The 72089-nt window shown below is 34.8% G+C and overlaps 2 protein-coding genes and 1 pseudogene across 3 annotated transcripts; all 3 read left to right on the top strand.

Moving 5' to 3' along the window:
- Positions 1 to 14663: 14663 nt before the first annotated feature.
- On the top strand, positions 14664 to 27814 carry LOC142609405 (protein ZINC INDUCED FACILITATOR 1-like). The gene is made up of 17 exons (XM_075780986.1): positions 14664 to 15148; positions 16233 to 16273; positions 17750 to 17810; positions 17912 to 18014; positions 18118 to 18220; positions 19041 to 19094; positions 19169 to 19231; positions 19580 to 19629; positions 19745 to 19820; positions 21101 to 21313; positions 21450 to 21537; positions 22925 to 23010; positions 23103 to 23210; positions 23847 to 23891; positions 23987 to 24075; positions 25526 to 25569; positions 27155 to 27814. Exons 1-17 carry the CDS (start codon positions 14995 to 14997, stop codon positions 27250 to 27252), a joined length of 1476 nt encoding a protein of 491 aa, XP_075637101.1. The 5' UTR covers positions 14664 to 14994; the 3' UTR covers positions 27253 to 27814.
- Positions 27815 to 30639: 2825 nt separating this feature from the next.
- LOC142609646 (uncharacterized) lies at positions 30640 to 33354 on the top strand. Of its 2 annotated transcripts, XM_075781285.1 has the most exons (4): positions 30640 to 31166; positions 32077 to 32201; positions 32301 to 32407; positions 32942 to 33078. In XM_075781285.1, exons 1-3 carry the CDS (start codon positions 30776 to 30778, stop codon positions 32391 to 32393), a joined length of 609 nt encoding a protein of 202 aa, XP_075637400.1. In that variant the 5' UTR covers positions 30640 to 30775; the 3' UTR covers positions 32394 to 32407; positions 32942 to 33078. The 2 variants fall into 2 exon arrangements, with proteins under 2 accessions (XP_075637400.1, XP_075637398.1); XM_075781283.1 differs by lacking the exon at positions 32301 to 32407 and having other exon boundaries at positions 30642 to 31166; positions 32942 to 33354.
- An 8258-nt stretch (positions 33355 to 41612) lies between these two features.
- LOC142609339 (metacaspase-9-like) lies at positions 41613 to 43200 on the top strand (annotated as a pseudogene).
- The last annotated feature ends 28889 nt before the right edge of the window (positions 43201 to 72089 follow it).

Here is a 72089-nt window from a genome sequence, read left to right on the forward strand (position 1 = left end):
AAATTAGTAGAAGGAAAAGGTAAAGATGTATGGACTAGATGTCGTTTCTCATATGGATGGGAAGTTCCTAGAGTGGGTTATAGTGGGGATCTAGTGTTAGCTTATATGCATAGACCTAATCTTAGGATTAATTTTGTTTCTAACCATCTGATTCACATTGACCTTTTGGATAATAAGGGTGACCCTGTTTCTATTACTTTTGTTTATGGTCACCCTGAACATGCTAGAAGGGAGGAGGTTTGCAACAACTTTTCTCCCTCAAAGCTTCTGCCATCCTAGTTGGCTCTGTATAGGGGACTTCAACCAGGTCTTAAGCAATGAGGAAAAGTTTTCTTTTCCACAAGGCAGTATTGTGGGTGCAAAGCTCTTTCAACAAGTCATATCCAATCTCTAATTATGTGATCTGGCAGCTACAGGGTAGAAATACACTTGGATGAACAATAGAGAGGAGAATGAGTTTGTTATGGAGAGACTTGATAGGGCTTTTGCTACTGTGGAGTGGGTCAATAGGTACCCTCTTTACACCCTTAGAAACCTTCCAATAATTAGATCAGATCATGGACCAATTCTTTTGGGCTTTGAACTCTAAACCCCCTTCAGACCCAGACCCTTCAAATTTGAATTTATGTGGACCACTTACCCCAATTGTAAGAGTATGATTCAACAAGCATGGTCTGCCCATTCAACAAGATCTAGAGCTACTTAGTTAAGGTGTAAATTCTTAAATGTTAAGAAAACTGCAGTTCAATGGAACAAATTTGTGTTTGGGAAGGTAGAGAGGGATATTAAACTTAAACAGGCTCAATTGCAACAACTTCAAGATTCCTTAGGTTCTATTGAGGATGTTAGGAAGGAGAGACAACTCAGATGTGAATTGGAAGATCTGATGAATAAGGAAGAACTGATGTGGGCACAAAAGGCTAGAGCTAAGTGGATATTACAAGGAGACAAAAACACCAAATATTTTTAGACTGTTGTCAAGCAAAGAAGAGCTAGAAACATGATTTTACGTATAAAAGATCCTGTTGGAAATACCACAAATAATCTGATGGAAATTGAAAGTATTCTGGTTGGGCATTTCAAAAATTGTTTTGACAACAATACTCAGGCCAATCTTTTGGATATTGGTCAAGACCTACAGTCCTTGCCTATCCCCTCTCTTTTTGATTAGCATAGAAGCCTTCTTAATGCTCCCATTACATCTGTTGAAATTGAAAACACTGTTTTCCAACTTGGCTCTTATAAAGCACCTAGACCTGATGGTCTTCCTGCTTTTTTCTTTCAAGAATTCTGGAACATTGTAAAGTGGGATGTCATTAACACTGTTCAAGCTTTCTTCCACTCAGGTTCTCTTTTTAAACCTCTTAACCATACCTTCATCACTCTTGTCCCTAAGGTCCCTTTCCCTGATGAAGTCTCTCACTTTAGACCCATTAGTCTTTGTAATGTTATTTACAAAGTCATTTCCAAAATCTTAGTGAATAGACTTAAACCTCTCATGGACAGCCTAATAGCACTCTATCAAAATGCATTCATCAGAGGCAGAAACATTACTGATAACATCCTTTTAGCTCATGAGATTCTTGATGTTATTTGGAAGAAAAAAGGAAGGCGAACTGGATTTGGAGTTCTAAAAATAGATATGAGTAAAGCCTATGATAGGGTTAACTGGACTTTTCTAAAGGCTGTACTAACTGTTATGAAGTTTAAGGATAGATGGATTCACTGGATAATGGAATGTGTGACTTCTGTGAGCTATGCTTTGCTTACTAATGGGAATTTGACATCTTCTTTTAAACCTTCTCAAGGATTAAGGCAGGGGGATCCTCTTTCTCCCTATTTATTTCTGTTTTGTGCAAATATCCTTTCTATTGCCTTACAACAAGCTAAAAGTCAGAATCAATTACAAGGTGTGAAGGTTGGTAGGGATGGTCTCTCCTTTACACACCTTCTTTTTGCGGATGACTCTCTTCTTTTTTTCAAAAAGGATAACAAGTCAGTTACCAAATTGCTTGCTATTTTGGACTGGTATTGCTCTATTTCTGGTCAGAAAATCAATTTGGAAAAATTTGATTTATATTGCTCTCCAATTATGGCTGTTGTGGACCAAGAAACACTTACTACAACCCTTCATGTTAACCTGGTACAGAATCCCACTAAATACCTTGGCATGAACTTTAAGATGAGGGGTAATAGATGTGTTGACTTCCAATTTCTAGTTGATAAGCTTCAATCTAGACTTCAAGGTTGGAAGGCTAGGCTTTTATCCCAAGCTTGTAGAACAACACTCATTTCTTTTGTTCTCCAATCTCTTCCCCTCTATGCCTTTTCCTGTTTCAAAGTATCTGATACCATTTGTAATTAGATTGATGTTGTTACAAGAGCTTTTTGGTGGGGGCATGAGACTGGGGAAAGGAAACAGCACCTTATTAAGTGGGATAGAATCTGTCAACTTAAGAGGTTAGGGGGGGCTTGGTCTGAAAACCTTTAAATCCATGAATCAAGCTATGCTCACCAAGCAGTTTTGGAAAATACGCCAAAACCCCTTGTCCCTTCTAGCTAGGAGTTACAAAGCAAAATATTTTCCTAGAGGTCCAATGTAGGCATGTTACCCTAAACCTCACTATTCATGGTATTTGAATAACATCATTAAACAGGACTGCCCAGCTTTGAGGAAAGGAAGATGGTGGATTGGTGATGGATACAACATCCCTCTCGATCATAAAGACTGGGTTCAACGGCCTTCCTTTAACCTGCAGGACAATAGACTCCCTACTGGCATTGTAGGAGACTTAATTAACCACACCTTTGCCTCTTGGAATTTTGACTTGATTAGAGCCCTTTATCCCCCCCCCCCCCTCCTCTGGCTAGACAAATCTTTCAACTTTCCATTTCTAAAACAAATGTTGTCCAGGACAAATTGGTTTGGAAGCACTCTATTAATGGAGAATTAAAGTTAAAAAGGTCTATGAGATTCTTAATTCAGAACACTTGCAACCTGCTAATCACAATCATCCCAACCAGGTGGTTTGGTCCAAACTTTGAAAAGTGAAAACCCCTTTGAAAATAAACACCTTTGTGTGGAAATTACTACTTGACAGTTTGCCTAATTTTTACAATTTAAAGCAAAGAGGAATCTCAATTGAGTCCAATTGCCCTTCTGTAATGACATGAGAAGACCAGCACGCATTTATTTCTTCTTTGCCCCTTCTCTAAGGCTTGCTGGCATGGCACCACATTGGCCATCCACTCTTCTGATTTCAGCAACATGTCAGTTCAGCAATGGCTAACTGGGGTTATCAATACTCACAACAGCAAGGACCCTACTGCTATGAACTATTTGCAAGCATTATTCACAACCCTATAGGCTATTTGGAATCACAGGAACGAAGTTGTTCATGAGGGTATTTCTCCTTATCCTATGCAAGTAATTCTCATGGTGCAATCTCTATCTTGCAGGTACAAGGATGCATTCTCAGAATAATACAACTCACACTTGCCGCCAAGAAAATCAACAACTCCGATCCAATCCGCTGCAAGTGGCGGTTCCAAAAGTGGGAGCAGAATCGAGTACGAGTACTTGTTTGCCTCTGAGAACGAGCTCTTTGGCCACTGCTAGTCCCACTACACCTGCCCCTATCACCACACACTCCACCCTCTCTCTTGGGACTGTCTTTGCCCTTTGGGTGCTGCTGCTGCACAAATTCTTCTTCTGTGCGATGCATCTTATTGATGATGATGGGAGAATACCCTTTGAGTTTCTCTTTCTCAGCAAACATTCAAACGCGTACTTCATCATTTCCTAGACTTCCTCTTCTCTTCTCCACCAGGGACAAGATTAAAGAGTTATTCTACTACTATAATAAGACTGTCATTGACTATTTCCACCATTAATAAGGAACCATATGCGGTTTTTTGGATAGAGCTTTTTTTTTAAGCAATATAAACAAACAAGAAGTTGCAGGACAAGCTGGCCTGTTAAAGTTAACTTTTTTTTTTAATAGAAAAAAAAGTACAAACATTAAGGCTTTTTTTTTTTAAAGGGTGGAAATGTGAGAAAATAGAAAATAATGGAAGGATAGAAAATTTTTTCATTTTCCTAAGGGTTTTGTTTGATTGGGAGTGAAAAAGTAGAGGAATGAAAAAAGTGAGTTTGTATATACATAGAGACCACGGGTGGATATTTGAATAGGAAAAAAGTGGATCCATAGGGTACCAAATGAATTGGCTTATTAGAAAAAAAAAAAGAAAAAAAAAAAGCCTTGTCCCTTGGAAGATCTATCTCTTGTCTAGTAGTACAAGGTTCCGGTGGGAGGCTCGCACGACAGGCTATTAGCTCAGTGGTAAAGCGCGCCCCTGATAATTGCATCATTGTGCTTGGGCTGTGAGGGCTCTCGGCCACATGGATAGTTTGACTAATATACTCTTGTTGAAAACTGATACCCAATTAAAACAAAAAAAGTGATAAACAAAAAAAAATCACCTAAATTTATTAAAAGATAAAAATCATGTTAAAAAAAATCACATCTAAACAAAAAATGCAAAAACAAAACAAAAAACACAAAAAAAAGCAGAAAAAAAAAAAGAAAAAAAGAATATGGGCAATGCCTGCCCAGTAAAAAAAAAAAAAAAGCAACGTAAGGATGAAGCCCATGTACAAAAGCACATGGGCATTTTCGTCCATTAAGCAGTTTCATTTTCTCCCTTCAGTTTTCTCTCCATTTTGAAAAAAAAAAAAAAAGACTTTTTGGCGGGCCTATTACTAAAATTACTTTTTTACCCACCGTAACAATTAATAACAATTTGTCACTTAGACTTTGTGGTGAAAATGTTGTGGACATATCTCATTACTCATTTAGTTGGCTAGACCGATCCTTTCCTAACTAATAAAACCAATTATTTGAGGAGTTTGGAAGGAAAAGAGTTCTTCTACTAAGTTATTAGGCTTTAAATCTTGGGTAGACCAAATAAAATGGTTTTAGTAGTTGGGCATTAATATAAAATAAGTTGTCCCCTCGTTAAAAAAAAAGAACGCCTTCTTATTTCTCTGTTAGCAATCACATCAGTTGGTATATAATAGGAAAAAAAAGAGATTTAAATATACATATTTTTGTCCAAAAATTAGGGTGTATAGATATTTATATTTACAATTTTGCTATAGTAATCGTGTATTTAGCTACCTGAGAGAGAGAGAGAAGACTATAGAGCTTCGGCCATCCATCTCACCACCATCTGTGGCCATCGTCCTCACCCCTGATCATGGTAAGGTCTCTTTCTCCCTCTTTCTTTCTCTTTCCCTTAGATCAATCTACTCTCTCTCTCACCCTCTCTCCAAATCGATCCAACCTCTTTCTCTCTCGGGTAATATGAAAAAATGAGGAAGGGAGATGAAGATTAAGAAGAAGAAAAAAAAGATTAAGGTTGGGTTTGGCTCGATATAAAATATTTTTAGGTGAAAGATGAAAATATTTTTTGAAATGAAAATAATTTCAAGTGTTTGGCTTGCACGTAAAATTTTGGCTGGAATTATTTATATAATCCGGCAACCACCCCACAAAACCCAACAACCACCATAAAAAAACTAATAGTCTTATGCCAACCACCCATCCATGCCAATCTAAACCCAGCCAAACGCTAGGCACCACCACCCCACCCCAACCACAAAACCATTGCCTAACCAAAAAAAAAAAAAAAAAATCAAACAAATGGGTCACGTAATTGATCAACCATAAGATCAATATACCAACAATTCAAAGGAACCTCTTACTCCTTAATCTTGCTTGGTGGGTTGCTAGTCTATGGGTATGCATATTTATGTGGGTTGATGATAAGTATGGTCGATTTTGTTTGGTGATTTTAGTTGGTGATGGTAACTAGTTGCTTGATGATGGGTGGGCTGATGGTGGCTAGTTGCTTGATGATGGGTGTGGGTTGATCTATACACTTAAAGTCATCACAAGAAATATCAACTTTATTTTCTGTTGCACTCCAGTTTCTTTGGTGATTTCTTTGTGCCTCCATGGTCTGCATGTAATTTAACCTAATTAATCAATTTGAGTAATTGAATTAATTAACTGGGTCAATCTATAACCTAACAAATACACACACACACACACACACACACACACACACATACCGATTAGGATAAGTTTTAATTCTTAGAATGAGTAATGCTACATGCACAAACTATATTACAATATTTTTACAAATTGTTGATGTCACAAATTTTTAATAAATTTTTTTTATTTGATACAAGATAGAAATTCTACTTTAGCCTAATTTAAATGTATATGTGTGTAAATCTCCCTCTTGAGATTAGAACCTTAACTCTTACTCCTCACATCTTATAAGAACTTTGTATTTATAGAATGACCATCATACCAAGGGTGTGTGGTGGTTTAATAATTTTCATCTGGGTTTACCACTAATATCACATTTTTACTTATCAATAATCATCCATCACATTAGTAGTTTGTAAAATAATTTGTGACTTTAGCATTTCCCATTAACTTATATAAATCATTATACTATAATATGCCATACTCACTTCCCATAAACTTGCACCATTACCTTTCTTCTTTTCTCTTCCTCATTTATGACTCTTTCTTAGTCTCTTTCTAAACTCATCATTACCAACACAACTTCTTTACTAATTTACTTTCCTTTCCCATCTTTTCATTGAAAATTTAATATGGCGATGTCCTCTCAAACCCCACTTGGCTTTAAAAACCTTCCTATCATCAACCTTTCAGTCTGAAAACCAAAAGTGTCGAAGGGAATTGTTGGTGCATGCGATAGATTTGGGTTCTTTAAGGTTATTAACCATGGTATCCCAATGACATTATTGAAAAAGTTAAACAAGTAGGTTTTAGTTTTTTTGCTAAATCAATGTTTGTAAAACAACAAGCTAGCTTGGCTAATCCTCTTGGTTATGGTCACAAAAACATAGGTTCCTGTGAAGATATGGGAGAGCTTGAGCATTTTTTACTTAGTATTCACCCTTCATACATTGCTAAGAAATCCATTACTATTTTTGATGACCATTCACAATTCAGGTGTTTAATATGTTTTTGTTTAGTGTGATATGCATGGCAAGTTTGCAATGATTGCATGATGTAGAATAATTTTGTTGGCTATTATATTTGTTTTGTTGGCTCTTCAATTTTTATGTTGTAAAAATTCATCTTCTATTTTTTGTTATATGCTAAATTTATATTCAAAAAATAGGTGAATAGAGAAATTTGATTAAATAATTTTATTTGCTATGGAGCAACTATGGTCACGAACTAAAATAATAGACATGGGTGAATTTTTATAAATGACTGAAACAGTCCCATTAATAATAAGTGTACAAAAAGGAGAAAAAATGGTCCTAAATGTGATTTTCCTCTTCCGTGTTGTTGCTAATGCATGTCCCAACTAGCGAGGGGGACATCCTCTCATTTACATAAACTTTAAGGTTTGGGTTAATTTGGTAAATAAAGTGACATGTAAGGGTATTTGAATATTAACAACTGAGTAGTTTCCTTTCAATTAAAAATATTGCATTTACAAGTTAAAATTGTTGCAATAATAATTTTAAAATGTAAAATTATTGCATCGACAATAATAAGTTACAATAACTTATAATTTTCAGTTGCAATAGAAGCTTTAATACATTAGGAAAAATTATTGCAATAACTTAAAATGAAGAAGTCGTTGCAATAGGTTGATATCAATTATTTTTGCAATCTATTATAACAAAAATTTTGAACTAATAGCTTATTACAACAAAGTTTTTATTGCAATAATTTGATATAATTTTTTTTATTTTATAATTTATTGTAATGACAAATATGAAATTGTACTGAATATATTATTACAACAATCTGATATCAATTATTTATAATCTATTGGCCTATTACAATGACAAAATGAAGTAGTTATCTATTACAACAAAAATATCACTATAGTAATTTGATCCAGATTATTTTTGTCAATTATTTACAATCTAATGCAATAAGATATGTGAAGTAATAACCAGGGGTAGAGCTACGTTGGTGACTGGGGGGCCATGGCCCCCCCAAAAGTAAAAAAAAAAAAAAAAAAAAATTAGAGCAAGTAAAATTGCATACTTGAACCATTTTTCTAAGAACTGGCCCCCACATGAAAAATTATTTGGCCCTCTCAATTGTCCATGTTTAATATTTTCCCTCATTTATTATTAGTTTCTCTCATTTTACTTTTTCAATTCCCAAGCTTTAATGTATTTTTCTGATCTAGTGTGAGCTGATATTGCTCTTTATTGATATTATATTGCTCTATGTTGTAGGTTGAGATTGTTGTCCGCATCTATTGCTACTTGTTAGTAAATGTTGCTCTCTGTTACCGAATATACCTGTTGCTATTTTTCTTGCTTTGTTTTTTTCTGCTCTATTTTGCTGTGGCCATTTTTTTGGCTTTGTATTCTTTCTTTTCTTTGCGTAAAATTTATAATTTTGTCTCAAAAAAGAGTGCTGAGCTTATTTGAAACTAGAAAAAATGACTTTAAGATCTTGAGAAGTACTAGAGTATTCTTCTCTCTTTTTTTTTTCTTTTTTTTTTATTAAACCAATTGATAAGATTTATTCAAAATACCAAAGTCATTTTGTATTTTTATATATAATTTCATATTGGCTTATAAGGATTTTGTTATTTTTAATTCTGAAAATTTTATATTTTCTTGTAGATGTAATTGTTATATTTATATTTAATTTCTTGAATGGTTGAACTTATGGTTGTTAAAAGGACTAAGAGAAACTTAGAAGGGAAAATGAACTTAAGATACTTAATTGGTCATTTAGTTTTTTTAAGTGCTAATAAGAATTACAATGATTAAACCAATGCTCAAAAACATATATGTAGCATTTTGAGTTTTCCTTGAATTGTGACTCACTACGAGATAGGTTAACCTCAGCTCCCCCAAACCAAAATTTCTAGCTCCGCCCCTAGTAATAACCTATTCACTACAAGATATTTCGAAGCATAAATTGATTATTGCAACAATATATATATATATATATATATATATATATATATATATATATATATATATATATATATATATATATCATTGCAACAAATTGGGTTTGGAGAGCATTCTGACCCTTTGTTCTTCACCCTTCTTACATCAAATGATGCAGATGGCCTCCAAATTTCTATTCAAAAAGATGTGTGGATCTCTATCCCAACTCTCCCCAATGCCTTTTAAGTTAATGCATGTGACATGTTACAAGTTGGTATTCATATAAAATTTTTAATATTCTTCTTCTAACCAAGAAAATTGTGCACTGATATTTGTTCTAGTAATTTCATTTGTGAAGGCTTTGGCAAATGGAAGATTTTGAGCGTCTGACACAGGGCACTAACAAATTCATCTGAGCCTAGAATACTAGTGATTTATATTGGAGCTCCCTCATTGCTAGCCTCAATTTCTGCACCTTCAGAAATGCTCAGGCCCATTGGGCACTCTCTCTACAAGACCTTCACTTGGGCTGAATTGAAAGATAGCCTTTACTTTTGATGCCTCATAGAAAGATATCTAGATGATTTCAAGAATGAGTGACTATTTGGGAGCAGATGGCCTTGGGATCATCACATATCATTTCAATTATCTATAATTAAAGTTTTATTTGAATTTTAGAGAGACAATCCTAGTCCTTATATTTTTATTGTATAATTGAATATATATATATATATATAAACAATTTATTGCTTCAAATATCTTGTTGTAATAGGTTATTACTTCACGAATCTTATCACAATAGATTGCAAATAATTGATAAAAAATAATTCAGATTAAATTATTGTAATGATATATACGTTGTAATAGACAACTACTTCATTTTATCATTGCAATAAGCCAATAGATTATAAATAATTGATATCAAGTTATTGTAATGATATCTTCGTTGTAGTTTTGTGTTTGTCATTGCAACAGATTGTAAAAAAAATTATATCAAATTATTGTAACAATAACTCTGTTACAATAAGTTAGTAATTTGAAATTTTCATTGCAATAGATTGAAAAAATAACTGATATCAATTTAATGCAACGGTTTCTTCATTTAAGTTATTGCAACAATTTTTCCTAATGAATTAAAGTTTCTATTGCAACTAAAATTATAAATTGTTGGAACTTATTATTGTTGCAATAATTTAACACTTTTAAGTTACTATCACAACAATTCTAACTTGTAGAAGCAATATTTTGCCTAATACCACTACACATATTTTGTTGTATTAACACACGATGTAATAAACTTATTTGGTGTAGGGGGAACCACTTCAAAATGAAAAAAAAAACATAAAGTAACTTATTTTTAGCTACTTAGTTGTTAGTATTCAAATAGCCTTACATGTCACTTTATTTACCAAATTAACCCTAACCTTAACTTTTATGTAAATAATAGTGTCCCACCTCGCTAGTTGGGACATGCATTAGCAGCAATATAGAAGAGGAAAATCACATTTCGGATCATTCTTTCTTCTTTTTGTACAATTATTATTAATATGATTGTTTCATCATTTATAAAAATTCACCAATGCCTATTATTTTAGTTTGTGACCATGGTCGGTCCATAGCAACTAAAATTATTTAAACCAAATTTCTCTATTCACATATATTTTAATTAATCTTTTGACTATCAATTTAATGTGTAAAAAAAAAGAATTTTTACATAATTAAAAATGAAGAGCCAGCAAAACTATTCTACAACATGCAATCGTTGCAAATTTGCCATGCATATTACACTAAACAAAAACATATTAAACACTTGAATTGGGAAGGGTCATAAAAAATGGTAATGTATTTCTCAACAATGTATGAAAGGTGAGTACTAAGTAAAAGATACTCAAGCTCTCCCACATCTCCACTGGAACTTATGTTTTTGTGGCCATAGCCAAGAGGATTGGCTAGGCCAGCTTGTTGTTTTGCAAACATTGGTTTAGCAAAAAAACTAAAACCATCTTATTTAACTTTTTCAATAATATCATTTGGAATACCATGGTTAGTAATCTTAAAGAACCCAAATTTATCCCATGCATCAACAATGCCCTTTGACACTTTTGATCTACAGGCCAAAAGGTTGATGATAGGAAGGTTTTTAGAGCCAAGTTGCGTTTGAGAGGACGTCGCCATATAAAATTTTTGATGAAGTATAGAAAAGGAAAAGATGGGAAAGGAAAGTAAAATAGTAAGGAAGTTGTGTTGGTAATGATGAGTTTAGAAAGAGACTGGGAGAGTATATAAAAGAAGAAAGGTAATGGTGCAAGTTTATGAGAAGTGAGAGTGGCATAGTAGAGGGAGACTAAGGGTCCGTTTGATTGGTTGGATTTTAGAGAGGATGGAAAAAAGAAGAAGAAAAAATCATTATTAGTATGGCCTTGAAGTTTTGCCTAAATTGAATATAATACTTTTGATATGATAGGAAGACTAACAATTCATATAGCCTATGTCATTATTTATGCTCGATTGACATTGGGTATTGCACCACCCCACTCAATGTGGTTGGACCAAGTCCAAGTTGAGTCTAAATTCAACTTGAGCCCTGGATTCCTTTAACCTAAGAGCCCTTTATGGTCTGTTTGGTTGAGCAAAAAAGGCAGAGGATAGAAAATGAAAGTCTAACATTTTTGGTGTGGTGGAAATGTGTGAGAATGGAAAAGGGGCTAAGTGGTGTTTTCTACTAAACCCACCAAAAACCATTATCCCAATTCAAGAAGGAAAATGTGAAGAGAAAATGGTTTTTAAATGGAATTTACTATTTTGTCATTCTTAATTACAATCTTTTCTATCATCTCCTAAATCCTAATGTAATAAAAGTGTAATAGTAAATTTGTTCAAATAAATTGTTCTATTATTTCACTTTTACCTCTTCTTCACTAAATACACATAATGGTTAACTAAAACATTTGATATCATTCTTATATTTTCTATTCTCCCACTTTCATCCTCTCAGCTAAATGAATCTTTAATTTATTATTTAGAGACTTTCCAATTACTTTTAAGTTGGCAGCTGGGATAGACAAATCATTGTTTCACACTCTGATTATGAAATGTTTTACATAATATCCACATTTTTACATTAGAGATGTGTATGAGATTAGAGTTTAAAGTCATCTTATTTTAATATTTAGCTTATTTTTTGCTATTATTTAGCTTATATTTGGAATTATTAATGGGTCTCACTGCACTTTTTGGTACTATTCATGAGTTTCAATATACTATTTCAGCTAGTTTTTATCTTTATTTATAATACTTTTAGCAAAAAGTTTTTAGTTTTAATTAACTAAACTGTTTCCAAACAAACCCTAAGTGTTTACATTCCAATGGAAAAAGTGTGAAAATGACATGAAAATAGATTTGGTAAGTTTACGTGTTTGGTGAACGAAGAATTGCCTTCAACCCCAAAATCTCATTCCAAACAATACCCAAAACTCCTATGACTTTTTTGATTGGGCCAACCCAACCGATGATTTCCAACAAATCTCGCTAGAATCCTCACCTCAAGTCCATAGTTTAGACAACATGCCTACCACATTTGAGAGATGCTCTACGCTTCTCTTACTCATGCCATATCCCTCTTCTAACCAAGAATTCCATTATTGATCCACGGATCCAATTCATTGCTAGCTGTGAAACAATAAAATTAAGGGTCATCAAATAGCCCACAGCCCGACCCAGAAACCCGGCGGCCCACTGGGCTAATGGGTGGCCCAACCCATTGTTATTGAGGCCCATGGGTAGCCCACTAGCCTAGTGGGTTAGGCCATGAGCTAGTTTTTATGCCTATGGGTACCCGGTGGGCTAGCCTAGTAGCCTAACCTGTTGCCTAGCCCGTTGGCCCAATCCAATAACTCATAATTCATAACAAAAATATATAGAAAGTTTATGAAGGATTGATCTTAAGATATTATAGATGAATTTCTTAATAGTACTCCCTCAACCACTAAGATACTCAAAGTAATTGTGTTAAAATTAGTTTACTAAATATATATTTTTCTAGTAGTCTAGCAAATTTGAATTAACCATTTGCATTTTTTTTTATTAAAGATGAAAATAAAAAACTATTTAAAGGCTTAATAAAAAAAATTAAATAGGTTTCCATCAACAAAACAAAAAATTAAATAGATTTGACTGCAAAAAAAATTTGTAATTAAGCATTAAATTCTTTAATTCTTTCTTTTAAAAAAATAAATTGATTATTCCCTTATAAAAAATTGACTCTTTCCTTATAAAAATAATAAAATATAATATGCTAACACAAGCCCATTGGTAGCCCATTAGACTCAACCCGATAGCCTAGCTCGCTAAAGACAAAAGGGGCATTGCCCATGGGCAGGGTCATGGGCTGAGGTTTTTTCCTTTGGCCCAGTCCGACCCGGCCCGTTAATTAGTTAATAGCCCATTATGCCCAGCCTATTGTGCCCATGGGCTAAGTAAAAATGGGTCAGGCCGGCCCGACCCGGCCCATTGATGACCCTTAAATAAAATGAAAGCCCATTTAGATAATACTATTAAATTAAATACAACTACTTACAAAATGAAATTAACTATGTTTATAATATTTTCACAAAAAATTATAAGTGGTAGATTATTATTAGTTATTATGGGTGGGCAAAAAAATAATTTAAATTGTGAATTCAAATTATAACTAATAATAATTTACCACAATAATTTGTTATAAAATTTTTATGAAAATATTGTGATTTAAATAATAAATATTAAAGTTGCTAAAATCACCGACATATTTAAATGAGGCTTTTTAGGTTCGGCTTCAAAATATGTACTAAAATAGAGTTGATTGGAAAAAAAAGGGTACTGGTCCCATTAAAAAAAAATTAAAAATAAAAGTACTGAAATTGAGTTGGACTTGTATGTTGGGAGAACCGGTAGACATCACATCACTGACCCAGTTTTTTATTTTGACCTTCATAAATGATGACACGTTTAAAAACGCATGGAAACAAACAGTATTTAAAATCACAATTACAAACACCCAAGTTTGTCATTTCGACCTTTTTAGTGCTTAGCAAAAAATTAATGTGTCTGGTATTTCAATTAATTGATAATTCTTAATGTTTTTAATAAAAATATTTTAGATTCAATTTTATGCTCTCAAATGTAATTATCAAATTTATAAATAAAAAAAAACTCATTAAACTATATGTAGAATTTAGATAATTACTTTTTATTATTAAGTTAAAGCCACAATTAATTTTTGTATAAATGAAATTCAAGCGTCAAATTTCATCGGGTATAACAAATTCTACTGATGGGTTTTAGAGTTTGTTTAAAATTTGCTTATTATGTTGAAATTAAAGATTTTTTTTATTAAAAGTACTGTATATAAAGATAAAAATTAATTAAAATAATATAATAAACTCATAAATAATATTAAAAAATATCATAAAATTTATAAATAATAAGAAAAATAAACTTAATAATAAAATAACCCAACTTCTTAATCTCACAAACGCACACTAACTGAAACCCATTTCATAAAAAAAAGAAAAAAAGAAAAAAAAAAAGAAGTAAAACCACCAAGATTTCTTTCATCAAGGACGTGACGTGAGTAGTGCAGCTGTGAGAGAGCCGCCTACACTTGAACACAACGCCCTTGGGATACCATTCCCCCGTTAAAGTAGTTTTATGCTTTTGGGATTTACAAGCTAATATTTATGTCTTAAGTCTTGACTGAGTTGACTCTTTGTGGGAATAAATGATGGTGCACTGTTGCACGTGGCGCACGCAAAGCCCATTCTAAAGAATCTTGATTTCTAGTACTACTACTATCTTGTAATGGAGAGTCTTTTATAAATTATTTTCTATAAAAATGGATTAGTTAGAATCAATAAATGGGTGTTGGACTTGTAGAGTGGTAGTTGTGGAGGGTATGTGTATGCGTTCTTGTGAAGCAGAGAGAGAGAGACAGAGAGAGACAGAGAGAGTTCTGATTAGTTAATACTATTACTATGGCTGAGATTAACGAAGTGTTGCTAAAGAAGAAGGACAAGGTTGAATACTATGAGAATTGCCCAGGTTGTAAGATTGACAAGCTTAAAGAGAGCTCCCATGGCCTTCCTTACAAGCATTTGTTCTTCCTCTTCATTGTGGTCCTTGCTGCAGGTACCCAAAACTCTGTTTCTCTGTTTCATTCTTTGTGTTTTGCAAGTTTGTTTTGTCTATTTAAGATTGTTGGTTATGGGAGACAGCAATGCTAGTTATTTGGGTTTCTGGACAATAAAACATTGGATTTAAAAAATGTCTTCTGAAGTGGTTCTGTTTAAAAAGAAAAAAAAAAGGGGGAAAATAGGTTTCTCATTACCTGTACGTGAGCCCAGTTTAGCATAGGCATATGTGGAGCTGTTACTCATGCACTAAAGGCAAACTCTATGTGGTTGACCGTACCAGTACCACTTCTCAAAAAATGCATGCCTTATTAATTCATTAATTCTTAGTTTTGAAAAAAGATATTGAAAAGTGAAAACATATACAGAACAAGTAATCTTTTTCATATGCGGCATTCTGGTTAGTTGCAAATAAATCTAATAATGGCAAGCTTTGGTGCAGTTGTTGTTCATGTTGGACCATGCATAATGGGTCTATTGGATGGAAATCAGGAAATGCCAACCTGAGAAAAATGTATTGTATATAAAGAGTTTTGCTTTGCGTGGGCGTCAATTAGCTCTAGCTCAAATAGCACTACCTCCCCTTCTAATAACAAAGTGGAGGGTGAGGTCGTGGGTCAAGACCCACTAGGTGCATGTGTACATTACTAGTTTAAAAATTATCTACTTTGTGTGGACATGATTCAATAGAAGATGTATGAATGAGGTCAAATTTAAACAGATACAACTTATTTGGATAAGTCCAGTGTTTCAGACCTGTATGATTATGTTCTATTTGCTTTCTGAATGTTTGATGTCTTCATTTACCTCTAAGATAGAATAGGTGTTAATTATTTCTGCACTTGTGTGAAGAATCAATGATTTCTGTGGAATACTGCTCTGTATATATTTATTTGCAGGAACTTTAATGACATTAAACAGTAGAATCCCAAGTACAATGAATTAGTGATAGTTTCTATCCTATGTTTCGTTCTTATATGTTCCATTTCATTTATGAAAACAATGATAGTTTCTTTACTACCCTTTTTTTTACCCAAATAATTGCAACAATAACATACCTCTTTTGTGGTTTTAATTTGCAGCTTTGCCAATATCATCTCTGTTCCCTTTCCTATATTTCATGGTAAGTAGGTTACTTTGTGAAACTCCTATCCGGTTTCTAGAAGGTGGAGCACAAGACTACATAAACAAATCACCTCTGTTAGTGTTTATTTTGTCAATTATGAATCTGCACCCCATGAGATCAATAAACTTTTTGGATCTTATTAACCAAAGAGGTATGACTTTGCACTAGTTAGCTCAGCACCAATCAAGAATCTCCAAGGAATGTGTGCATGTATAGTGAAAGAACTTATTTTTTGCCATATATACATATGAGGTGGGCGTAGTCCCGAATAATTTAATTAGTAGGACTTACTATTATGTGAAAGGAGGGAGCATTGCTCCAAAGGTATTGCATTATGACTCCCACATTAGGATGATTCTCAAATGATAAAACTGAGCATAATATTTTAACCTTTTTGTATGGCAAGTACTTCACTTTATCTTTTAACTTCATGTGGACTGATAATTATATACAATTAATATCTATATCTATATGTATAAGGATACTCTAACTTCAAGCTGGTCTACAGTTCCTACCCTTTGCTGTTAGGCTCTAATGATAGATTTATACATGAACTTTCCAGCTAAAAGAAAATGCTTCAATTCCTCTATGCTTATAAAATTTCTTTAGAAGTTCATGAAACCAACATTTGCATTTGCATCTGCAGGTTTGTTAACATTCCCACAAAATTTACTCCTGTTTTCTTTAGAGGTTGATGTTTAAATTTGAAAAATTTAGACCTAAATGAATATGATTGCCAGAAGTGTAAACTGCATCATTTGTTGAAGTCTTAATAGTATGCAATATATTAATTAAGTCTCAGTTGTATACTGTAAAAAAACAAGATGGACTCGTTTTGAATGTCAAGTAGAAGTAAAACACTGGTGAATAATTTCATTTTGCATATGATATGCAAACAGCCCCATGTTAATTCATTTTGGTTCTCCATTTGGAGTAAAATAATTATGAAAATTAGTATATTGGAATTTGGCATATATATATATATATATATATTCTTTTCTTTAGCTATTTATGTGTCATTTATTGAATTATAATTAATATACTTATTTTAAATGTTGTGACTATTGAACTTTGAGGAAGCTTATTGCTATTGTTCTTCTACTATTGTTTTCCTTTTTTGCATCATTGACCTGCAATTGCCACTCTTCATTCTTGAATTGTTTGCGGATCTGTGGTTCCTAATGAAATAGGTAGCAAAGAAACTTCTTGACCCACTGCCAATAAATCAACACCCCCCAGGTCAAATTGGTGCACCGGGTGTTAGTATTGGTGCAAATTTTTTAAGTTGTCAAAAGTTTATCATCATATGTTTTTGCATGCTTAACAACTTGAGCTTTGTTGGTCATATTTCTGTTCCTACAAATCAAACAGCTTAGAGCCACATCCCAATTAAATATGTGTGTGTGGTTGCACCCCATTATGTTCCCCTCATTTTTTTTTTATTTGGTGCCCTTGCATTTTGACTTTTTGCAGATAAGAGACTTCCATATAGCAGAAAGGGAGGAAGATATTGGCTATTATGCTGGTTATGTGGGTGAGCATATTTTCTATGCATAACATCTATGTTATGGTCTATTTACTCTTAAGAATATTGTGTGAGTCCCTTAGTGCTTATTATACCTTCCATTCTTGAAGGATCTGCCTTTATGTTTGGAAGAGCTTTGACTTCTGTGCTCTGGGGAATGATAGCTGATCGATATGGTAGAAAGCCTGTAATATTGTTTGGCTCAGTTACACTGTTAGTACAGCTCATTATGAGTTTCCCATGATACTATTTTTTGATAAAGTTCTGCAATTTTTCCTCATTTTGTTCCCTCTGCTTTTGCTAATGACCATTTCAGGGTTATTTTCAATACTCTTTTTGGCCTCAGTACAAACTTTTGGATGGCAGTTTCTACAAGGTTTCTTCTTGGAAGTTTGAGCGGTATACTTGGCCCAATGAGGGTATGTCTCTTGTGTTAGGAATAGATATTTGGGCTCTGTAACAAAGAAAAAATAATAATAGTTTGAAATTGTCCATATGTTCGCCTTTAGGGTTTGTATTGTGCCATCCCCAGGTCTTCATTAGTTCATATTTAAGAAGTCATGGAGTATTTTTTTGTTGTTGTGCTTAGACATGGTTAGGGAGGCAGTGATGCACTGATGGCATTAAATGAGGAAATTTACAGACTTGTAAATCCCAGAAACTGTTTAGTATCCAAAATTGAATGTAGATAGACGTCCTTGTGTTTGTTTTTCTGTCCATAGGCAACCTTAAAATCGGGCCAACTTATGTTGTCATGAGACTCATTACATGACATGGCGGAAAGCGATAATCACACCTTATGATCACCCCTAGTTTGATATGGTAGACTCAGTTGTGCCTATGCGACCTCAAGCAGAATCCATTTGAAATTAAACCTCATTGATACATCACCATATATACGTAGGGCTTGGGTTGGTCTTGATTTGACTAAGTTGTAATCATGGACTTCCAAGGACCTTGCTTTTATCCTGAAGTACTTTTTGCCTTTGCTTATGATTTTTGTGACCTGATGGGTTTTCCTGCTGCTAGCTCCCATATGGTATCCTTTGGAGGGTTCCTGGCTGTTGTTTTATATTTAGGAACCAAAAATTTAGCCATTTGGCCTGCATTGGTCTTGCTACTATGTATTATCACAATCAATGTTCATGTTCTACAGAGGTTATGAGAAATAACTCTTTTTTATTAGTGTTCATTGTTACGGATTACATGTAAATTTATCAAGCTTTTGATTGTAATCAGGCATATGCTTCAGAAATTTGCCGTAAAGAATATCAAGCTTTAGGATTGTCAATTGTAAGGAAGTTTTTCCCTCTTGTTATGAATTTTTGAAGTATGATGCATAATAGTGAAGGGAGAAATTTTTTCAGATTAGCACATCATGGGGCATTGGATTAGTCATTGGTCCAGCTCTTGGAGGTTATCTTGCCCAGGTACTTTTATTATTTGTTTATCCAATGATTCATTTTTTGATAGTTTCCTTATGCGAAGCATATTTAAAAAATAATTAGTGGTGCATTATGAGCTGAAAATTATATGTTTGGCCAACCATGAATCCTCCAAATAATCAGTAAAGCATTGCTTCAACCTGATTTGTGGAAATCAAGCTTTTTAACTCAGATTGAGGCCTCCCTTCCACTCCTCACCACACCCTCAAACCCGCCCCCCACCCCCCCCCCCAGCGCGCACGCTCATTATGTACAAATTTTAGTTATCTTCTTTGATTTAGTTTTTTGTATTGCAATTTGAACTTATTGATTTGTTGTCTATTGATGTATTAGCCAGCAGAGAAATATCCAAACATATTTTCTGAAGAATCTCTTTTCGGGAGGTACGCAACAGACTTTCTACTTTATTTTGTTAAGCATTACTTTTATGCATATCTCAAACAATAATTTTCATTCAGTCTTTTTGCTTAATTGGTAAAACATAAATGATATTTGTAGGTTTCCATACCTGTTACCATGCCTTCTCATATCAATCTTTGCATTGGGAGTCGCTGTTCTAAGCTGTTGGCTCCCGGTATGTTGCTATATCACAATTTACAGCCCTTTATCATTTTCGTACATACCTTCTGTTTTATTTTTTATTTTTTTCAGTCACCTGGGTCTTAATCTTTCTTAATATATGGTTGTTGTATAGTTTGATACATTATTTCTTTGTGACAAAGTAAAATGAAAGTTAAGTACATATATTTCTTAAGAATATCAAATTATCAATTGAGAATGTGGACAGAATTTCCTATAGCTTCTCAAATCTGTGGGAAGTTGATAGCACCATTTAAGTTCACAACTCTGAAGCCTGAAGGCTGGAAACTCATCAGTTGAGGACAACATTCTTATCAATACTTGCATCTGTATACCCAGTTCTGCCAAAGTCTATCTTGCACTGAATGTGATACAGCCATGGAATAAGAGTCAAGTTGCTGTTGTGATTTCCAGTTTTGGCAGCTTAAGAGATTTTCATCTGTTGGGCCATTGTGCAATGTCGGGTTGAAGCTAGTTGGTCTAGGCCTTTATGCTTCTAAAGCTTACATAAATATATCTTAAGGTTAAAACAGTTTTTAAATTGAGTCATGAGTCAATGAATTATGGGCATTCTTAATTCTTATGAATAGGAACAGATCTGAAATTACATATTATTCCTGCACATAATTTTATTTTTGGGGATTTTGAGATTATCAACCGATTTTTGCATGTTATTTTCTTAATTATGTGTGCTTCATTGTATTCAAAGAGTTCATACTTTGAGTAAAGGAGTTACGACTTATGAGTGATCTGAGTTCTGACGCAAGGGTTGCTAGAGTGTTTCACTTTTCCTTCTTCTTCCTCTTCTTTGGTGCAATGTTACTGTTCGTGCAACTCCTGAACAGCAACAAAATTCCCTCTTTATTTCTTCTCTCTTTGCAGCCAAATCAAACTCTTTCCCATTCCCTACCAAGGTATAAAAGCCTACATTTTTCCTAATAATTAGCCATCAAATAAATCTTGAACATCCTTAAATTTTAATCTTGTTGCCGTCCAAATATTTCTAATAGCAGATTCTTCAATTCCCAGCCTCTTCCAGCCACCAAAATTCAAGCTTTTTATACCTTTATTCAATCTACAAACCCTAAATCCTTTTTTTAACCATAACAAACTTCAAGATCATAACTTTCTCCATGCTAAGGTCCATTATTATTTTAATTATTTATGTTCAAATGTGAAGTATGATTTAGAATGTCCTATATGCTACTCTTAATGTGATCGGTTAATCTTCAAAATTTTAGACTTTCAATGATTAAAAATCTCTGCATGGTGCAGGAAACACTACATATACATACTAAAAACAAAGTACTTGAGGACTCATATGATGCACTAGAGGCCACTGCCTATGGGCCCAGTGAGAAAGGAAATATGCAAAATTCTGAGGAGAGGCATCAAGCTTCTTTACAAAGCCTTCTGAAAAATTGGCCCTTGATGTCATCTATCATTGTATACTGTGTTTTCCAACTTCATGATATGGCTTATTCAGAGGTAATATATATATATATATATATATATATATTACTATAACTCAACTGTGATTCTCTTTTGTACTTACTAGATTCTTTTTAGTATTTACTTATAAAAAAAAAGATTCTTTTTAGTATTTATTCATCTTGGTCTTCAGATTTTTTCATTATGGGCTGTTAGTCCCAGGAAATTTGGGGGATTGAGCTATTCAACTGCAGATGTTGGTGAAGTTCTCGCCGTTTCAGGTATATGGCCAGATGGTATATTACCATCAATGTGACATTCCACCAACCCCCCCACCCTCCCCCTCGTCTCCCACCCACCCCCCCCCCCCCCCCGCGGGGGAATGCGACAACACTATATTTTAGAAAAAAGGGCTTGGTCTCTTTTTTCTTTTCTTTTTTTCTTTCTCCTTAGCAGTTCGATAGTTTGTCCCCTAGCACTCTAAAATCATTGTTTCTTCATATCAACTTGAACTGATTTGATCTCATTGCTACTGCTGCAATTTATTTTATTTAATTCTTGGGGCTTGGGGAATACACTTTACCACCCTAAACTATAGTTCAGGGTGGTAAAGTGTAATTTCTCCTTTATTGTTTAAATGATTTAAGTCGGCAAACAAAAGTTAGGAAGAGTGATGCATATACTTTATCAAAGAAAATATCAGAAAAAAAAGAGAAAAGAATAAAATGGAGATACTATTCAACTTTAAATTGTTGGTACAACAAACCTTTAAGGAGGGACTATATGAAAGTCACAGCAATCGTAATATGGGAAGATATATAAATTCAAATCCTAATAATAATACCACCAACATGATACTCAACTTGTACTTCAAGTTTTGGTGAATTCTTACGGTGTTGGTTTGGTTAAACCTCAGATGCATTATTGCTCAGTTCTGTTTTCCAATACTTCTAGTTAATTGATGCCTCACTAAATTGCTATTCAAGAACTCTTTTCATGTCTTCACTGTTGTTTAACCAGTTGTGTAAATATCTCACAATGTAAGGAGCTCCCATGTATTATATACTTGTCTTGGCTTCTCAATGTTTTCTTGGACAAACTAATTAGAAAATGCGGTCAGATAAAAGAAATGAACAGGTGGAAAATAACATGGATTATCCTCACTAGAAAAACCAGCTGTAATGGGCAGAAAATTCTTGAATGTTCACAGTTAAAAATCCTCTCCATCTTTCTCTCTAACACTTGAACCCCAAAAGACAAGGTTTGTGCACACAGTTACAGTATATTACGTGCTTTGGGTGCAAAGGCTACAGCTTTGTTCCTGGTTTTCAAGACAAAATTTTCATTAATTGTGCAGCAAAAGAAAAAGCTTCTTCCTTTATTTATATTTTTCCAGTCTATTATCATTTTATTTCAATAGAGAATATACTATTAAGCCAATCCTATGGCTCTTAAAAGTGAAAATGCTTTAGTTTTAGAATTTTTTACATCATCTCAACTGAAACAAATATTTACTGCAAGGACTGCAACAAATCTTCTCATTTTTCATCATGAACTTTATCTAGTAATGTACACACTAAAATGCAGTTCATATCAGTCCTCTTAGCTTACAATTTGTGTAAACCTTATTAAATATTTAATGATGCCTTTTCTTTTGTAAACTACTAGGTTTCGGTCTATTACTCTTTCAGCTATTTTTATACCCATTGGTGGAGAGGTTTTTTGGGCCCATCATGACATCTCGCATTGGGGCAGTATGTCTATAACAAATACTCTTATATATCATTGCCTTTTCCCTGTGCATATTATAAATTTTGTTCTTATTGTTTCTTGGTTTCCTATGAAGGCCTTAAGCATACCATTGCTGTCAAGTTACCCTTTTATAGCTACGCTTTCTGGTCTCAGCCTCGCTCTTTTGATTGGCTGTGCATCTTTATTGAAGAATGTGCTTGCTGTAAGTGCCTGCTCAAACTGGAAAATGTACTTTTGTTTTCTATACATGCTTAATAGGAGCTCCATGCCCAATGTTATAATTTTGGAACACTGTAGTAAAAAGGTTAATATTGTAGTAATTGATTACACAAATTATTAAGATTATTATAGTGCTCAGATTAGGTACCAAATCCATGTTTAAAGTACTTCAAATATATTGATGTTAGTGTTAAAACTAGTGAAGTTAAGCTAATATCATAGCCATCTATAAGCAAGTATGAGCTCTTATGTAAACATTCATGTCTAAAATTGTGTGTACACAAGCAAATGCTGAAAAATTTAAGATGAACACACACACACACACACATATATATCACAAAGGAGAAATACATAATATCTATCTTCCATTTCTGTAATGAACATATTATTTTAATTGAAATTGCAAACGTTTTAGTTGCTAATGGCCTTTTGGTCAACTGTCATATCCATCCCTGGTAGTGGGCAATTTAGGGGGTCAAATCCCCTCAAAAACCTTTACTTAGCCAAAATAAATTGCCACCATTGTAGTTTCATGTTATAAATTTTCTGTGACTCTTTAACTTATTGAGAATAAATAAAATTTTGATGCGACTCTTACATCTTGTTCAAACATAATCAGGTATCAATCACTACAGGATTGTTCCTTCTTCAGAACAGAGCTGTGGTAATATTGTTTATTTCTGATGTGCACATTTTCTTACTTTTCTGTGTCTTATTCACATGAATGTGGGTTAAATGCTTACCTGACATTAATGACAGTCCCAAGGGGAAAGAGGAGCGGCAAATGGCATATCATTGTCTGCAATGTCTTTATTTAAAGCACTTGGTCCAGCTGGTGGAGGTTCACTGTAAGTTTATCTTAGTGAACCAATTGTCCATTCACTAATTTCACTATTTAATTGAGGTTCTCATTGGTGCTTTTTTTGAATTTATTTTGTTTCTGCAAGCTGTAACAGATAAGGTTCTTTTTTTTTTTTTGTGGGGGGGGGGGGGGGGGATGGGGGTCTAGTGTAGTTGAAGCAAGTCACATTGTGCTACTAAAATCCAAAGTTTTACTTAAATGAACAACTAAGAGAAAATGAGTGTCAGAAAGTTGGGCCAAGTCTATGTTGTCTAATAGATATACCTATAGTTCAAAAAAGCAATTTAGAAACTAAAATTGAGCCATTAATTTGGCACAAATTAGAGTTGTGGATGTTGAGAACAAGTGGGAAAGATAAAATCAATTTTCTGAGTAGGATCTGGTGAACGATGGAAAGATATATAAGAAAATATGTGTGAAAAATAAATATCTTTGAACTGCTAAATAAGGTTCTTTCTATTTCCCATTTTCCTCTTAAGAAAATGAAAATTTCAATTTACTCATTCCCTGAAATTTGAGAAACAGATAAATATATTTTGACAAAGTTTTTTGTTATTTAGTCAGAACTTTAACTGCTATTGAAAGACTTTTTAAAAGAAACCAGAGCAATAGCAATATCTCTATTGGCTTTCAATAACTTGACCGCATCAAGTTAATTTTGCTGATAATTTTCTTATTTAGTGGGGCCAGGTCATCTAAAATGAGAATTGTTTTGGCGTTACACATTATGGTCTTCATACATAGTAGCAGAAGGGTGCAATGGCAAGCGCCGCCCTCACCCTCCACCTCCATGGTTCTAGATTTATTGAATCAATAAAATTTTAAGTCAAAAAAAAAAAATGTTGGGTAGGAGAGAAGTGTACTGGTCCTAGGAGGTTCTATGGTGCTGCTAGTCTTTGCAATCACCAATGCCTTGTCAGCTTTGACATTGCTGGAACAACTAACAAGGTGTGGCATGGCAGACTTTGTCTGCCAGGGAAAAACCAACCAATTGTTACCCACCGTCATCCACAACGATCATAGATTTTAAGCTACCTTTGAGAAAGTTCCCCATTAAGTCTTTGGCTTGTGGCTCATTTAGCTAACATGGATTACATAGCCATATATACCAAAACCATTGAACTCATGAAAGCCCTCTCAGCCAATGACCCACGTAATTTCACACAAGCAATTAATGTGATACAGTGATGATGGAATGGATGAGTAAGACATACCAGCTTACTTCTGGTATCCCCATAAACTGAATATCATTTTTTCTATCCCCTCGATTACTGCCCACATAAGTTTCCAGTCCTAGTGCCATTCCTTGGTATCTTAGAGTGCATCTCCCTCTTTTATTTATGCATGCATTCTAGTGTAACGTTAAACATATCTCCAATTAAAAATAATATAGAAGTTTTTCTTTTCAATTGTTAATTAGTTACAACATTTTGCAGATTTTCCTGGGCACAGAAGCGACAAAATGTGGCTTTTCTTCCAGGTACAGAGCTTTACTTAGTGTAATTCTTATTTTTGTAACTAAGAACTAAGTTAAGAAGATTGTCATTATATCATATATATATATATATATATGTATGTATGTATGTATGTACAAGTCATAGTTATTACAATAGATGGATTCTTATGAACGTATCCCGCTTTGCGTTCAGTTCACTAGGGAGTGTAGTTGTCAATCATTACTTAGTAATCTGTACTTTGGATTTTGTTTGAAGGCATTTGATTGGAGACAGAAATTTCCTCCACGCTGGTTAGGAAAAACGTTCCTCCACCCACTACTTGATCATTCAAATGAAAACTTTGTCCTGTGGTTGGATAACTAAAATTTTTGGTTGGTTGCTTTTGTCTTCAAAATTGTTCTTGTAGTTAAGTACTCATATAATCCTACCCTTGGTGAGGAAGAGAGAGTACTTTAAAACTTGTCCTTAAAAAATACAGACAATTTTAACTTCCTTGAATCATGTAGGACATTGGCATTCCTGATTTGTATTCCAACATCTTCCAGTCCATAAAGTTGGACCTAATGAATGAAATATGAATCTTTTTATAATTTTCCCCTTTGATTCTTTTCTTGTTTGAAATGAACAATTATTCTAAGCTGACTTGAGAAAAGTTCTGGATAAGAAACATTGATTTTCAATGTTTGCTTTCAGAGGTCAACAGAAGCAGTAAAAGTCCAGTAGAGGCTGCCAAACAGCATAAAGCAGCTAACGAAAACCTAGCATAGTAATATGAATGGACATCGATAAAAGCTCCATTGTTCACAAATACTCTTTTAGGAGTCTCTAATCCTGTCCAGCAGCTACTTTGACTTAACTTTAGCACCCCTGGTTTATAAAATTGATTCTAAGTGCTTAAAAACAATTTTGATGATGTCCTAAGTTTCTCTCTCGCCAAATATTGTGTGCAGCGTAAGTTGTCCTTGTAAACTGCTGATTTAGTTCACCATTTCTAGCCTCAATGTTTCTGTGGTAAGGATGGAGAACATACGATCCCTCCATTCCATGGCATTCCTGCATAAGATGCTAGCAGTATTGCCAGTAGAGCCTTAATTGACTCTTGCCTTTCATTCCTTACAATCTTTTGTAGCTAGCCATGCTATAGAGAAAGCTCTGATGTAGCTTTAGCATTTTAAATATGATGATGTTGTTTCACTAAAAGCAACCCCCTGCTCCTACTTCCAAAGTGTCAGAAACACTAAACTAGATATTGAGGGAATCCAATAATCAGAATCCTCTTGCCCCTGCACTGGTTGAATTGAGTTGCTGAACCATGAATTTCTATCAGCTCTTCTTATTTTCGGTGGCCATTAAATTGCTGTTGCTATCACTGCATCCAATGGAATTGCGTAATCACAAATATAAACTACAGCAATAAGTGTTTTAAGAGGCCCCTGCTGATTCCAATTACATATCTTCTCGGTTTTAGATTTATTTTTATTTTTTAAATTTCTTTCTTCTTCTTTTTTGTTATTTCACTCTAGGCAGGAATGTTTCAATAGTTATTCTTATATTATTATGTAACTTAGGTCTCAATCATCTGAGTCCAATTGTTTTGTTGAGCGGCAGGTGATCACATGGTTTTCTTTGTCCTAAACGCGATTGAGGCGATTGGACTGCTGATGACTTTCAAACCTTTTCTAGCTGAACCAGCTATGGACAATTGACAACATCTCCTAGCTCAATTCTAGAGGTTGACTAACCCAAGATATTGGAATTTCAGCCTTCAAAGAATGATTTAAGAAAAGCTGTAGATCTTTCCTACAGCAGGCCATTGATGTTAATGTTGACCAATCATGAATTTTGGTGATAAAAGGCCTGCTCTCTCTCTCTCTCTCTCTTTTCAAATAACCATTCAATCAACCATAAAATACCACCCCTATTCAAATCTGCCAAAAGAAAAGAAAAGAAAGTGATGTATATGTGTGCACTTTATTCAGTCCTAATTGACTGCTAGCATTTGTATCTGTCAGTATTCTCTTTTAGCAAGGTAATGATCAAGGCATCATCACAACCCACGTTGTTGGGCCATGTACTGCTACTCTTTTGGATATTGCTAGTAGAGATGTAAATAAAATAGGCTTACGGCCTAGCCTCCTATGTCTGTCTTCGTGATATTTTTTCAAGTGTAACTAAACCTACGTTTGTTTTGTGTTATTGGAACCATATATAGAGTTTAAAAAAGAACAAAATGAAAGCATGGAATACAATGGAAATGAATATGATTTATTTTTTGTTGTGCATTGGAGAGTTTATCCAAAAAAAAAAAAAAGTAATGGAAATAATATATATATATATATATATATATATATATATATATATATAATTTTTGAGAGAGAGAGAGTTACACATGGTGTAACTCTAAGTAAAGTTATACTACCTAATAACTTTTTATTGAATTAATATTTCAAAAATCATTTTGTTGGATTGCATGTTCTTTATGTTCTTAACACCCACATTGAGTTTCATGCCAATTGGATGTCATTTGTTATCCTATCTAGAAGCACATCTTTCATGCACAATCTTAAATGTAAAAATTTGAAATTTAAACACTTAATTGATGATGTCATTATTGATCTTAGATCATCTTGAAATTTTGCAAGTATGTAGAGTATGAGAAGAGAATTTAATCCAAATGTGGATTTGTTAAAAATCTCATTTGATAAAGAAATATTAAGTTGTGTAACATTGCTTAAAGTTATACCAGGTATAATTTGAACCAAATACACACGCGTGTGTGTAAATTTAAACACAAACTATAAATTTTGGGTTAATTGTTAATGCATGCATGCTTGTGTGTATGTTGTATGTAATAGAACAGTGTGTAATAAAGACTACCCTAAATTTTGCATACAGGCATAATCAAAATTTGTCATAAGTTTAATATTTAATATATTTAATGAAAGGCAAATACATTAAAATGAAACATATTATTTTTTCCCTACCATTTTTTTTGTTTTTTGAATTTTTAAGAGAGTTTTAATTTATGGCATTCACTTTTGATGATAGTTCTTTATCATAAAATGAAGACACCAATAAGTTTTTGTGCAAGCAGGGATTGAACCCTAGATCTTTTATTTAACCATTAAAGATTTTACCAGTTGAGCTAACTAGAACCCACATCTTTTTTCCTTCTAATCTTACAAAACAAGTGAAAGCTTCAATCCTCCCTCATGCAGGTTTTCCCACCAGAAGAAGGAACAAGGTGAAGTGTATTTGTTAATTACAATTACAATTTGATTGATGTTAGGAAAGTTTGGACCCTAGTTAATTAATTTTAATCCAAAATACCAACTTGATTAATTAAACCATACATGCAATTGATTTAATTCAGTGTATAGTGAGCACAGCCATATGACAAATATATATTAAATGTAATGGAAAATAAATTTTGACACTCTAATATAATTATGAAGGAAAACCTTACTAGAAAAACCCTCCGAGGGTTTATTGCTCACCACCTAGTGGAATAATTCAATAAATAGAATTTAAGTACATCAATACAACAATAGCACCCATTCTAGTATTGTTACCTATTATAAGACTTACTCACATGATTATATAATTTATATGCAGCTCCAGACTCTTTTACCCCTGAATTTCTTAAATCCAAGAATGTCCAATTCATGTCTAACTCTACAACAACAACTTGATTGAAGTAGGTCTTCATAGCAACTTCAATTGGAACACCTCTTGGTCTTCGATATGTTGTAGATGTTGCTTAATACAAGATCTTTGGCGCACATGTGGGTTTCAGTTTGCTCAATTGGTAAAACCTCTGATGGTTGTATAAGAGACCTGGGGTTTAATCCCCGCCTATACTAAAAACTGATTGGTGTCTTAGTTTGATGATAAAGAGTTATTATCAAGAGTGGATGCCATAGAATGTAACTCTAAAAAAAAGAAAAAAGATCTTTGGCGCACATATTTGCAGCAAGATCTCCTTCTCTCAATGTACACAAAGACCTAGGTAGGCCTTTTATATGATCTTAGTGGTCAGGGCACAAAATCCAAGGCTTAGGACTACTCGTGTAAAATAGGAATCCTGATGCTCAACCGATTGAGTAGAGAATGAAGCTCAATTGATTGATTTGCAATCAATATAGTTGATTCAACATTATCTTAAGCAGTTTCTTGCATCTTCAAGGTAGATCTTCAATTGCTCAACTAGATACTAAAAACTTGCACCTCAAGTTACAATTGGACATGATTTTGAAATGGTTTGCCAACATAAATCGACTTTTGACCCAAACAACTGGCATGCATTTTTTTTTTTTTTTAAATTTATAAATTGATAGTTATAATGAGGGAGGGGAATTTGAACCATTTATATTTATTTTGTAAACATTAAGAAATACCACTTGAACTATAGATTCTTAGAGGCATGTATTAGTTGAGGTGGTCGACTAACATTAGAACTGTGGCAAAATTGTGGCATAAGATTTTTATCCATTTCTTACATTCTCTGCTCTCATCTATTTTGGATCCTTTGACTTGTGATTTTTATAATAATAATAATAATAATAATTGAAGTTACCCTACACAATTTTTTAATGAAAAAAATGTATTATCCTTTTTTGTTTTATTTAATAAGGACATAATTGTAAATTTATACCAATTTTATCTTTCATTTTTCCATATGAGAGAAAAAATCTCTTCAATCATTTTACTTTTCTACCCCTCTAACCAATCGGACCCTTAAGTCTAAGGATTATCAAGTTAATCCCCTACATATTAAAAAGCTTGTAGCTCATTCAATTCACCCACTCTTAATTATCCAATTATAAAAAAAAAAACCCTCACTTCATAAAGATGACTCAATATGGTAACAAATCAAACCAAATCCAAATTGGATTTCTTGGCTTGATTTAATATTTGGGTCCAGTTAATGTAGCCATCTATTTTTGAAAAATTAAAGAAGTTATCAAAATATTTTTAATTCTTAATAATTTTTTTAAAATAATATATTATTGTGTGCTCTATCCCTTAGAGCACACGTGAGTAAAATACTTAGTATTAAAAAAAAAAAAAACAAAAAGCACAAAGAGTTGTCTCAAAATAAAAAGTAGGTGCAAAGGGGGAGTAAAAAAAACCCAAATCGACAGAGACAGAGAGTGACGACAATACTGTAGCAAATGAGAATGTGAAGAGGGGAGGAGAGGACAGAGTGGAGAGGTGAATGAGGTGACGATGGCAAACCCTAGAAGAAACTCATTAGCAAACACAAACAGCAATCAGAGCTCGATATTTGCGAACCAAACATCAACACCAACACATGCAAACTCAACCTCATCTCGCATCATTCACTTCCTGAAGAAGCCTCATGCTTTCCCTTTTCTTCTCTCAGTTTTCCTCTTCCTCACATGGCTTTCTCTCAAACTTCAGCACAGCAATTCCCACTTTTCACCTCCAACTCCAACTTTAGCTCGTGCCCAGCAGACTCTGAATCACCATGACTATGAGGACGATGCTAAGGCTGGTTTGGTCAGATTCCCATCTGGGTTTCCTTCCCCTCTTGCTAAAGACACCCGTGGTTGGATGCTCGACCCCATCTCCCTTGCTCTAACTCATCACCTTTCGGGTATGCCTGCCTGCCTGCCTACTGTATTTCCAAATGCAGCCTTGGATTTATCGCATTTATTTTATTTTATTAGTATTTAAATGCTCTGTCACTTCAAGATATTAATTGATTTTAAGTGCAGGCGAGATTCGAACTTCTATGACAAAAGACATTACCAGCATTTTTTGTTAAATTTTTCTTTGATTGATGTTTGAACCTATAGCGTCCATTTCATGATGATTGCTTTCTATCATTAGGCTATTACTCCAAATTATTTTGGGTGTAGGCAGGATTCGAACCCAGATCCTTTCCTTACTTCACAACAGGAGATTTTACGAGTTGATTTTTTTATGTTTGCTATTTGATATGGATGCCCTTTTGTTGGTTTTAAGATAAATCTATGGATATTTCATAAGGGCCTATGTCACATTTGTGCGGTACCTACATCCATAGATCCCACACGAATGTCTCTGTTACGTGACTGTACATTTTTGCTGTGAGTTCTTGTTAGCTTAATTGGTAAAATGTCTTGTTGTCAAATAAGAGACGTTGGTTTGATTCCCACTTACACCAAAACCAATTGTTGTGTTGGCATGATGATAAAGAACATTCATCATGGTGTGGATACCTTAGGTTCAAATCTGATTGTATTTATAGAATTGCCACTGAATTTTAAAACAGAAAAAAAGAATTTGATTCAAATTCATGGTAACAAGATACTAATTAATTGAAAATGGGGTTCCATATATAAAATCCAATTTTGTTGAGCTATCTGCTTTGGTTGGCATCTTACCGTGAGTAACAATTGTGACTAACTATTGGGGCAGGGAAAAAAAGAACATAGGATCGTCATCATGGTTCTTCTCTTGTTTCTTTGTTGATATTTAGTTTGATGTTGTAGAGTTTGATGGAGGAGTATGTTTGTTTACAGGTGGAGCTGTGACTTGTGCTTCACTTCATCTTGGGGAAATTCGACCTGGTGCTTTAAGGGGAAATCACAGACATCATACTTGTAATGAGACACTTGTCATTTGGGGTGCTAAAACAAAATATAGGGTAAGCTGTTGCTTTAAAAGAATTGAAAATATCATAGCAGCTTGATTCTGTGGAAGTAGGCCGTACTAATTGTTTGGATGTGTTATTTATCATGTCAAGAAATTTAATTCAGTACATAGTGCATTAATGGGGGGAAAAAAAAGAAAATCAAATTGGCAGAAAAGGTTTGCAGGAGCCATGAATGGCACATAATGGAAGAGTGAGAAGTTAAGTATTTCTCATTCTATTTTTTAATCAAATGTTACTGTTTGGCATATTAAGATGCTAACCTAACTTCTGTTTCTTGTGGATGGAAACTTGTCTAATGAGTTCTGAGTTATGTAATTACCAAAAATAAAAAATTTCTAGTGGTGAGACAAAACATACTAGTTGACTCCAGTGGAAGTTGTATCTACCCTTTTTTAGAATTGTTCTCTTTTACCTGTTGTGTACGTGTATCATTATGCTATTACCAATTGGAATCACTATTGTATTATGCCTACTTCTCTAGGAAACATTTTATGTTAAAAGTAACAGAGTGACAGATAAGTTATTTAAATCACTGTACTGGAATATGGGATCCATTCTGTGATATTTCACTAGTGATTGGCAAAAGACTGCTTTGGTTTTTATGTATCACAATAAATATTTCAGGTTCAGTAACATAATTTGATGTGTCTGATATGATGTTTTCATATTCCTTTGACTTTTTTTGTTAAAAAAATTTAATTATTTAATTTTCATTTGTGAACTATTTGCAGTTGGAGAACAGCCAAGTAGTTGGTAAAGGTTACGCTGAAGTGATAATTGATGCAGACGAGGTTGCTGTTGCAGTTAGCCCAAGTGGAACTGCCCATGCTTTAGTAAACGTGGATCCAATACAAAGTTCATACTTTATAGGGTGCCAAGACAGTATTGTAAATTATAGTAACTCATCTACTGATTTTAATGTTTGGAAAGATCTTTAAGCTTATTTTTTGCAAGTTTTGCTTGGTTTCCCTTTTCAGTCTGACATGCTTCATTTTTTTTTAATTGCCCTATAGGTGACTACTGTACTAGGGCATTCCAAGGTTAATATAAGTTTCAAGATAAGAAGTTGTTGTCTCTGTATATATGTTACTAAGTTGCCATTGAGTTTATTATTAGCAATCAGGGTTTGATTTCTTTGAGTTCCATCACCGATCAAGATAGACTTCATCTGCATGTCGTTTTTTTAGATAAACAGAATTACAGTATTGCAACCATGTAAATTTTAGACTACATATTAATTATTGGCTATTTTTTTTAGTGTTTATTTTTGCTGTCTTGTTCAAAGCAAAAAATCAATCAGGTGTTTGTAGGTAGAATTAAATTGAAATAAGAACTTTAATTTGGATTTCTGAAGTCTGAGAGACCACCTGATTTGGATTTCTGAATTCTCCTGTTTGATGATGAAAATAAAACTGGTGTCTGGTGATGAAAATAAAAACGGGTAGTGGGTTAACTGACTTTTATTTATCAGTCTGTTTATTTATATGTATTCCTATTTATTTTTTTCTATAAGAATAGTTGAATGGGAACTATAATTTGGTTGCCATCTCATGGAATCTTTTACTAAGTGGCAATACTTAATAAGTTGTAAACTTTGACATCCTTTCGCCAGAGAAGGCACAGAAAGGCATCGTTGACTACTCCTTAAACTCATTATGGGATATTTCAATGACCTATTAAGTTATCTAAACAAGTCTTATGACTCTTAAATAAGTCATGTAATTAAAAGTACAAATGGAAAATCATTTGAATTGTCAAATGGTGGATTGGAGGTTTTCCCCCCAAAATTTTGGAGGAAAATTCTGTCCAGATAGCTTTGTAAAACTTTCTGGTTTGTGGTGGGACTGGGAGTGAAGTTTGTGGACTATAGAGTTGGGATTAGCGAATTCTAGGTAAGTGATTGAATCTGTTTTAAGTTTCTTAGTGATGGATAAGCCCTATTGCTTTATACAAAGAGACTTTGCCATCCTTTGTTATTGACTGGTGGATTGTCGACATGTATAAATTGGCAGGGAATATACTTGTGCTTGCATTTTTATTTGGCATGTGTGCATTTGTTATGTATATGTTAAATGCATGATCGATTCCTGTATGGTTGAGAATGCTGTACTCTTTTTTATTATATTCGTTACTTTCTCTGATGTGTGATTCATTGTAAATTTCTGTACATGATTGATTGAGATTGTCTTGTTTATTTTTAGAGTTTTCTTCAAATTCGTAGCTTTTAGGGGGAAGGTTGATGATAATAGATCTTTCAAGTGTCAGGAACATTATTGATAACTATGATAAGAACATAGCTGGAAATAGAGCAGAGCCTTGTTCTTCTGGAATAACTTGCATTGTTTATTTGGATGTTTTGGTGCTTATTTGCTGCTGGAGAGTGGAGATGCTCAGTTAAAAACTTGGGTGTCAGATTTTGCAACAACAAACAGATACGTTGAGTATTTTATGAAGTAGATATAGTGTATCGTTTCACCTTGTCACAATGTTTACAATTGGGTCTTATGTTAGAAAGCATGATTTTATGTGTGTTACTTGTTAGTGTTTTAGTGGACAACACTTGGTTGGTAATGAGCTGTGTTTTCCGTCATTCTGTGAATTGAGGTATATGATATTTGGAACAGAATCTTAAATTTGTAGCAAGTACCTGTGTTAGGAATTAGGATTATTCTTCAATAGGTTGATTGTTAATAAATATGGAGAGATAGAGAGCTCTTGCATGCCACACAGAATGGTGGCTCAGAGCCATATGTCAACATATAATGGGTCACAATGGGAAATCCAGCATATCTGCAACTTATGTAGGTGAATGGGATTGCAGCGGAAATGGCATTGGCATTGCAAAGAGTCCAGATTTTGGACACTATATCCACAAAGCTAAAAGCTTTTTTCATTCCTAACAAGTTTGAACTCGTCCAAGTCGAGAATTGGGACAAGAGTTCAGAGAAGCCTCCACCTGCTTGACAAAAATGCTTGTGACGATGGCATCTTGGGATGGGAGAAAGGAGAGAAAGTGGCAGGGGAGAGAGTTTGGTAGATTGCTAATAATGTCAGAATGCATTTTCATTTTGTTGATCAAATGAGAGGAGAGGGAACTCTTGCAAGGGTAAGGACAAGACCTCACTTCATTCTGCACTCTCTCTTCTCTGTTCTCTCCATTCAATCTGCTCTCTCTTATTGAGTGTTTATTGCTTATGCTAATCTCTGTGACTCAACGGTGATTTGGCAGTTTAGGTTCAGTTGCAGAGATACAATGAATGCAACGATGAGAATGACTAAAAACGATGTCGTCCAGAAAAGCTCCTAACTGCTGGCCCTGCCAAATGGCATGGACAATATGGTATTGTCATTTTTTTTTACGAGAGTATGAAATTGTATTGACATTGCGTATTAGCTGTTGGTTTTTTTTAATTCTTCAAATGAATGTTTTAAGAAACTGATGTAAATCTAATTCTTAATTTTTTTTTTCTTTTACGTGAATTCAATTGATAAATTTAAGCCTAAAAAAAAGAAAAAGGAAGCTTCTTCATTAATTATTGATGCAAATCATGTTACGAAGAACAAAGAGTTTTTTTTGTTGTTTTCCTTTTCCTATTTGAATTAGGATTTATTTAATGTTGAATTAGAATCATTTTCCTAGTTGAATTGAGATTTTAATTGTTTTTCTTTTCCTAGTTAAATTGTTGTTAATTCTTTTTCTAAAAGGAGTAGGATAACTTTTATTCCTATATATACCCTTTATAGGGTGGTGGTTTAATATTATGCGTTTATTAATAAAAGTTTGCTAGAGAGGCTTTCTCTAATATTTTGCCTACTAGCCTAGTGTTATTGTAGAACTTAGGTTTTGTGGAAGAGTTGTAGTGATTGTGTGTTATAGATTCTGCTTTTACATGCCTATGCAGTTGCTGCATAAGTCTGGAGCATTGAATTGAGTGGCAGGTGCTTTTAGTCGACGGGCCTCTTTGCTCATCACAATGCAAACCAAAGTGCTAAGGCTTGATTTATTTTGTGAGTTGCTGTCTAGTGACCCATACTTTGGCCCTATATTGAATGATGTGGCAACAAGAAAGCGGTTCGGCTTCCTTATACGCGATGGTTTCTTTTTTTTAAAGGAATCAACTATGCATTCCTCATAGTAGCCTACGCTTAAAGGTTATTCAAGAGCTGCATAATAAAGGCCATATGGGACATGATAAAACCATGAAACTTGTGACAGACTCTTATTTTTGGCCAACCATGCGAAAGGAGATTACCAAGTATGAGAGGTGTCGTATATGTCAAATTTCCCAGGGCACTACAACCAATGCTGGCCTATATATATCTCTTCCCATACCAGACCAACCATGGATTCATGTTAGTATGAATTTTATCTTGGGATTTTCATGTACACAATGAGGTAATGATTCAATTTTTGTTGTTTGTGTACTAGTTTTCCAAATGGTCTACTTTATTGCTTGTAAGAAGACCTCAGATGTAATTAATGTCGATCAACTTTACCTTAGAGAGGTCTATCACCGCCATGGCTTGCCACAATAAATTGTTTTAGACCTTGATGTGCGTTTTCTTAGTCACTTTTGGCGTTGCTTATGTCGATTGGCCAACACTACACTTAATTTAGTAGGGCCTATCATCCTCAAACTAATGGTCAAACAAAAGTGGTAAACCTTCCTTGGGCAATTTACTTTGGAGCTTGGTGAGTGATCATCTTAAATCATGGGATTAGCGCTTGTACCAGGTAGAATTTGCTTACAACCGTTCTGTTAATCGCAACACTGGATTCAATCCCCCTGTTATTAATTATGGCTACCACCCATGCGCACCACTTGCTTTGGCTCCTATCCCTGACTTGAAGCGTGTCAATGTGAAAGCTGAGGATTTAATCACACAAATTCAAGAAATTCATACGGCTACTGCTAAGCACGTACGAGAGACTTCTGCTAAGTACAAACAAGCCGCTGACAAGAAACGTCGAGTAGTAGAATTTGAGATTGGTGACTTTGTTTTGGCCGTTTTGACCAAAGATTGCTTTCTTGTGGGAGAGTACAACAAACTAGCGGCTAGAAAGATTGGTCCTTTGGAAATTCTTGAGAAAATTAATTCTAATGCCTATTGGTTGAAACTCCAAGTCATATGCTTACATTTGACGTCTTCAATGTTAAGCATCTTGTTCAATATTGGGGAGAGAATTCCAATCCAGACTCCAAACTCGAGGACGTGTTTCTTCCAACCCAGGGAGGATGATGCAAATCATGTTATGAAGAACAAAGAGTTTTTTATTGTTTTTTTTTTCCCTCTTTGAATTAGGATTTATTTACTCTATTACTTTGAATTAAAATCCTTTTCCTAGTTGAATTGAGATTTTAATTGTTTTTCTTTTCTTAGTTAAATTGTTTTTCGCTTATCAAGTAGAAGTAGGTTTATTAATTCTGTTCCTAAAAGGAGTAGGATAAATTCTATTCTTATATATATCTTTATAAGGCAGTGGTTTAATATTATGCGTTTATTAATAAAAGTTTGCTAGAGAGGTTTTTTCTATTATTTTGCCTACTAGTTTAGGTTTCTTGTAGAACTTAGGTTTCGTGGAAGAGTTGAAGTAATTGTGTGTTATAGATTCTGTTTCTAAAGGCCTACGCTTTGCATAAATTATTTTCAGTTGACATTAATTTAATGTATTTATCAATCAAAAGAAAAATCTTCATTTAAAAAAAAAAAATACACACTTCAAATGCTACTTGATCTATGGATTTAACAACCAAAAAGTGACAAAGATAAGTTTAAATAGAACGTGACCACACCTGACAGGAGGGAATGGATTTTGGTTGCCTCATGTATGTACCCAAATGATGTTATTTTTCTATAATTACAAATTACCATTATAATCCTTCTTAGTTTTGTATATTTATTTTATTTTAGTGCATCATTAGATACTTTGAGATTTTGTTTTATTGTATTGTTAAATAATTTGTGGTTTGTATTAGTATTTTATATTTGGATTGTATTGTTGAGTATTATTGCTTGGTAAAGGTATTTTGGGTTTGTGTTATTATATTGGTACATTGAAATTTATGTTATTGTAGTGTTAAAATTTATAGTGTAAAATCCTCATGTGGATTTCGTAAATATTCCTTCCAAACTGAGAAGGTTCAAAACAATTGGTACATTGAAATTTATGTTATTGTAGTGTTAAAATTTATACTGTAAAATCCTCATGTGGATTTCATAAATATTCCTTCCAAACTAAGAAGGTTCAAAAAAATTGTGATTATATATATATATATATATATAACCGAAACCTCTGAAACTTCCATAATTTTTCCCGTCAACACAATATTTAAATAAAATTATTTTTGTTTAGTTCAAACTTAATAAGGAGTGAAACTCCATCTTTCTAATAAATCCAACTTAAATTCAAACTCATCATTATCATTAATATTTAAATAAAATGAAAGGAGTCTAAGTAAAAATCAAATACCTTAAAATTCTTGAAGTCTACGTTAATACCGTGTCTATATCAAACGCTTTTTTTTTTTTTTTTTAAATTTTTCCTGAGGAGGGATATATACAAATAGATAATGTATATAATCAAGTTTTTTTTTTTTTTTTTACTAAAGATGTAACTAAAAATGGGATGCTACTTCAAAAACCACTTTTTTTGAAACCCTAAGATTGAACGGGTAAAAACAAACCAACATCAAAATTTGAATCATATTATTAAACAGATTGAAAGAGTTAAAAAAAAAAAATTATGTATATATAATAATTGAACTCTTTGAATACTAAAAGACCATGATATATTAGAACTTTGGGAGACTAACTACTTGGTGGAGAAATTATTGGCACTAGCATAGATGGCTCTTAGTGGTGACTGCTTGATTGGTGAGGAAGAAAAAGAAGTCACATTATATATATATATATATATATATATATATATATATATATATATATATATATATATATATATATATATATATATAATTTTGATCTCAAGTCTCAACAACAAGCTATTATCCTAGGATAAACTTGGCGCTAGGTTCAACCCACCAGTAGATTGTTTCATCTAAATAATTCCATTGTGTTTTAACTGCTGACTTTTTGGTTAATTTTTTGTAACATTTGAAATTTTCTTGCAGATTTTAACAATTATAGCAATGAATTATTCTTTTGAGGGTAGAATGTTTTTAATTTATATTTCTCTATGTGTAGTTACATCTTTTTTTGTTTATATTTTTTTTCAGTAATTTGTAGGCACCAAATTTTCTAATTCTTTAGTTTCATCTGAATTTTTGGGTTTATTTTTTGAATTATATGAAGCCATCTGGCATATTTCTAATTCTTGTATTTCTCTTTTGTGTGTAATGACTGTAGTCATATATTTTTCTATTGTTTCAATAATTCTAGGTTTAGAATCTTCAAATTTTTTAAAATTATTTTTTTGGCATTTTAGAAGTTTCAACTTTTGATATTTGACTAATTACATTAGTTTTAGCAATATCTGAGCATGTTTGGTAGATTTCAACAACTATACCATGGGTAATTCTTTTGAAGATAACTAATATTTCTCTTATATTTTTATATTGTGTAGCCATATATATTTTGTTTTTTTTTTTTTCCCAACAATTCCTAAGCAATGAATCTTCCTATTCCCGAATATTTCAAGTTTTGACTTTTTCATCAAATTATAACACAAATCCAAGTCAGATAGGAGTAATTTACGCAATTGTATATTTTTATAATTAATTTAAGTTCCCGTGCATTGCACGGGTTAGCAGCTAATTATTATTATCATTGTTATTAATACCGTTTCGGACCCCGTTTCGGTTTGTCCAGTGGAATGGAATATTTCGGTACCGGCCGATTTCGGCGTACCGTTTTAAGGTGTTTCGGGTTCCTAAAAATTAAATTATATATATTCTTGTAAAACATAAAATTGTCAATTCTAATAAATAAATAACTAAATTTCAAATAATACAAATCATTTAGTCTTAACTCTTAAGTCTTAAACATCAATATAACATCTATTTAACATCACACAATAAGAAGATTTACAAGACAATAACTAAACATCAAATAATACAAAACATTTAGTCTTAACTTTTATGTCTTAAACCTCAATACAACATCAAACAATAAGAAGATTTATAACAAGTCATTACTCATTACATAAGCACATAATAATTAATAACTAATAAGCCAACAAAATTTATAACATAATATTAGCCATCAAAATTTTTTTTTTTTTTTTTTTTTTTTTTTTTTTTTTCCATAGGCCAAATCATGTACCGGCCGGAATTCACATCTCGGCCGGAATTGGCCGGAATGGACCGGAATGGCCCGAAATCTGGCCCGAGGTGGAACGTTGGGTATTCCGGTACCGGTTTGCATACCGGAACGAAAAATTCCGGCCGTTCCGGCCGGAACGGAACGGAATCAATAACAATGATTATTATTATTATTATTGTAGATTCATTTGTGAAAGCAAGCCTAGCCATCAAATACAAGAGACTTGTAACTGGTAATAGAAGGGGAAAAAAAAAGAAGAAGAAAAAAGAAGAGTTGTAGGGTAGTACCTCATGTGAGAATTAGTTTGGGCGGTTGGACTTGGGAGCAATGGAGTAAATATTAATGTTTGCTTGTACGCAAGGCAGCTCCAAGCACATAAAGCGTATATGTAAGGCTTATTGCAAAAAAAGATGAAACACCAAATACAGTAAAATGGCAAACAATCCTCTTTTTTTTTTTTTTCCCTGTCATGGGATGACATTTTGAGCCGCAAAGTTTAGGGTTTGTTTGGTGAATAATCCCAAACTCACATTTTTACATTTTAAACAACATTACACACACTTTTACACCAACACGTATTTCAAAAAATTACAAAAATTTCATCTCAAACTACTCTACCAAATACCTTAGTATTACAACCTAATTAAAGACCAAATAATTTATGTAAATTATATATTGAAGTGGTCTGTTTATAATCATGTGTTAGGACAGAGCTGTAAAGGCAAAAATTATCACACTTCGAAGAGGTGTTGAATTCAATCCCATGGAAGAATGGATATTTGATTAGAGGATTACAATAATCTTTGGATAAATTATTTTAATCACAAACCAATAGAAGGACAAAATGAAAAAAAAGGATATTCCATACTGTCACACCATAGTGCTCTTGCGTGTGAAGTATGACAGCAATGTTTTAATGTATTATGACTGTAAAATATAAATAAATCAATAAACAAAATGGTAGATGCGTACAACCCTTAAACTATTCCAATTTTATGGAAGTTGAAGCCTTGAAGCATATTTCTTTCTGCTCAAATGTATACTTCCCATCCTTGGAAGCCAATTAATAGGACATCATAGGTTGCTTGAATCAAAAATCGCATGTGAGTCATGACACGAGGAATTATAAAGCTGAAACTTTGTGAGAGATCAAATGAAAGAACCAAAAACCATTTAGAAATTCAAAGAAAAACACCTTATTGGTTTTCACTCAAATTGCCTGCAAAAATGGAGAATGGAAACAAGAGGCTAGCTGTTTTGGTTGGTTGCAATTACCCCAACACCCCACGTGTTAAATGGATGCATAAACGATGTTTTGGCCATGAGAGACGTGCTTGTTAAACGGTTTGGGTTCGATCACAACCATATTGAGCTCTTGATTGATGCACCTGGTTCATTAGTCATGCCCACTGGTGCTAACATTAAGAAGGCACTTGATCAGATGCTCAAGAAGGCTGAACCTGGAGATGTCCTATTCTTTCAGTATAGCGGACATGGAACAAGGATTCCATCAGCCAAACCTGGGCATCCCTTTAGGCAGGATGAAGCAATTATGCATTGTGATTTCAATCTAATCACTGGTATGAACCATCATGATCCCTCATCTTTCTTTTCGTATAGTATCCCCAGTACTAAATTTCCAGGCTTGTTTGCTGATTCTTTTGGCACATTCAGTTAGTACACTTGGACATGATGCAATTAAAGATTCTCATAAAACATTACTCAACATTTGTTAACAATGCTTTTGCAATTCTTTCGAACTTCTTATTATCACAAGAAAGTTTTCTCATTGTCAATTTGTCATACTAAACTTAATTAAAATTAATGCCACTAAATATGTAGATGTGGACTTCCAGCAATTAGTGAATCGCCTGCCAAAGGGAGTGAGCTTCACAATTCTCTCAGACTCATGCCACAGTGGAGGCCTAATTGACAAAGAGAGAGCAAATTGGACCCTTTTCTGTCACCAATGATTGCACATTGCAGAAATCATGTAGCCCCAAGATCATTCCCTTGGAATCAATTCTACAACATCTAACATCACAGACAAGCATAAACACATCTGATATTGGCACTCATTTGTTAGAATTATTTGGAGCCGATGCAAGCCATAAGTTTAATTTACATCCACATGAACTGGACTCGTCTGAATCATTGAAGACAGACGAAGGAATTCTTCTTAGTGGGTGCCAAGCCAATGAGACTTCTGCAGACATGAACCCAATGATGACCAGAGGAAAGGCGTATGGAGCATTCAGTGATGCTGTCCAGATGGTATTGAAGGATCATTTAGGTTCACTCAACAACAAAGAAGTTGTGCTGCTAGCTAGAAAGTCTTTAGAGGAAGGAGGCTTTGCTCAACACCCTTGCCTCTACTGCAGTGATGAAAATGCTGATGCTCCTTTCTTATGGCAGCCTCAGGGCTCAGGTTTATGAGGCATTGAGTGGTTTGTGCATGCTTGGTTTGATATATGGTTGCTAACATATTATTACTATTAAAATTTAATAAAAAGGCAATAATTAAAGTGGTACCTAATAAGGGGCTTGGGAAAAAGAAATTATTTGTACAATCACTTTCTTTACATTAGAATTATTGGTACTCTTACCAAGAGTCTTGAAGCTCGATTGACACCTCTTGGCGCTTTCAATAGAGACGTCCCCAAGTTTCGAATTTCCCACTCCAACTATGTAATATATGTACCAAAAAACAAAAACAAAAATTAATGTTACTCTTCAACTTCAAGAACAATTGGAGCAAACAGGAATTTTCTAGTAGTAGTCAATCACTTATTCCATAATCCAAGCAAATAATCATAACACTAAGACTAACTAAATATATCAATTAAATTCCCATCTTTTTCTCTAGTATGCAAACAACAAAAACTAATATCTAATACAAGCAACTATAGAACAATTAGATTTTGTGTATATACATACATGAAATTGAAGCTTTAAAATGATCAAAGTTCAAATTCTATATGCTCACAATATATATTCATGTCTATAATTAATAAAATTTAAATAAATCACTCAAAATGATGATAAAATAAAACAAAATTTAATTTTGGTGGGATCAATAAGATCCTATACGATCCTCTCTCTCTCTCTCTCTCTCTCTCTCTCTCTCTCTCTCTCTCTCTCTCTATATATATATATATATATATATATATATATATGCAATCAAATTAGAGAAAATTTTAAATAAATGTCAAATTAAATTTTAATTGTGGGTTAATTTTGTGCCAAATGAGTTGTTCCATAGAAAAAACAAGAAATCCAGTTTAAATGAATCATAAAAAACCTAATCAAATATCTAATATAAGTTTATACTACTCTTAATCAAATTCCCTACTTCGGCCTCATTTTTAGACCTATCAAAATATTTCTCAATCAAATTCTCATTCTCGGAGCTGAGGTATATGGAGAATGGCTTTTTGGTCCCTTTCGTCCTGTGGTTAGGACATCGTCTTTTTTTACGTTTGCCTTTATTGTTTGGTTACTAATTTTTCCAAATATTCAACTCCATAATGCACAAAAGATTTCTTCCCACTGTCAGTTCTATCTTCATTGTGCCAAATCTTCAAAATCATTCAAGTTTCTTTCCAAATCCAATGTGTTACACAGCCTTTCAATGTTGTTTTGTTCTAATGTAAGTTAACTAATTCATTTAGTGGTGGTGGTCCTAATGTTATTAATGCAATTGGTGATAGCACCATTGAGGCTGGGACTGTAAAGGCTTAGCTGGTGAGTTCTCCAAAAAGTGATGCAGCAGACAAGCAAGATGAGCATGGTGGGTGGCAAAGAGAAGAAGGATAAAATGAGAAGTAAGTCCGTCAAGCTTGTTGTCGTGAAAATGATCTTAAAAATTGAAAAAAACAACATCAATATATATATATATATATATATATATATATATATATATATATATATATATATAAATATATATATATATATATAAAAGCAGAGACCTCATGCGGGAGAGCATGAGGCCCTGCCATGTGGCGCTCTATTTGAGCTCTATTAAACCAATTATTGCATTTGACCTTCCAAATCACCTTCACTTAAAAATTAGATTCCAAAGTCCTTTTAGAAATTGAAAAGATGCACATTACTTATTACTTTAGCAAAATCCAATTCATTTCTTAACTCTTCAGTTCCCCTTTAAATTTGATGTACACTAATATATTTCTTTTTAAATCTATGTACACTAATATATATATATATATATATATATATATATATATATATATATATTATCTATAGCCCTTAGAGCTCGCTGGACACTGAGAAAAATAAATCAATGTAATAGTTCTTTGGATAATAACCCAAATCTCATTAGATACCTCTACTCTTTCTAGCTCCATTGAGAGTTGTGATTTAGATCCCAAATTGAATCGTAAGGTAATTCTTCCACTAAAAGGTGGGTATATAATCTCTAAAAAACAACCCTTTCTTTGTTAGTTTCTTAAAGTTTTGCTTTATTACTTTGATCTCTTTAATTTTACTTTATAGTTTTGGTTTGGATGCAATTGCCTTTTTGTTATATGCACGGAAATTGTTTGATAAAATAACTGAGTGTTTTGCTATAGGCAACAGTTGATGCAGAAGCAGCAAACTATTTTTCATGTGTTCATATTATAAATTGTAGCAAGACATAATAAATATGGTCTGTGTTAGAAGTAATGTTGTAAATTGCTTCAAATAAACACTATTTTGGTTTTGCTTTCTTTCCTACAATGTTTATGGTTTGCTTAACTTGATAATTTTGTCACTAAACCAGGAAAAAAAAAAAAAAAAAGACAGAAGAATTCTGTAGCTATGAAATTTATCTTAAATGATGCCCATTTTGCAACATTTTGATTGTGTATGTGTGAGTGATATTAGACCATTTCTAAACATTTAAGAATATATATATATATATATATATATATATATATATATATATATTACAAGTCAATTATTTCCATTTTTTATTTCTATTTTTATTAGTGGACTATTATTTATTCCAACAGTACTATAAGCATGAATTTTATAGAAAGGTATATAACCAAGTTTGCCAATTATTTGAAATACAAACTCTTTTGCTCTTTGATCTGCACTTTGCCGCTTCTTTTTATCATAAATCAAACATTAACTTTCTAAATACTGTATTTGTACTTTTGCTTTCCTATAAATTGTTTTCAAATTTAAGTTATTGGTTGAGTGACTATATTCAGTAATTAGTTTATTGTCATACATGTATTGAAGATGGATTGTGGGTTAAGAACAAGTTTTTGGACTAGGTTTTAGGATAATTATATCTAATTATATTTATTTAAAATAGGTGGAATTATATCTATGCAGATCAGAATTGTTGATACCTAAAGCATCCTTAACATTATAAGGCCAATATAAGGAGGCTCAACTCCATGTTTCAATGAATTCTATGAGAGAGTGTTGGTGCCCTAATGAAGGACGAAGTCCTTACATCTTTCAATTGAATGTCCAAAACCACCACAAAATTGGGTCGTTACTTTTAATAGTTGGAGAAAAACCCCATTTTCCACAACCAAAGAGATTTTTTTTTTTTTTTTGAGAAGGCACCGAAGAGATTAATAATGGGCTAAGTGCTTTGCCTAGACATGACTCACTATGTGACCTTGACACTGCTATATATAGTTAAAACATTATTGAAGATACTTGATGAGATCAATGCATTGGTTAAAAATTTCATATGAAAAGTGATAGGTTCAACGAAGTCTGATATATACAACATATGCTTGCAGTTAATTGGATTAATGATCAACTGATGGTAGGGAACAAAATATGCCTACTTGGTCTGAAGTTTCAGCTATAATTGTAGGTGATTTTAGTAATGAAAATATCCACCATTTGTGTTATTATATATGTACTACATTTTTCAAAATCATCTTATGTAAAAGCTTATATAGCATTTTCCGCACATCGCGCGGGCAACTTCCTAGTTATATATAACTAGTGTACAACCCCGTGCATATGCATGGATACAATTAAAAACAATCACAATTTCACGATTCAAATTATACATTTTTTTGAAAAGATATTTAAATTATACCTAGTATTAGTTTACACATTTTTTAAATTGTACATTTCTAAAATATGTAATGGTTTTTCATTATATATATACTAGCCTCAATGGCAGTTCCAGACATTTCTTTGAGAGTGGTCATTAAGAAGTTTAAATTATACAAAATCTAATAAAAGGAGAACTTCATACATTGACAAAACACACACACACACGCACGCGCGCGCAAACACATAAAATCTTACAATTTCCTTCTACAATTTTTATTTTATTTTTTTATTTTGAAATCGTTACATGATTGTCTCATTTGCAATGTTGCAAATTACATCTCTTCAAAAGTTTAGTTAAATAAACTTTTTCTTGAACTTTTTCTTTTTATTTGTAAGGACCTAATATATTGTTAAGAGGACCAAAGTTTAAGAACAAAATTTGGCTACAAACTTAGTTGTAGCCACTCTCACTAAACGAATTAACATTGTTACATATTTTGAAAATCTAATCGATGAATTGCATATTCTCTATGTTCTTAAAACATGTTAAAATTACATGTCAATCGGATGTTATTTACCATTCAATCCATAACTTATTATTTATGTATAATTTTAGATTACAAAAACTCGAAATTTAAATATTTGATTGATGACATAGCTATTGATCTTTTATTTTCTTGAAATTTTGCAAGTATTGAGGATTTAAGAAGAAAATGTAATTAAATGATGAATTTGTTAAAATTTACATTCAATAAAAAAAAAAAAAAAATTGAATAGAGTTGTAGCCTTATCTACAACCCCCAAATTTTGTCCAAAGTTTAATTATGTTGGGTCTAAAAAACATTTAGGTTGATCACAAAGTTTTTTTAAGAATAAAAAAATCATAAATTTTTAAAATTTATACATAATAAATTTTGAACAAGGTTTAGTTACAAAATTGATTGTAGCCTTAGGCTACAAAATTGGTTGTAGTTTACTCAATATCCTTTTATTGGAGGTGAATTTTTACAAATCCACCATTGGATTACATCTTCTTTGTATATCATTCTTGCTTGCAAAATTTTAAGCAAATTAAACATCAATAGCTATATCATCAATAAATTTTTTTAAATTGCAAGTATTTGTAATTTAAAATTTTGCATAAAATATAAGCTTATGGATCATATAGTAAATAATATTCAATTGACACAAAATTTGACATGTATATTAAGAGCATCAAGAATATGCAATTCAACGATTAAATTTTCAAAATATGTAGTAATATTTATTTTATTAAGTGATTTTGAAACCTTAAGTTACAACCAATTTTGTAACTGCAATATTTTGTCCATAAACTTTTTTTTTTTCTAGGTTAGGGTGGTCTTGTGACCACCTTGGACTCTATGTAGAGCCACCCCTAACTAGCCCCTAAGAGGCTTTTTTTTTTTTTTTTTTTTTGTAAAGGTTAATAATTTGCATCTATTATAATTTGGAAATATATATATATTTTTTCAAACAAATAAAAATTATAAACTTTAGAGATAAGCAGTACTTGTAATTTCTTTTTTGAACGTGTGTTTGAAAGTAGTGTAGTAATATAGAGAAAAGTTTGGGTAGGAAAAATAAGATGAATGTGATGGGAAAAAAAATGCTAAATTTTAGGATTTCTCTTAGTTTTTTTATTTTTATTTTTTAAATCGGGGGTGTTTTACTTTTATTCGAATGAAAAATGAATACAAAAGACTAAATTTTAGGGAATAAAAAGATGAACAAAAAAAACCCTAAATATTAGGAGCTCTCTTTCTGATTCAAAATCAAATTTGTTATTTAACATATTTTATGACCATATTTCTAAGAAAAGTTACTGTAGGGATGAAGGGCCTAGATCAGGGTATTGGGTCGTGGGCCGCATCTAAGGATGTCAAAGAGCCTGAGGACAATCATGTATTAATGAAGACATGTAGATTGCCGGGCTGAGGAAGAGGTCTGGTCGTAATGAATAGGTGACATTGTCCGAGGAGCAATTCCTCCTTGGCTCTGACCACCCATCAATTACTGGGCAGTGGGCAGCTGTGCCTGGGAGGATAAGCTTTAGAGAAATGTGAGTCAATGGGGAAGTGAGAAATATCTAAGTAGAAAGCTGATACCACCGCATTGAATGCTTTGCATCTAACCCCCTAGCCACATTAATGTGGAAGTGATACTTGAAGAGTAACTTCTAGCCTTACAGCTACCCACAGAGACTTCAAGAAGGTTCTGATGGGACAAGTATCATAGAGATTAGCAATTTGATTTACATGTGGAGGGCTGAGATGGAAGAGATGAAAGGAACATATAAGGGAAGAATCCCATTAGAGAAAAAAGACAGAAGTAACACCAAAGAGAAATCTCTTTGTAACCAAGAACTCAATTTGTATAAGTCTGAAAATATATACAAGAGCAAATCATCCTTAGCCTTGACCAAGGAGAACTTTTCTTTCACAACTAGCTGTTTACAATCATTCTTAACTCAAACTAACCAGTAGTGGTTCTTAGTGGGCTCACTGAATAGTCAACTTTAAACCCACTCTCTAACAAATTCATTGTTGTGGGCCTATTGTGTCACTGGCCAATTTCTTTGGACCTCTGAACAAAATCTCGCCCTTACAATTGGGGCCATTTGTGGGAAGTTGAACACTCTTGAGTTTGTGCAACCATGGTGGGTTCAGGGCCAAATTGAGAGGAATTGTGGGATCCCAACATCATGACCATTTCATGAACTTGGAATGAAGGAGAGATCGTGAAGTGAGCGTGCATACTACTTACACTAGTAGAAGCCAATCTAGAACTGGTAGCCATATTTCACATGGGAGGATACTAGAAATTTGCAACTGGAGATAGATCATTTGCGGAGGAAGTTACGTCGTAAGCAGAGGAGGGAGTCTCCATCAAGCTTAGGGTCTTCATCTGATGGTGATAGCAGTTATAGGCCTAGGTTACAGACTCCCCTTAGTGAGTCTTTTTCTTACAAAGAAGAACATCGCCATAAGTGAAGGAGTAGGAGCTCAACCTACAGGGGCTTAGGAAATGATGCTATGAGTAAGGCTTTGCGCCAAATCTGAAAGTCCCCGTTTACACGGAAGATTGAGAGGGCAAACCTTCCTTGGCAGTTCACACAGCTAACTTTTACTTGTACAATGGAAGGACAGACTTGGTGGAGCGTGTGAGCCATTTTAATCAGAGGATGGCAGTTCATTCGAGGAATGAGGCACTGATGTGTAAGGTGTTTCCATCTAGTTTGGGGCCCGTGGCAATGAGATGGTTTGATGGGCTGGAGGAGGGTTCTATTAACTCCTTTCAAGAGCTTACCAGAGCCTTTGGAGCTCGATTTGTCACGTGTAGTAGGGTTCCCTATTCCCTAGATTCCTTGCTATCAATGGCAATGAGGGAATGATCAACTTTAAAAACTTATTCAGATAAGTATTGTGAGATGTTTAATAAAATAGATAGGGATTTTGAAGATGTGGCTATAAGGACATTCAAGGTCGGGCTCCCCACTGAAAATGAGCTAAGGAAATCCTTGACTAGAAAACTTGCGCGCAGCATGCGTCAGTTGATGGATCGAATTGATGAGTATAAACGGGTTGAAGAAGACCAACATCAGGGGAAGGGGAAGGCCAAAGTGATTCCCCCTGACCAAAGAGATTTCAGTTTGGATAGGTATAACAGCAATAGGGGAAGAAGGGACTTTCCAGGGCCTGGAGGGTAGTCCACTGCACAAGTAGTTGACACAGTTTTTCAGGGAACATGTGCACCAAATCCTTGACAAAATAAAAAATGAGCCATATTTTAAGAGGCCAAACAACATGGGAGGAGATCCTTCTTGTCTCGCAATCAGAGTTTGCACTACTAGTATCACCAAGACCGTGGACACACTACGGAAGATTGCCAAACCTTGCGAGACTTTCTAAAGCAACTGGTCAAGGTAGGGAAGTTGAAGCAATTCTTGTTTCAACCATTTGTGCAAGGAAGCTAGGCCAGACTAGTCCCTTAGTGAGAGAACTATCTGAGACCATCCTTGGGAACAATCAATGTAATTCTGGCAGCCTTAAGCCAAGCAGGTATGTGTCAATCTGAGGTGATGTCGGTGTCAAATTCACACGGCGAAGATCTCATCCCCGTGGTTAAGTGAGGGAGGATGCAAGCCCGACTAGTTTTGAGTTTCTCTGATGAAGATAAGGCCAGAACTCATCAGCCCCATGATGATGCATTGATGGTTACCGTTCAAATTATAGGGTATGATGTGAGAAGGGTCCTAGTAGATCAGGGCAGCGGTGTAGAGATCATGTACCTTGATTTGTATAGGGGGCTTAAGCTTAAGTCATAAGATCTTGCCAGTTATAACTCACCCCTGTTAGGATTTGATGGGAAGACTGTTGTCCCAAAGGGTATAATTAAACTACTCGTTCAGGTGGGCTCTAGAGTGGTGGAGGTCAATTTCATTGTAGTGGATGCTTATTCACCTTATACTATAATTTTGGCGAGACCATGTCTTCAACTCTACACTTAAAGGTGAAGTATCCCTCTGGGGACCACGTAGAGGACCTAGTTGGAAGCCAGGCCATGGCAAGGCAATGGTTGGTTGTTGCTGTCAGGCACCAGTCTGAAGGGGAGCCCTTGGTGTCCTTGGACAAGGCTTTATAGCAACTAATGGAGGTGGAAGCTTCCTCGTGTGCCATGGACGAAGAAGCTAAATGTGAGGGGTTGGAAAGGGTTACAATAAACGTTGATGAAGAAAAGTTTTTTCAAATTGGGTTCCAGTTGCCTCTTCAAGAAAAGGAGGAATTGTTAACTTTCTTACGAGAAAACGTGGATGTCTTTGCTTGGAGCGCTTATGAGGCTCCTGGAGTGGATCTGGATTTTATATGACACCACTTGAATGTTAATCCAAATGTTGTACCGAAGAAGCAACCAACTCGGCGCCCATCTAGGGAACACACCAAGGCTGTTAAAGAAGAGGTAATAAAGCTTAAGCGAGCAGGGGCAATAAAGGAAATCTTTTACCCGGAATGGTTGGCCAATATGGTGGTAGTGAAGAAGAAGAATGGGAAGTGGAGGGTATGTGTAGATTTCACGAATTTTAAAAAAGCCTGCCCTAAGGACCCCTTCCTGATACCCCGAATAGACCAATTAGTGGATGCTATTGTTGGACATCCTCGGATGAGCTTTCTGGATACCTTTCAAGGATACTATTAGATACCATTAGCACTGGACGACCAGAAGAAGACTACTTTTGTCACACCTACTAGGAATTATCATTTTAAGGTGATGCCTTTTTGGGTTGAAGAAGGCGGGGTCTGCCTATCAAAAAATGATGACTAGAATGTTTGAGTCCCAACTGAGTAAGAATATCGAGGTCTACATTGATGATATGGTTGTGAAGAGCAAGGTGGTTGCCAAGCATTTGAGGGACCTTGGAGATATCTTTGAAGTGTTGAGGAAGCATAAACTGCGCCTTAATGCTTCTAAATGTTCTTTTGGTGTAAGCTTGGGTAAGTTTTTGGGTTATATGGTCACACATCATGGGATTGAAGTTAATCCTGATCAAATTAAAGCGATTAATGATCTACAACCACCTCAAAATGCAAAGGAGGTGCAAAAATTAACCGGGATGATTGCAGCCTTGAACTGACTTATATCTCGGTCAGCAAACAGATGCAGTCCATTCTTCCAGTTATTGCATAATTGGAAAGGGTTCGAGTAGAATAAGGAGTGTGTTCTTACCTTCCAACAACTGAAGGATTATCTTTCTCGGCCACCCATTATGTCTAGACTCGAAAAGGAAGAAGTTCTCTTAGCCTATATTGCTGTGGCCTCTTATGTTGTTAGCTTAATATTGTTGAGAGTGGAGAATGGAGTGCAGAGGCCAGTCTATTATGTGAGAAAGTCTCTACAAGAAGCTGAAATTTGTTACTTGCCTATGGAAAAGGCCATCCTGGCAGTGGTGCACGCTACGAGGAAGCTTCCCCATTACTTCCAAGCACACATCGTTGTAGTTCTTACTCAACTCCCTTTGCAGTCTTTGCTATGGAAAGCTGATTATACGAGGAGAGTTGCCAAATGGGGAACGATCTTTGGGGTATTTGACATAAAGTACATGCTATGTACTTTAGTTAAAGGACAAGTCCTTGTAGACTTAGTGGTAGAGTTTACTAAGTCTTCGATGGGAGTAGAGGTCGATAAACATAGATTAGAAGGAAAGCAAGTTCAGGAAATTTCTCTACAGGGGCCTTCATCCTGGAAGTTATATGTTGATGGAGCGGCAAATCAAAAGGGACTGGGGTGGGGCTGGTAATAGTGTCCTCGGACAGGATCACCATTGAGAAATCTTTAAGGTTGGGCTTCTTAGTCACGAACAACGAAGTTGAGTATGAGGCTCTACTAATAGGGATAGCTATGGTTCTAAAAATGGGAGGAAAGACTGTTGAAGTATTCTCAGACTCAAGGTTAATCGTAGGGCAAGTAAAAGAAGAATTAGATGCTAGGGATTTGAGAATGTAAGGGTTTTAGGGTCGAGCTTGGCGTTTGCAGTCAGATTTTGAGTTCTTCACCATACAAAAAATTCTAAGAAGCAGGAATACACATGCTGACTCTTTAGCAGCTCTGGTAACCTCTTCTAGACAAGATCTACCTCGGGTCATACTTATTGAGGATTTGCATAGGCCTGCCGAGGAGGATGAGAAGGAGAAAGTTCAAGTTCACCGGATCATGGTTAGACTTAGTTGGATGGATTCATTGGTTCTATATCTCAAGGAAGGTGTTTTTCCTCATGACAAAGGGGAGGCAAAGAAGATACGGAGGAAAGCTCCTCATTTTTGCCTGTCCGATGAGCAGAAGTTGTACAAATGTTCCTTCTCTGGACCGTAATTGCTTTGTGTTCACCCTGAGGCAGTGGAGCCACTTCTAGAAGAATTACACAAAGTGATATGTGGAAGTCATACAGGAAGCATGCCGTTATCACACAGAGCTCTTACTCAAGGGCACTGGTGGCCGAATATGCAAAAAGATGCGCATAAAAAAGTGTGATCAGTGTTAGAGATTTGCTTTGAACATTCATTAGCCTGGGGGGTGTACACAATCCTTTGTCTAGTCTATGACCTTTAATTTAATGGGGCCTGGATATTGTAGGACCATTACCTAAGGTTGTAGGAGACCGAAGATGGCTTCTAGTCGGAACTGATTACTTCACGAAGTGGGTGGAGACTGAGCCATTATCCAATGATAGGGACATTGATGCAAAAAAGTTTGTTTGGAAGAACATCGTTACTCGATTTGGGATTCCCTACACTCTTTTCTTGGATAATGGGCTTCAGTTTGAAAGTAAAGTTTTCAGGAGATACTGCTGTGAATTGGGCATCAGGAACAGATATTCAACTCCAGCTTATCCGTAAGGAAATGGATAGGTTGAGGCGGTTAACAAGTCATAGTAAATGGGCTTAAGAAGAGGTCAGATGAAGCAAAAGGTAGATGGGTGGAAGAGCTACCACATGTTCTTTGGACGAATCAGACCGCTCCTTGTCGGTCACCTGGGAGACACCCTTTTCAATGGCGTATGGGTCTGAAGCTGTAATCCCTTTAGAAACTGGGTTTCCAACACTGAAGACAAGCTTATTCACTCTGAACAATAATGATCGGCTATTGGAGAAAAGCTTAGATTTGGTTGATGAGCAAAGGGAAGCTGCCATGGTACAATTGGCGTATTATTAGCAAAAGCTTAAACAGGGGTATGATACAGGCGTAAAGGCAAGGCCATTGGCAACAGGTGACTTGGTGTTAAGGAAGGTAGTAGGAACTACAAAGAACCCATCTTGGGGAAAATTGGGGGGACCCTACCGTATCACCTCAATGGCTGGTATAGGGGCTTATTTTTTATAAGATTAAGATGAAAATGTTGTACCACGCCTGTAGAATGTAAATAACCTATGAAAGTACTATTATTAATGAAAGGCAATCTTGCCCTCTTTTGTTTCTATTATTATGTGTATTGCTTTCAAATTCCTTTGTTCATATAAGTATTAAACAGAATCTCGGTTATGCCTGGTTCCTCGAACCACATATTTTGGGTAAATTAATACTTCTTGTTCATTAAAGTGTTAAACAGAACCTTGGTCATGCTTGGCTCCTTGGGCCACGTACCTTGGGTAAATTAATGCTACTTATTTATCTAAGTATTAAATAGAACCTCGGTCATGCCTAATTTCTCGAACCACATACCTTGGGTAAATTAATACTCCCTGTTCATTAAAGTGTTAAACAAAACCTTGGTTATGCCTGGCTCCTCGAACCACATACCTTGGATAAATTAATGCTTCTTATTTCTTTAAGTGTTAAACAGAACCTCGGTCATGCATGGTTCCTCGGACCAAATACCTTGGGTAAATTAATACTCCCTGTTCATCTAAGTATTAAACAGAACCTTGGTCATACTTGGCTCCTCGGACCACATACCTTGGGTAAATTAATACTTCCTCTTCATAAAAGTGTTAAACAGAACCTTGGTCATGCTTGGCTCCTCGGACCACATACCTTGGGTAAATTACTGCTACTTATCTCTCTAAGTATTAAACAGAATCTTGGTCATGCTTGATTCCTCAGACCATATACCTTGGGTAAATTAATACTGTTCGTCTCTCTAAGTATCAAACATAATCTCAATCATGTTTGGCTCCTCAGACCATAGACTTGGAGTAAGTTGATGCTCTTTATATGGCTAAGTGGAGAACAAAGCCTTAGCTACATCTAGTTTCTATAACCAATGCCTCACACCTGATTACAATTATGAATGGAACCTTAATCACACATAGCTTTTTGGGCCGAGTATCTTAGGTATACAAATCCTATCTCCAAGTTAAGTTGCTACATTATCAGTTGCATGAAAGTTAACTTGTTAGGTTATCAATTGCATGGAAATTGAATTGTTGAACTACCAATTGCACAAGTGTTCGTCAAGGTCAAAGGCAATGTTATGCTTTAATTAGGAAAGGTGATAGTTTAAGCATTATAGTTGGATGATCAAACTATGTTAATAAAATAGTATTATGAATAGCATGAAAGCATTGATAATTTAAAAGAACTTAACACTTTCATTAAAAAAAAGCCTAGAAAAGGTAGAAGGGATACATACAAAAAAGAAGAAGAAGAAGAAATACTAAGTTATCCTGGGTAGAGGAGGTTTGGCCTTCGTTGCGGTCTGGGCAGAAGGTTTAGGCTTTGTAGCTTGAGCTGTACCCTTGTCCTTAGGATCCTTGGGATCCTCCTTGTTGGCGAAGGGGAGTGTAGCAAGCAGGAGTACTTGACTTTGGGCTGTCCCTTTCTCCTTGGAGGTATCCTTGGACAAGGGAATTGGCTTAGTTGGCTTAGGTGGCTTCTCCTTGGTCACTTCTTTCCCCTTGTGCTTGCTTGAACAGGTTCATTGGGGCCTTCAGAGGTGGCTGGAAGAGTACTAGTAGGGATGGCCTAGCTGGGCCTAGATGCTTGGGAAGGGATGTCCGTCAGAGAGTTGGGAGGATGGGTTATCCGCAAAGCAAGGGGGTAGAAAGCATTCTTTGGCCTCCTTAGCTCGTCAAGGAAGCATTTACCCTAGTTTGGTTTAATGCCTCAGTCCATACTTGGAGGCGGTATCCTCAGTATACATCAGTGATTTGGGCCCTGAGAGATTCTTCTATTTCCTTCACCCTCACGTCATAGCCATCCTACTCAGCCCTCTCAATAACCTCCTCCGCATTCGCCAACTTTTTCTTTAAAACCTCTATTTGCTCCTTGAAAATAGTAAGTTGGTCTTTAGTTCTGCACAGGTGTTGGCGTTGGTCCTCGACTTGCCTTTCAGCCCCAGCCAACGCAGCCTCAACAATCTTCTTATCCCTGCTTACCTTGGTTAACTTAGTGTTGAGGTCTTTGATCTTCTGCTCTGCCATAGTGAGGGTCCCCACCATAGCTATCTGTCGTCCCTCCTTGTCTTTCCACTGTTTGTGGGAGTCCTCTGCTCACTGCTTGGCCGTGTGTGTCGCTTGGACCGAGTTTAAAAAAAAAGAAAAAAAGAGGAAAGACAACGTTAAAGAGAATTCTCTAAAAATAAAACTGCGTAAAGGATGAGAAGCTAGAAGCTTACCATGGCTAAATCCCTCTTCAGGGTTAGAAACACCTTGTGCCTCTTCAAAGTCCTTAGTTCGGCCATGTCCTAAGGAAGAAGTAAGGGCTATTCTAGAGCATTGGCCATATAGCCAGCCTTGCCCCTCTAGAAGTCCTTGATGGAGGAGTCTAGGGGAAGTGGGGCTTTGTCTAACTCCAGTGTGGGGTTCCAGATCTGAACCCTAGGGTGGTATTCTGGACCTCTTTCCACGACCACTCCCTTAGAAGAGAGTCTCTTGTGCGCATTTTTTTCCATCTTCGCCCCTTTCTGGGACTTTGGAAGGGACGACTTCACCTTCATCGGCTACATCCTTCCCCTTCTTTTCCCTCTTCCTTTTCTTGTTAGCTTGTTGGGGGGCAGAAGTGGGGACGGGGAGAGGAGTGGAAGGCCAGGTTTGGATGGCCACGTCAAGAGTAGACCCTTTGGCGTGTGACTCCAACAGCTCAAGGAGGCTTGTCTTCTTCTTCCTCTAGAGCACCATACCTTCTGAAACATTGGATGGATCTTGGCTACTACTTACTTGAGTTGGGGGTAAGGGGGAAAAGGCGGCACGTGGGGAGTCCGGGGCAAGTGGTTGGTTGAAGATCTCAAAGTCCTCTTTGGAATCTACAACCTCTATTGCTCCGGGTGTCACTTCCTCGGGAGTGGGGTTTGAAAGGGTTGCTTCTTCCTCGGGGGCTCGTTGATTGGGAAGTTGTACTGGTTAAGTGCCTGTGGGAGGAGGACCACTAAGGAATCTGGGAACGGAAATATTAATCTGGTGAAGCCAGGGGTCCTTCGCCTTGATGACGTAGGTAGGAGCCTGGAAGCTTGTGGATATAGGTTGGTACCCGAGGATGACGTGAGCTACTCACAACTGCTCGTCTATATGGACAAAGATCTTGGACTTAAGAATCCTCGTCAGGTCGGGCCCGTTGACTAAACTGAAATTGGGGGCCGTGAACCTTTTGTCTGCAAAAACCCCAAAAATGGAGATATCATTAAAAAAAACAACAAAAATGCAGTAAATAAAAGTTAGTATGGAATGTTAGTGTTAAATCAGGGAACCACCTGGTTTCCCATCTCATGTTGGGCAATGAAGTCTATCATGCCATTCACTCGAGACAATTAGAAAATCTTGGTCCATGCCCTTGTTAGATTCAGGAAGACACGAGATGAGTTTGACTACAAGGACCCTAGTTTTAAGGTAATATCTCAAGTTCTAAAGGAGCTGGCAGTTATATACCCAGTTCACGTCGTGATGGGTGAGGTTTACGCCTATCTTTTCGTTAAGGGCATCTACGCTACCTAGTATCCTAAACATGTTCGGGGTACACTGGGTTGGGCATAGTCTATGGGCAATCAGAAAATCTCTGGTCACTCTACCTATAGGGATCCTCATCCTTCCCTCTATGAAGGCAATCATAGGGATTGCCACCTCCCCTTTAGATCTTTGAGCATGCTATTCTCCTTGAAGGCAGTGTTGGATGGAAACTCCAGTTGGTATGTTATATTGGGCCTGAAAGTTCTCTATTCCCTCTGGGGTATCTACTAGACTAGCGGAAAAATGAATTAAAATTGGCTAATTTTAGGGAAAAAATGAATATGTAAGAATTTTTTTTTTTTAAAAGATGAATGTGAAAAGAAAAAGAAAACCTAAATTATAGGACTTCTCTTTTTGAAAGAAAGAAAAATCTAAAATTTAGGGAAAATAAAAAGATAAACTTGAAGGGGGAGAAATGAATAAAAAAGTGGCTAAATTTTAGGGAGAATAAAAGGATCAATGTGAAGGGGAAAATGAATAAAAAAAGGGCTAACTTTTGGGAAAAAAAAATGACCGTGAAAGAAATTTTAGAAAAAAAAAAAAGATGAATGTGAAAAGAAAAGAAAGCCTAAATTTTAGGACTTCTCTTTTTGAAAGAAAAGCAAATCTACCCATTTTTGAACGCGAGTGGGGGATGTTAGAAAATTAAGACAAACTTGAAAGGTCAAGGAGGAAGGAGATCCTAATAATTAACAGGTGGGCTAAAGGTTACTTACAATTTTAGGAAGGGATCACCTTAGACTGATTCTTCAGCGTTGAAGATTCAAAAAGTGGGGCATCCGAATTCTTCAAACAGTTTATATATGGGGAGGGAAAATAAGCGGGAGAGTTCCCACTCAAATCCCCATGGAAAATCTCCACCGTAAGATCTTCATCACATCGTAGAATGTGGGGGACAAGGCGCCATATGCAGTAAATGCTGAAGCATCCCAGTTGCCGAAGCGTTAGGAGCGTACTCCGTTGCAGATGAAAAGACACCTACACGTGAGGAAACAATGTAAACGTGGGAAGAACGGTTACCTAAAATTGAAATCCCACTTTTCCCGAGGAAAGAAAGAGTAGAATTTCAAGAGGCTATTGTAAGGATGAAAGGCCCAAATCAGGGTATTGGGCCGTGGGCCGTATCTGAGGATGTCAAAGAGCCCTACGACAAGCATGTATTAATGAAGACAAGTAGATTGCTGGGCCGAGGAAGAGGTTTGGTCGTAATAAACAGGTGACATTGTCCAAGAAGCAATTCCTCCTCGGCCAACAAGGATGAAGCCTAAATTCCAACCACCCATCGATTACTAGGCAGTGGGCAGCTGTGCCTGAGGGGATAAGCTTTAGAGAAATGTGAGTCAACGAGAAAGTGAGAAATATTTAAGTAGAAAGCTGTTATCATCGCATTGAATGCTTTGCATCTAACCCTATGGCCATATTAATGTGGAATTGATACTTGAACAGTAACTTCCAGTCTTATAGCTACTCACAAAGACTTCAAGAAGGTGCTAATGGGACAAGTATCATGGAGATTAGCAATTTGATCTACACGTGGAGGGCTGAGATGAAAGAGATGAAAGGAATATATAAGGGAAGAATCCCATTAGAGAAAAAAGACAGAAGAAACACCAGAGAAAAATCTCTTTGTAACCAAGAACTCAATTTGTATAAGTCTAAAAATATATACAAGAGCAAACCATCCTCAGACTTGACCGAGGAGAACTTTTCTTTCACAACTAGCCATTTACAATCATTCTTAACTCAAACTAACTCGTAGTGGTTCTTAACGGGCTCACTTAATAGTCAACTTCAAACCCACTATTTAACAAATTCATTGTTGTGGGCCTATTGTGTCACTGTCCAATTCCTTTGGGCCTCTGAACAAAATCTCGCCTTTACAGTTACCATTTATTAATGAATGTATTTTTGAAGCACATAAAAGTCTAGTTCAAAGAGGGGAATCCTCTTATTTTTGAAGCACTCTTTTTTATATATTTGTTTTTTTTTGGTTTAGTGTTATAATGTTTAAAGGTGATATATGAATAACTATGTTTTTTTTTTAAGAAAGAGATAAGATAACGTGGAATAATGTTTAAAAATGAGATAAAGATAAAAGTAGGCTGAATGGAGAAGATAAAAGAAAAATGCTAAAACTTAGGAATAGTAAATTACTCTTTTAACCCATTTGTTTATTTTAATTAAAAATTATTTAACTAAAAGATAATGATATTTTAGAGAGTTTAAGAATTTGTGTGAGGGTATTTTAGTATGCAAAATTATGAAAACCAAATAGGGAATCCTGTTATTAATAAAAAAATATCTATAACATGATTCCAGTTTTTGGACTGGACTTTTATATAATTCAGAAATAGCCCTAGATCCTATGTTTAATAGGGACAAAATTTGAGGACAACCCAGTAAAAATACATGTCCATCATAACTCCATGTAAAATGCCTACACAATAGAACACTCTCTTACTAATCCATGTCTTCAAAATAAACTTAAACAAAAATTAAATTTTTTTAAAAAAACCTTCTCCATCCACTTTGATATTTCCCTCAAGACCACATTCTATTTTTTTTTTATAACTTTATCAAGACACACTGGCTTCTTTTATTTGATTTTTCTGGTTTATTTTTATTTTTATTTTTGAATTTTTGGTTTCGTTAATTCCTAATCTCACGTACACTAGACCAAAAAAAAAAAAAAAAGGAGCCTTATCGCAGGCGCAAAATGTGTGTGATGAGGGTAGTAGATAGTGTGTGTGTGTGTACATATATAAAATTTAGAATTCAATTGGATTTAGACTCTTCGTTTTTTGCACCTAATAATTCCTTTATCACAAAAATTAAAAAATTAGATGAACATGTGGCGCAAATTTGGACTCTAATTGAACTACAATTTAGAATCCAATTAGATTTGAACTCTTTGATTTTTGCATTCAACAATTCACTTGGTACAAAAATTAGAAATTAAATGGGACATGTGACACAAAATTGAGAATTCAATTGATATCTAATTGAATTTTCTCTGAGTTTTGGCTTTTAATATATATATATATATATATATATATATATATATATATATTATCCTCCTTGATTTGTGGGTAAGTCAAAATAGCATTTTATTTTTTGAAAACCCAGCCAGACATTTTTAAATATTGATGACATTTATTATTAATTGAAACTAGCTGGTAACCCCATGCATATGCATGGATACACTTAAAAATATACAATAAGATGCATAAAATAATTCCTATATATATATAATTTAAATACTATTGATAGTCATTTTTATATTTTGTTAACTCTAAAAATTTTTGTAAGGATATTATTAGGTATAAAGTGTAAATTGTCTATTTTTTTTTTATTGTGAAGTACTTTTTTTTAATGATTAATTTATTCTAGACTTTTTGGTTTTTGTATTTAATAATTAACTTGGATAAATATTTATGATGTGTTTCCACATTTGATTCTAAAATTAAGAAATAAAACTCTTTAAGAATAAATAATTTAGTATGTTGTGTGAAGACTTGCTAGATATGATGTCTAGAAAATTTTGAAGAAGAATTGATGTGTAGAAGTGTGTATATATGAATGTGTTTAAAGAGTTGGGAGGAGTAAATGTTGCATGAGCAACTTAATGTCTCCTCTGAGCATTTTTCTCTTCGATCCACTACTCTAAGTTTTGTAATAATTCTATTACTATAGAAAATATGGATTTTTGGAATCCTTTAATTTGAAGATAGGATTGATATTTATAGAGGGGGAATGGAGGAGATAGCTTAATATTTATCCTATTATTTCTCTTCAGGAGTTTTAAACTTGCTTTTATCCTCAAATGTGTCAAATTTTAATTTGTAATGATAAGACACATCAAAACTCAAATTTAGCAAGAATCAGGAGATAATGCCAATCAGCACCTATGTCTCTATGACAAGGTGCCGATTGACACCTGTGTCCTTTTTACATTTTGGCCTCAACTTCGTTTTTTGGCTTGTTTTGCTTGGTTTTTTTGACTTGTTTGAGGATACTTACGAGTTTCTCTCTCTCTCTCTCTCTCTCTCTCTCTCTCTCTCTCTCTCTCTCTTTAGTTGCTTGAAAGTCACTAAATAATCATAACACTATCTTAATTATCCTATATTTTTATATCTAATTTTCCTTCTCTTCTTCAAGGATAGAAAGTCAAAAATCAAAATCTTGGGATTAAGCTCATGAATTTTTTGATTGTTTTTAATTACATATTTTTTTCTTAAAAATTACACATGAGATTTTGACATGAAATTATTTTTAATTAATTCAATTAAGGACTAGTCAAAATTAATCACCGATCATCATGTGGTTTATGCTTTAACATATAAGAATGCATATTTACCATTAAACCTGATATAGCTTGATCTTTTGATAGAATGGTCCAATTGACATGCTCATGTTGTTTTGATTGTGACGAACTCAAGCAAAATTCATATTTACTCTTGTATTGTTTTAAAATTACAAATTTACCTATTGGTGGATTCCTCCATTGCAAGATGAGGAGTCTATAGTAAATAAGTTGAGCGCCGTTTCAAGTGAAGTTAAAGTATGTTGAGAGTGTTGATCAAGAAACTGAAGGTATTGATTGACACTTTAGTGAACCCGCTTGAGCAAGGCTAAAGCATATAGCAAATGAGTACATATAGACTTGACCGTTTGAGGAATATCAAGTAATTTTAGGTAAAAATGTAAGACAGCTTACAAGAATATCAATTAGTTTTAGAATATAGTTCAATAAAAATATGTTTAATTAAACATTTATATATTTTTCTTAATTCTTTTACTAGTTCATGGGCTTCTAATTTCAAAGTAGAAGAAAGATATAAACATAAACATTATGTAGCAAAATTTAATATCAAAGTAGAAGAGAAACACAAACACAAACATAAACATAATATTATGTGATATTAAGAACTTTACAGTATTGCTATCCGTAGGGGATGACGATCCTTGTGATGGAAAAAAATTGAATTTATTTCTCAATTATAGGAAGAAAAAAACTACTAAATTAAGATAAATGTAATAGGTTTTATGTAAATTCAAACAAAGCTAACTCAACAGATCGAAGTAACACTAACATTACAAGTTTTTTTTCCTCTCTCTCTTTCTAGTTGCTTGGAAGTCACTAAATTATCATAACACTATCTTAATTATTCTATATTTTTATCTCTAATTTTCCTTCTCTTCTTCAAGGATAGTCAAAAATCAAAATCTAGGGATTAAGCTCATGAATTTTTTTTTATTGTTTTTAATTACATTTTTTTTTCATAAAAATTACATAATAGATTTTGACATGAAATTAATTTTAATTAACTAATTAAGGACTAGTCAAAATTAATCACCCATCATCATTTGGTTTATGCTTTAACATATAAGAATGCATAGTTACCATTAAACCTTGATATTGCTTGATCTTTTGATAGGATTGTCCAATCGACATGCTCTTTATGTTGTTTTGATTATGATGAACTCAAATTTATTTTAGAGTAAAATTCATATTTACTCTTGTATTTTTTTTTAAATTACAAATTTACCCATTCGTGGATTCCTCTGTTGCAAGATGAGGAGTCTATAGTAAATAAGTTGTATACGAAACAATTCACAAATCATGAGAAACTAGTGTTGAAAATGGAATTTTTCCATTGTGAGCATAATATAGTTTTGTTATATTGTTGTGAATATACATGTAGGCTGTAATATATGAGTAATCTTACTTTGGAGCCAAAGAATGAAGAAATAACAAATATTAGACAACTTTATTTAGTGGCTTACTCAAACAAGATTGAGCAACAATCAAATGAAATTACAATACATTAAGAGTGTTGATCGAGAAACCGTAGGTATTAATTGACACTTCAGTGAACATGCTTGAGCAAGGCTAGAACATATAAGTACTTATGGGGTGTGGGGGGGCAAGGGCCAGGGTTCAAGTCTCCAGAAGGGAGCTTCACACACATATACACTTAGATTAGGCTAGAGTAGAATTCTATCTTGTATAAAAAAAAAAGTACATATAGACTTGACCGTTTGAGGAATATCAATTAATTTTAGGTAAAAATGTAAGACGGCATATCGAAATATCAGTTAATTTTAGAATATATTTCAATAAAAATATGTTTAATTGAAGATTTATTTATTTTTCTTAATTTTTTTAGTAGTTCATGGGCTTCTAATTTCAAAATAGAAGACAGAAATAAACATAAACATTATGTAGCAAAATCTATTATCAAAGTAGAAAAGAAACACAAACATAAACATAACATTATGTGATATTAAGAACTTTACAATATTGCTATCTGCAGGGAATCTCTTTCCTTATCAAGGAAAAAAAATTGAATTTATTTCTCAATTATGGGAAGAAAAAAACTACTAAATTAAAAATAAATGTAATAAGTCTTATATAAATCCAAACAACACTAACTCAACAAATCGAAGTAACACTAACATTACAACAATATTTACAACTAACTCAATTACAATCTCATGTATTATTTTTCACTAAGACTTAACAAACTTCACGCATCCATTATCATGTTCATGCACATCCTTTATATGTTGTTGACTGTTAGGACGGTTTTTTTTTGTAATTGGCTAATCCTTTGAAAAAACGCACTTTACTTATATTTGGGTATATTTTGGATGGTTGAGTACTTCAAGGAATAGTGTTCAAGTCTAGTATTGAAGCCATGCAAGTCTGACCAAGAAAAAAGTGAAGATTTGCTGCTCATTAAAGCTCAACAGATATCTTGACAGAATCATATCTATCGAGATTTAATGTTGAAACTCGACAGCAGTTGTAGTTGTCGAGAATTACAAAATTAGGATTTCCAAATCTGATTACATGCATATCCTTGAGTATTTGTGTAGGGTTTCTTTTCTCACAACCCTAAACATATATAAGGATTATTTTAGAGCCGTCTCAAGGTTGCCCAAGTCATTCCAAGCACATATGCATATTGTGACCAGAGACATATTGCTCTAAGTTCATCTCTCTTGTGGAAGCTACTGCGTTTGTACGCCTAAGGTTTTGTGATCAAGGAGCTTTCGATCTTCATGTTGATGAATTGAAGAACTTTGCAGCCAACATCTTTTTCAAGTTGGAGCGTCAGTCACGTACTGGGATCCGTGCATTGATTGGTTAGTAGCGTACTAGGATTCGTGCAATGAATGGAGAGATTGTCACTACATTGCAAGTCCAATTGGGTATTGGGGTAAGGGTTCAACTGTAGGTTGGTATTAGGTACTGGGATTCCTTTTACTTGTAACCACTTATTTTGATAATAGTGGATTCTCAAGAGTGGTGACCTTGAAATCATCCGGTGGGGGTTTTTGCCTCGGAGGTTTTCCTTATTTGTACACAAATCACCATGTCAAATTTAATTTCCTCTGCACTTAGTTTATTTGGTGATTTGTTTGTGCTACCATGCGATTGCAAGTTAATTTGAATTAATTAATTAGTTTGGATAATTAATTAATTAATTTGCCTCAGGGGTCAATACATTTTTAACCTATCAAGTGGTACCAGAGCAGACACACTCTGATTATGGTTAATCTTTGCTGTGTGATCCATTAACCCCTATTGTCATGGCTACAAACGCCGTAAAAAGATCTTTTATTTCAGATACATCTTGCTTTTCTAATCTCTATTTGATTGAGTGTTTCAAAAAATATAATTCTAAGAGTTATTAGAAAGCTATCTTGAGAATTGTTGAAAAAGATCTCAATGTGACAAGGATGAAACTAGGCTGCCTCAAAATAAAAATGTGCAAAGGAGTTCGTCTGAGAAGGGTGAAAATTAAAGGCTTTTTACGTAATTGGAAAATAAAAGAGAAAACCATTCCGACTGATTTGGCTAGCAAGCACGAAGTGTGCTTTATGATGCAGTCAACATTCAAGGTAATGGACACATGTTTGTGGTACCTTGATAGTGGTTGCTCAAGACACATGACTGGAGACTGTTCTCTCTTCAAGGTTTTCGAGTCCAAGAAAGGTGGAAATGTCACCTTCGGTGATGGGAACAAGTCACAAATAAAAGGGAAGGGAACTATATCTCTACCTGGACTGCCAAACATTACAAACGTGTTGTATGTAGAAGGTCTGAGAGTGAACTTGTTGAGTATAAGTTAGATATTTGATCAAGACTTTATGGTGTTGTTCTCAAAACGGAAATGCCTTGTGTTGAATGAGTCTGGGAAGAAACTCATAAGCGGAGTCTGTACCTTGGACAATTGCTATGGATTGGTACTTGATGCAGATATTATGTGTAATAGTATTCGGTTGTAGAATGAAGTACTATGGCATCAAAGGATGGGACATGCTAGCTACAAATATTTGTCAATTGTATCTAAGCATGAATCAGTGTTAGTAATGCCAAAGCTTAGCAGGGTCAGCAATGTCATGTGTGGACCTTGTCAACTTGGGAAATAGACAAAGGCTAAACATCCAGGCACTCAGACTTCAGCTACATCTAGATCTCATGGGTCCAACTATAACTGAATCTCTTGGAGGAAAGAGATACATCTTGGTTGTAGTAGATGATTTCACTAGGTACACTTGGGTCATTCTTCTTAGATCCAAGTCAGATGCTCCTGAGCACATTGAAGCTTTGTGTACTATACTGCAAAATGAGAAGAACATAAAGATTGATCAAATTCACAGTGATCATGGTAAAGAATTCAAAATTTCATACATGGAATATTTTTGCACTAGATTTGGTATATCGTAGGAATTCTCTACTCCTATTACTCCTCAGCAAAATGGTGTAGTAGAAAGAATGAATAGAGTCATACAGGAGATGGCTAGAGCCATGCTACACAATAAAGATGTAGCCAGAAATCTATGGTGAGAAGTAGTCAATACTGCATGTCACATGGTTAACAGGGTGTATTTCAAACCCGGTACAAAGAAGACTCCCTATGAATTGTGGAAGGGAAGAAAGCCGAATGTGAAGTATTTCAGAATCTTTGGAAGTACTTGCTTCATCCTCAAAGATAGAGAGAATGTGGGAAAGTTTGATTCCCGAAGCGATGAAGGAATATTTTTGGGATACTCCTCCATGAGCAAAGCTTATCGAGTGTACAACAAAAGAACAAAGAAAGTGATGGAAACTATCAATGTTGTTATCGATGAAGCTTCAGACTCAGGTTTTGAGAAAGGTAGCGAGGAAATACCTAAGGAAATTCTTCATTTAGAGTCAAAGGCTGTGTAAGAAGAAATTGATCAAGATCCTGTCTCTCCAAGTACTCCAAGTGTTGTAGAAGTCTAAGCAGGTATTCCTACCTCACTTGAGTCTGAATCCCATGAAGAGAAAGGACCTTCATCAAGGATCAAGCTGAATCACCCTCCTGAAGTTATTGTGGGAAATATGAATGAACTTACATTAAGGAAGCGTACAGTTGATAAATGTGTTGCTAACTTTGTATCTTATTCTTGCTGTTTATCACAGGTTGAACCCACCAAAGTTGAGGATGCTCTCTAGGATGAAAGCTGGGTTGAGGCCATGCATGATAAAATTGCTCCAATTTCAAAGGAATGATGTCTGGACCCTAGTACCTAGATTGGAAGGAGAGCATATCATTGGCACAAAGTGGATATTCTGCAATAAAACTGATAAGGAGGGAAACGTGATCCGCAACAAGGCTTGTCTGGTGGCCCAAGGATACTCTCAAGTGGAAGGAGTGGACTTTGGTGAATCGGTTGCTCCTGTAGCTCACATGGAATCCATTAGGGTTCTCCTAGCCCTAGCTTGTTACTTGAAGTTCGAACTTTATCAAATGGATGTGAAGATTGCATTCATGAATGGGTTCCTCAAAGAAGATGTCTATGTTGCACAACCAAAAGGAGTCATTGACCCACACTTTCTAGATTATGTGCTGTACTCAAGAAGGCTCTCTATGGATTGAAGCAAGCACCTAGAGCTTGGTATGACAAACTTACAGAATACCTGGTCTCACATGGTTTCACAAGAGGACAAGCCGATCAAACTCTTTTTATAAAAAAGGAAGATGGCGTGTTGATAGTAGCTCAAGTCTATGTTGATGACATCATCTTCGGGTCTACAAAGGATGAACTTGCACAAAACTTTTCAAAACTTATGCAGGTCGAGTTTGAGATGAGCATTATTGGAGAGTTGAATCAATTCCTTGGATTGTAGATTCGTTAGCAAGAGCCAGGTATATTCATATCTCAATCTAAATATACTAAAAATCTTGTGAAGAAGTTTGGTTTGGAATTTGCTAGTTCTGTTAGAACCCCCATGAGCCCAAATGTTAAACTCACTGTTCATTTGTTAGGTAAAAGTGCTGATTCATCTTTATATAGAAGCATGATAGGTAATCTCCTTTGCCTTACTGCTAGTAGACTTGACATTAGCTATAGTGTAGGAGTTTGTGCTAGATATCAAGCTAATCCGAAAGAATCTTATATGATTGCCTTAAAAAGAATCATAAAATATGTTAAGTCCACTGCCGATTTAGGAGTGTGGTACAGCAAGGACACCAATGATGTCTAATGCAGACTGGGTTGGGAATGTTGATGATAGAAAAGCATTTCAGGGGGTTGTTTCTATGTGGGTAATAATCTTGTCTTCTGGATGAGCAAAAAGCAGAATTCCATCTCTCTGTCCACTGTTGAGGTTGAATATATTGCTATTGGTAGCTGATGCACTCAACTTCTTTGGATGCAAAAACTCCTCTTTGATTATGGTATTCGTCAAGAACATCTCACCATCTATTGTGACAATACCAGTGCCATTAACATCTCTAAAAATCCTATTTAATATTCTCGAACTAAACATATAGAGATTCGACACCACTTCATTCGGGAGCTTATTGAAGATGGCACACTCACTCTAGAGTTTATCCATACTGAAGATCAGAAAGCCGACTTGTTCACCAAACCTCTTGACAGCAAATGGTTTGAATTCTTATGCCAAAACATTGGTGTTATCTCCATGGAGTGATCTCTCATTCCTCTCCTCCTCTCTCATGCATTTGCATCTAGTTTTATGCTATGTTTTTTTGTTTAACATGTTTTTGTTTGTTTACTTTCAGTTTTTGCTTTATTTGTTTTTCATAAAAATAAAAATAAAACAATTGAAAAATTAGAAAATACAAAAATAGTGTGTGTATGTGTGTATATTGGTACTTGTGTACCTTGGATGGCCATTGAAACAAAGTTTTCTAATATCTTTTGTAGCTTAAATGAGCACTTCTATGCACAACTAAGCAAGTGAGATTTGTGGCTCGTGTTTGTGATTAGTACAATTAAGTAATCTCTTATGCTTAAAACTCATATCACTCTTTTTAATGGGAATGACTAAAAAATCCTAAGAGAAAGGCATAAATAACCATCTCACCGCTAAAGCCCACTAATCATGTATAACATCTGTAAGCTTTGGCATAGCAAAATTGTGGTGTTTAAGTTTACGTAATTGGGTATTTCTTCTCTCTCTCTCTCTCTCTCTCTTACATGCCCATGCATGCAATGCTTAAAAAAAATCAAAAGCAAAAAGAATCAAAATGCTTTTAAAAATGATTGCAAGCGTGTTTCTAGGAAATGTGGGAGTTATAGGATGTACCTCGAAGGTGATAATCCCCATCAAGCAGTTATGATTGTGTGTGAGTGTATTTGATTTTCTCATATCTCAAATTGTCATAATATGAGACACTTATGCACTCTTGCTATGTTTTCACACACAACACACAAATTCTTTGCTACTTTTGATACATGTACGGGTATAATGTGATTTGGCCATCACAAGGAATACATGTGTTAATGTATGCTCATTAAACTGTCTTGACTCATTTTTGAAATATAAAATTCGTTAGATTTATTAAGTGTGTATGTGTGTTTTGGATCTTGAATGCTGTTTATATGTTGAGATATGTTGTTGAGTGCTTAACATATTGACTGGATCTATGGTTGAGTAGCTTGCTTGTTGCATTCATGTCTTTGTGTTTTCCTCCTCTTTGAAAAACCATTTTTCTTCAAGCTTGATAGCTTCTCGATAGATCCTCAACAGATTCACTTCTATTAAGCCATTCCTTCTTCTGTCTCGATAGAAATCTCGATAGATCTTCAATCCATCGAGATTCTAGGCTTTTCTTAACACAATCTCGATAGCTTCTGGACAGTTTTTTCGATTCATTGAGAAAATTTTCTGAGCTCTCTACTTGGCCGATAGATTCTCGACAGATTCTCGATCCATCGAAGTATTTTTGCCGTCAACAGATTCTCGACATCACCTCGACAGATTCACTTTTGTCAAGATTTAGTGCTTGACAGATCTCGATAGATACTTCGATCCATCGAGCTATGTTTTCTATTTAAAGGCTGAGCACGAATCATATCTCACTTTCTCACTTCTCCCTCGATAGAAACTTTTCCTTTTCTCACTCCAAACAGTTTTCTCTCACTCAATCCTTCAACCCATCACTTCTTCGGCCTAGATCTTGTTCAAAACCCTCGGTATGTGTTCTTAAACTCTTCATTTAATGCATTTTTAACTTAGAATTTGGGGTTTTTGAGTTTTTCTTGAAATTTTGGGTTGGGTTTTGTAAAATTGACGGTATATGATCATGCATTGCATTCTCATTGCATTATAACCATGTTTCATACATTTTGGATATGTGTGTGATTATTTTGTGGAATGTGTGCTGGTAGGTTTGGATTGGGTTATACCCATGATGCAATTTTTTTTTTGTATGTCACATGCTCATGCATATTTCATGCATACGTACTCTTTTCTTTCCTTTTATTATTTTGTGATGTGTTTCTCTCTCTCTCTCTCGGATAAACCGTGCATGGCTCCCAAGGTGCGCAAATCTACTCCTAGCAGGAATCCTCTTCAAGGTTCCAGTTCTTCCACTTCTTCTGATCATCTTCCCCCTCTTCACATTTAGTTATGTGATGAGAATGCTCGAAAGGACTTCTCAGAGAACTTCCAAAAACGTGGCGTTCATTCGGAGCGCCAGGTCATTATATCGGATTTCTCCGACACTTCGCTACCTGGTGTCATTCGGACTCGGGGATGGGATTCCCTCTGTGAGAAACCCGTGCGGTGTCCTATCATGTTTATAAAGGATTTTTACTCCAATATACATGGTATCGATACCTCTATACCTTAGTTTGTGACTTACTTTGGAGGTATATGTATTGTAGTTACCCCAGATCTTTTATTCGAGGTGCTACATGTTCCATGGGTAGTGCATCCTGACTACCCCAGTTCTGATCGTCTTCAGACTACGTCCAAAGACGAGCTTCTATCTCACTTCTGTGAGACACTTTCATCATATTCATGGGGTGGTAAGCTAAACACTCCATGCTCGGGCTTTGCAAAAGGTCCGATGTTCCTTAATATGGTGATGACATTTACCCTTACTCCTTTGTCTCACTATAACTCCATCACTGAGCCTTGTGCTTGTTTTCTTCTTGCATTGATGGAGTTTCTTTCTATAGACTTCCCTTCTCACTTCATCATCTCCATCCTTTATGTATATCAGGATACGACAACAAGTTTATCTTTCCTTCTGCTACCACGAGGATTTTTTGCCATTTTTCCATCCTTATCCCTGATCCCCCATACTTCATCACCATGGGAGCTATCAATGCCAGTTCTGTTCAACGGAGTGAGGCTCAGCTTTGACCGAAGTGGCCACGTGTGGAGTCTACCAGTCCTACGACTTCGGCTCGTCCTTCTTCCTTTGCTCCTTCCTCGACCGGTGAGGTGACGTTGGAGGCCATCATGGCACAGCTTCAGCATATGGATGCTACCTTGACACTCTCTCTGATGAGTTATGTAAGGTGAACACTCGTGTGAGTCGTATTGCACGACGGCAGGCTCGCCTGGGTGGATTTGCTACTTCTCTGTCTCCATCTCTAGAGGCTTAGGCAGATGAGGACAATGACAATGATGGTGATGATGAGGATGCTAGTTCTTCCAGTGATGATGAGATGATGACCTCTCAGTGACTTACCCTTTGTCATTTGTGACAAAAAGGGGGAGTAGTTTTGGGATAAGAGTATCTATGTATTTCTTTCTTTATTTACTTTCACCTCATATATACTAGTCTTGTGATCACTTTATCTTTTCACATACATT

The sequence above is a fragment of the Castanea sativa genome, chromosome 9 (genome assembly GCF_040712315.1).
Source record: "Castanea sativa cultivar Marrone di Chiusa Pesio chromosome 9, ASM4071231v1".
Taxonomy (NCBI): Eukaryota; Viridiplantae; Streptophyta; class Magnoliopsida; order Fagales; family Fagaceae; genus Castanea; species Castanea sativa.

Excerpts from the sequence above, each read along its gene's own strand:
- LOC142609405 (XM_075780986.1), top strand. The coding sequence starts at position 14,995 with ATGGCTGAGATTAACGAAGTGTTGCTAAAGAAGAAGGACAAGGTTGAA. Across the intron at positions 19,821-21,100 it reads TTCTAAGCTGTTGGCTCCCG|GAAACACTACATATACATAC; the intron begins GTATGTTGCTAT and ends TGCATGGTGCAG. Across the intron at positions 21,538-22,924 it reads TGAAGTTCTCGCCGTTTCAG|GTTTCGGTCTATTACTCTTT; the intron begins GTATATGGCCAG and ends GTAAACTACTAG.
- LOC142609646 (XM_075781283.1), top strand. The coding sequence starts at position 30,776 with ATGGCAAACCCTAGAAGAAACTCATTAGCAAACACAAACAGCAATCAG. Across the intron at positions 31,167-32,076 it reads TCTAACTCATCACCTTTCGG|GTGGAGCTGTGACTTGTGCT; the intron begins GTATGCCTGCCT and ends GTTTGTTTACAG. Across the intron at positions 32,202-32,941 it reads GTGCTAAAACAAAATATAGG|TTGGAGAACAGCCAAGTAGT; the intron begins GTAAGCTGTTGC and ends AACTATTTGCAG.